The sequence below is a fragment of the Cajanus cajan genome, chromosome 8 (genome assembly GCF_000230855.2).
Source record: "Cajanus cajan strain Asha chromosome 8, NIPB_CcT2T_4, whole genome shotgun sequence".
Classification (NCBI taxonomy): domain Eukaryota; kingdom Viridiplantae; phylum Streptophyta; class Magnoliopsida; order Fabales; family Fabaceae; genus Cajanus; species Cajanus cajan.
Window position 1 is genome coordinate 17,624,389 of NC_138524.1, and position 72,089 is coordinate 17,696,477.

Here is a 72,089-nt window from a genome sequence, read left to right on the forward strand (position 1 = left end):
AATTACTAAAGTTGTTCACTCCTTTTCCTGTTCTTAAATCAAAAATCCTAAATTGAAACCATTTACGCGCTAGTTCGAGTAAAAAGAACCCTTAAACGTTTTTTCACCGTAAACAGTAATATATCTGTTGATGTTTTGTCTAATGTAACATGGTTTCTTGCTTGGCTTTAATGGATGGGAACTTCTGGCCATTTATTTATGGGCTTGGACTGATATTATTGTTTGAACAATTAGTGTTTATCATTGGAAATTTTTTATAAATGCAGATGGTCAAGTCAAGAGGCGGTACATCAAGTGGTTCAAGAGCTCCTCTTCTCAACTGCCACCCTCATCTCCACATGATTCCTCTGAGGAGAGGAACTGGAACAACCACCACCTCAGCCTAGTAACTTCAATCTTCAGCCCTTGCATTTCAGAAATCGCTACAAACAACAACGATTTTTAGATTTGGCAGCATGTCCTTTTCAGCAATGTCATCCCACTTACTCACATATCTAACATCAATGTGCCCCGAGCCAAACTGATTTACTGTATCCTTCAACAACTGGATGTTGACATAGCTACTATCATTTCCAAGGAGATTCATAACATTGTGCAGTCCAAACCATCCAAGAAAGGGATAGCAAGACCTTTGGAATTTCTCGGACTCATCACAGGTCTGTGCAAAGCATTTGAGGTTAACATACCAAAACCACTCAAGTCCATTCGACACATCATTGACAAGGTTTTTGTTATAGCTTATTGCCTCAATCGAATGGGATACCCAGATGTGTATGGGGACCCTTTCAATTAGCAGCCCCAAGATACAGTACCTCCACCTCCACCTAGAAGTCCAGCCCCTCCAACAACTCCATATGATTTTGCTAGCATGTATTCCTTTTGTTAGAAGTTGAGATTTTTCTAGATACTTTAAGAAAATATTAAATATTTATGTATGTTTTATTTCTATCTTAGTTGCTACTGAGGTGGTTAGGTGTAGATAAGTGTTAATCCTTATTTCAAGGGATTTTTTTGTTGCTTGGTCAAATGTTTGGGTAAATAGGAGTGTTTGTCCTTATTTTGTGGAGATTTACTGCAGCGTATGTACTGCATATCAGAAGCCCCCTTGAAATATATTGGTGTAATGTAACTTTACGAAAGTAGAGTGAAAAGAGTAATGAAATGTTGTGACCACTTTTCTTCCTTTCTTTGAAACACCAAAAACAGAAACTTTACTTCTCTGTTCCAGTTTTTTTCTGTTCTAGTTTTTTTAACATGGTATCAAGAGCTCCATTGATCTTTTAGGGTCCGTGAGGGAGAAAGAAAAAAATATGAAAAATAGAGGGCCTGTGAGTGAGAGAAAACCAGCAAGAAAACCTGTATCAGAAAACCCACCAAAACCAGAATGGCTTCCAGTAGCAGCTCTTTACCTCCACCTCCAGTTTTTGCTGGAGAAAATTATGATTTGTGCTGCAAAGATGAGAACTTATCTTAGAGCTCAAAGTTTGTGGGAAGTGGTGGAAAATGGAAGCAATCCAGCTCCTTTACCAGACAACCCAACTATGGCTCAGGTAAGATTTCACAGTGATGAAGTGGCTAAAGAAGGCAGAGCACTTGCCATCATACAAGTGGCTATACATGATGATGTTTTTATCAAGATTTTGAATCTTGATACAGAAAAAGAGGCTTGGGACAAACTCAAGGAGGAGTTCCAAGGCAGTGAAAGAACAAGGAGGATGAAGGTGCTGAATCTGAGAAGAGAATTTGAAGCAATCAAAATGAAGGAGTCTGAAACAGTGAAGGAGTTTTCTAATAGGCTCTCTAAGGTGGTTACACAAATCAAATTGCTAGGTGAAGAACTTAGTGATCAAAGAGTTGTGGAGAAAGTCTTGGTCTATCTTCCTGAGAGGTTTGAATCAAAAATCTCCTCTCTTGAAGAAAACAAGGATTTTTCTCAAATATCACTTGCAGAGCTTGTGAATGCTCTGCAAGCTACTGAACAGAGAAGGTTTTTGAGAATGGAAGAAAATGTTGAAGGTGCTTTTGTAGCTAACACCAAAGGCAAAGATCAAGGCAGCAATAGCTTTGGTAAAAAGCCATTTGGTCCGAAGAAAGGCAAAGGGAAAAAGGAAGAAGACAGAAACAAAGGAGGAGCTTGGAAGGAAAAGTATCCACCTTGCTCTCATTGTAAGAAGAAAAATCATACAGAAAATTTTTGTTGGTTCAGACCTGGAGTCAAATGTAGGGCTTGCAACCAACTTGGCCATGTGGAGAAGGTTTGCAAAAACAAAGCAAAGCTCCAAGGACAGCAAGCTCAAGTTGCTGAGCATCAAGAACAAATTGAGGAGCAGTTATTTGTTGCTTCTTGTTATTCTGCAAGCAATAACAAAGAAGCTTGGCTCATAGACAGTTGATGCACAAATCATATGACTCATGATGCTAGCATTTTCAAGGAACTTGATCAGTCCTACCTCTCCAAAGTCACCATTGGCAATGGAGAATGTGTTGATGTCAAAGGCATAGGAGTTGTTGCTGTTGAAACTCCCTCAGGTACCAAGTATATTTATGATGTTTTGTTTGTACCAGAGATAAATATAAACCTTTTAAGTGTGGGGCAAATGCTTGAAAAGAATTATGCTTTGCATTTTGAAGATATGAAGTGCACAATAATTGATCCTTCTGGATGTGAATTAATGACTATTAGAATGAGAGATAAAAGTTTTCCAATAGAATGGAAACAAACAGCCATGCATGCTTTTCCAAGTGCAGTAGATGATTCTTTCTTATGGCATAAACTTGGACATTTTAGCTACTCTACTTTAAAGCGTATGAGTTCAAATGACTTAGTTAAAAATCTGCCTGCAATCCAAGATAATGCTAATTTGTGTGATGTATGCGAATATGGAAAGCAAAGGAAACTACCATTTCCAAAATAAGCTAGCCGGAGAGCCACTGAAAAATTACAACTTGTACATACTGATGTGTGTGGTCCAATGAGCACAACATCTTTAAATGGCAGCAAGTATTTTCTATTGTTTATAGATGACTTTACAAGAATGAGTTGGGTGTTTTTCTTAAAGAGAAAGTCAGATGTATTTGTCAATTTTCAGAAGTTCAAGTTTATGGTTGAAAATGAGACTGGATTTCAAGTTAAAAGACTAAGATCCGATAATGGAACTGAATACACAACAAGAGAGTTCAAAAAATTCTGTGAACAGGCTGGAATTCAGCATCAATTAACTGTTGCTTACACTCCTCAACAAAATGGAGTGAGTGAAAGGAAGAACAGAACAGTTATGGAAATGGCAAGGTGTTTGCTCTTTGAAAAGGGCCTTCCTAAAACCTTTTGGGCTGAGGCTGTTAATACTTCAGTATACTTACTGAATTTGTTGCCCACAAAAGCATTGAAGGGTAAAACACCATTTGAGGCATGGCATGGAAGAACGCCTTCAGTGGAGCATCTCAAAGTTTTTGGTTGTGTGTGTTATGCTCTTGTTCCTGAAGTGAAAAGAGATAAATTGGATCAGAAATCTGCAGCTGGTGTTTTCTTGGGGTACAGCAGTAACTCTAAAGGTTATAGAATCTATAATCCAACAACTAAGAAGATTCTTGTCAGCAGAAATGTCAAGTTTGATGAGCTATCTAGATGGAATTGGGAGAAATCCAAAGCAGAAGCCTCAAGTAAAAGGCAACTTGAAGTTGACAATCTCCAAGAACAAAATTCATAAAGTGCAGAAGAAAATTTGAATGATGATGCTGATTTTCCAGTTAGAGGCACAAGAGATCTAGCTGAAATTTACGAAAGGTGTAATGTTGCTGCACTGGAACCAAAAGAATATGCTGAAGCTGCTGAACTTGAAGGTTGGAGAGTTGCTATGCAGGAGGAGATGAATATGATCGAGAAAAATAATACCTGGCAGCTTGTGGACATGCCAATTAATCAAAAGGTAATTGGTCTTAAGTGGGTTTATAGAACCAAACTTAATTATGATGGTTCTGTAAACAAACTTAAGGCTAGATTGGTTGTTAAAGGCTATCATCAACAATATGGAGTTGATTTTTTAGATACATTTGCACCTGTGGCAAGACATGATACAATCAGAATGCTAGTGGCATTGGCAGCAAAATTTGGTTGGAAGATCTATCATTTTGATGTGAAGTCAGCCTTTTTAAATGGTTTTCTTGAAGAAGACATCTATGTTGATCAACCTAAAGGTTTTCAAGTTAAGGGAAGAGAAAATAAAGTCTACAAACTCCATAAAGCTCTTTATGGGTTGAAACAGGCACCAAGGGCTTGGTATACTAGAATTGATAATTACCTTTTGCAAAAAGGCTTTGAAAGAAGTGAAAATGAAGCTACTCTGTACGTAAAAAGGTCCAAGAATGAAGTGCAGCTCATTATATCATTATATGTTGATGATATGCTGGTCATAGGGAGTGATTTTGATTCCCTTAGACAATTCAAGCATGATATGGAGAATGAATTTGAAATGTCAGATTTGGGACAAATGAATTATTTTCTTGGAATGGAGATATTCCAATGTGATGCAGGAATCTTCATTTCCCAAAGAAAATATGTCTTGGAGATATTGAAAAAGTTTCATATGGAGAAATGTAAACTAGTGGACACTCCCCTTGTTGTAAATGAGAAGCTATCACTTAATGATGCTAATGCTAAAGTTGATGCTTCTTTATATAGAAGCTTAATTGGAAGTTTGTTGTATCTCTCAGCCACCAGACCTGATATAATGTTTGCTGCTAGTTTGCTGTCCAGGTTTATGCATTCCCCTAGTCGAGCTCATTATGGTGCAGCAAAACGAGTATTGAGGTATTTAAGGGGTACAACTGATTATGGTTTGTGGTTTCTACAAAATGAGAGTGGAGATCTTCAAGGGTATGCTGATAGTGACTGGGCAGGTAATATAGATGATTCCAAGAGCACCTCAGGCTATGTTTTCTCATTCGGGAGTGGTGTCTTCACATGGAATTCAAAGAAACAAGAAGTAGTGGCCCAATCCTCTGCTGAAGCTGAGTATATTTCAGCTGCAGCAGCTGCAAATCATGCTATTTGGCTTAGAAAAATTTTGTATGATGTGAAGCAACATCAAAATGAATCTACTATCATATGGGTCAATAATAAATCAGCCATTGCAATTGCAAAAAATCCTGTCCAGTATGGTAGAACCAAACACATCAAAGTGAAATATCATGCCATCAGAGAAGTAGAGAAATCAAAGGAAGTAAGCTTGAAGCATTGCAACTCTGAGAATCAGATTGCAGACATCATGACCAAAGCTCTCTCTAAGAGCAAGTTTGAAATGCTGAGATCTAAGCTTGGAGTATCCAAGAAAAATTTCAAGGAGGAGTGTTAGAAGTTGAGATTTTTCTAGATACTTTAAGAAAATATTAAATATTTATGTCTGTTTTATTTCTATCTTAGTTGCTACTGAGGTGGTTAGGTGTAGATAAGTGTTAATCCTTATTTCAAGGGATTTTTTTGTTGCTTGGTCAAATGTTTAGGTAAATAGGATTGTTTGTCCTTATTTTGTGGAGATTTACTGCAGCGTATGTACTACATATCAGAAGCCCCATTGAAATATATTGGTGTAATGTAACTTTACGAAAGTAGAGTGAAAAGAGTAATGAAATGTTGTGACCACTTTTCTTCCTTTCTTTGAAACACCAAAAACAGAAACTTTACTTCTCTGTTCCAGTTTTTTCCTGTTCTAGTTTTTCTGTTCTGGTTTTTTTAACACCTTTTTAACAAGCTAATTTCAAAAAATTGAGGAGCAACACCAACTCCAAATGGGCCACCTTCATCATGTTCATCCCTAGGGGACCCCAATCATAGAGGACAACTGGCTCTCAATTCCTAATTCTACTCAATAGGACAGATATTGGTGCCAGTTTGTACTCATGGCCAACCCCTAAAGAATTTGAGTCTTGCTTTTTGTGGCCTGGGGACAGTCCAAACCTCCAAGGGGGAGGAGGAGCAGAGCAGCCTACTATTGACATTGAAGCTGCTAGAGCTGAGGACAATGACAATGAGGATGGAGAGGATGATGATGATTTGAGTGCTGAGGTGGATACAAAGTTGCAAATAGTGGAATTAGAGGAAGAATCTGAAGAGGAATCAGAGGACGAGGAGGATGAAGAAAGCAACCTTAAAGAGTTCTTTTAAATTTTCTGCCAAAATTTAAATTTAGTTTTTTAATTCAGTCTTTTAAGTTAGGTTTGTTGGTTAAGTGTTTTAAGTCTTTTAGTTTATGTTGGTTGTTGGTTTAATTTAGTTTTAATCAAACTTGGATGTGAATTTCTTTTTGTACTGTGACTATCTTGGTTTTACTGGTAGTTGTTGAATGTTTTGGCTGTTGTTAGCAGACTTGTTTTGGGAACAGCAGTGACACTAATGTTGGAAGTTTTATCTTGTTTTGTTTTGGAAGCATAGGTGGAAGCAATGTGTAAATAGAAAATTAGGTAAAATAAGTAACAGAATATTTTTTAGGAAATAGGTGACTTCATTGCAAATTTCTTTTTTGGGAATGATTGAAATTTTTTCTAGATGGAACACATTGTTTTGAATTCAACAAAAGAATTTATCTCAATTAAATTCAGCAGAGAAAGGGAAAGGAAAAGATTTTTGATATTCACTTGTTGGTTGCACTCTATTTAATTGTGCACGATCATTTGAGGAACATTGACAAATCAATAAGTTGGCATGAAGAGTTGGTGATTGGGACAAGTAGCCAAACCAGTGAGATATGAGAGCATATTCAAATTATACACTTTTGAGAGCCATCGTCATGGCATAGTGTTTGCATTGGTTGAGTCTTGTGATTGTTGCTTTTGGGGGAAGAATTTTGGAAAGGATCAAAGCGTTCATTGTGTTTATTGGAAATCTTAAGCTTAGAGCCAAACAACCAACCTGAGAATGCAAAAATCAATTTGAGAACTTGTTTGTGCCTTATTTATATTCAATTCAACCATAATTAAAAATACCCTCGCAAGTATATATTTTTGTAATGTTCTTATATATAAAGAGAGAGAGAGTTTATGTCAATGTAAATAGTAAGTTATAAAAAAAAGGAGAGGGGATTTTCTAAGTCATATTCAAAAAGCAAGTGAGGGTATATGTGGTTCATTCAAGGAAGAAATTGTGTCGTGAGGTATGGTAGTGGAATCAAGAAATCAAGAGAGTGAGAAAGGCAATTGTAAGTCTATTCATTTTCACTTTTTCTCTCTGAATGTTGGTACTTTGTGTTAACTAGAAAAACTATATCTCCTGATGGAAATCTAATCCCCAAGGATCCCTTTGGAAGAGGTAAGACCAAGAAGGGTGAAGGTTGATCCAAGGAGGCTCACACTTGAAAACCATTGGGCCTTTAACTAGGTCCATGGTTAGGAGGCTAGAGGAGGCTTCTAGAGAGGAGGTGCTTCTTAGACCTATGCTCAATATGAGTATTGAGTATGTTTCCTCTTTTTAGTCTCATAGTCTCTATTGTACATACATTGTATAGTTTGATTTCTTTTACCTTGTATATAGTAGATACTTGTATAGGTGTATTTTTGCCTTTGTATTTGAGAGGCACTTTATTTCCTTTTAGTAGCTATTTTATATTGTTTCTAGGGTAGGTTACTTGGATACTTTGACTCCATTTAACCTAACCTAGAAATACACTCTTTTCTTAGTTTTCTAGTAGTACGTAGGATTGGGAGTGGCATTAGCAACCTAGAGAGTGTCACTAGCAAGCTAGAGAGTGCTACTAGCAATTTAGCCAAGAGGTGGTCCTAGGATAAATTTTACATATTGGACTCATTTTACTCCTAATTTTTCATAGATTTGATTTAGCTAGGTTCTATTCACATTGGATGAACCTAACTAAACCAAATTAACATTTTCAAAACCGGTTGGAGTAAATTAAGTCCAAAAAGCCGCCCACCTTAGTTGTGTTCACATTGGGCGGATTGCTTGGCTCTTCTCAAGCTTAGAAGCTTGAAGCACAAGCTTCTCCTTAGCTAGCTTACCAAGCAAGCTAAGTGAGAAGCTTGCTTTCCAAGCCTCTAGACCATGGACGGATTAGCTAGACCTTACCATGGTTCCTAGTGAACCATGGTTAAGGCTAGCTTGCTCTCTAAGCTTCCTACTCCTATATACTTGTATTCCTTTCATTGTAAGACACTTTTGGATGTATTGAGATTTATTTTCTGAAGATTGTTCAGATTTCTCTATTCTAAAAGTCCCTAAACCTCTTTGATATTCATCCAATTCTCTTATCCCTTCACTAGAAGAGTGTGGTGAGAATTGAAGAGACTTATCTCTTCATCAAGGAGTGGCGTCTCTTGGGAGATTTCTCCACCAAACCGTGGTGGTTCTAAGGTCTCCTCCTCCATTGGAGACCTTAGCAAAGCTTAGGAAGAATCAAGGAGCCGAAGATCTAGGGAGGAACTTGAAGAGGATTCACATCAATCCGGATTCTCCTACAAGTTTTCCATCATCTCCTTTGTTAGTCACGCCCAATTACAACCTTAAAAGACCTTGTGATCCTTATTTTCTTCCTAAGAAGTGACAATTGAGAGATGACTTTCAATGCTTATGTTCATAGAAGTGATGTTTGGACAGAAAGAAACACTCGCCTTTTGGAGGAATACCTGTGAGAAAATTTGCAGCCAGTCATTGATCTTGAATTGTTACTCTTGATGGCTTGTCTTTAGACTCTTGTGATTGTGTATGAGTGATGAAGTGGGCACCTCTTGTGATATATGCAAAGTGGTCTAAAGTTGAAAGTGAATTTGGTGATGATTATTCCTTCCTTTTGTTGATAGGAAACATAGTGTATGGAGTTGGTAAGTTATTTTGAATTTAATTTACATTTTGGTGTGTGTTTGTACCTATCATGATCACTATTTAAAACTTTTTTTTAGGGACAAACAAAATGCTAAGTTGGGGGGAATTTGATGAGTGCATGAAATACATGATTTTATCTTATAATTAACGTTATTTGTGAATCAATTATGCATAGTTAATGTGGAATTTTGATAATTTTCAGAATTTAATGAATATTATTCTTAATAGGCACTTTCTTTGTTAATTATATATATATATATATATATATATATATATGTTACTATATTTTCTCCCCTTTTATTGATAATTCAAGAAGGAGCATTAAGATAAGAGAAGTGTTGGGATACAAACAAGTCCTACATCGATAAAATAAAACAAGAAATAACAACTTATATAACATAAACATACTTCAATGATTGAGAGGCCTTTTGGGTGATGTCCAAAAGTAAAACCGTGAGGGCTTAGGCCTAAAGCGGATAATATCTCATCATTGACGTGGAGTATGTTTTTGTAATAACCCTATAAAAATAACCCTCATAAAATATTCCCTCAAACAAATACCATAAAATAACTCTATCAGTGGTATCAGAGCTTGGTTGGATTCGGTGACAACCAATAACCCCATAACTCGTCTATATAAAGACAGATTCCGCTGCATGAAAGGTTAGGTCCCTTGTTTGAAGGGAGGATTGTTGGGATACAAACAAGTCCCACATCGATAAAATAAAACAAGAAATAACACCTTATATAACATAAACATACTTCAATGATTGAGAGGCCTTTTAAGTGATGTCCAAAAGTAAAACCGTGAGGGCTTAGGCCTAAAGCGGACAATATTTCATCATTGTGGAGTATGTTTGTGTAATAACCCTATAAAAATAACCCTCATAAAATATCCCTTTAGAAAAATACCATAAAATAACCCTATCAGTGGTATCAGAGCTTGGTTGGATTCGGTGACAACCAATAACCCCATAAGCCGTCTATATAAAGACAGATTCCGCTGCATGAAAGGTTAGGTCTCTTGTTTGAGGGGAGGATTGTTGGGATACAAACAAGTCCCACATCGATAAAATAAAACAAGAAATAACAACTTATATAACATAAACATACTTCAATGATTGAGAGGCCTTTTTGGTGATGTCCAAAAGTAAAACCGTGAGGGCTTAGGCCTAAAGCGAAAATATCTCATCATTGTGGAGTATGTTTGTGTAATAACCCTATAAAAATAACCCTCATAAAATATCCCTTTAGAAAAATACCATAAAATAACCCTATCAGTGGTATCAGAGCTTGGTTGGATTCGGTGACAACCAATAACCCCATAAGCCGTCTATATAAAGACAGATTCCGCTGCATGAAAGGTTAGGTCTCTTGTTTGAGGGGAGGATTGTTGGGATACAAACAAGTCCCACATCGATAAAATAAAACAAGAAATAACAACTTATATAACATAAACATACTTCAATGATTGAGAGGCCTTTTTGGTGATGTCCAAAAGTAAAACCGTGAGGGCTTAGGCCTAAAGCGAAAATATCTCATCATTGTGGAGTATGTTTGTGTAATAACCCTATAAAAATAACCCTCATAAAATATCCCTTTAGAAAAATACCATAAAATAACCCTATCAGTGGTATCAGAGCTTGGTTGGATTCGGTGACAACCAATAACCCCATAAGCCGTCTATATAAAGACAGATTCCGCTGCATGAAAGGTTAGGTCTCTTGTTTGAGGGGAGGATTGTTGGGATACAAACAAGTCCCACATCGATAAAATAAAACAAGAAATAACAACTTATATAACATAAACATACTTCAATGATTGAGAGGCCTTTTTGGTGATGTCCAAAAGTAAAACCGTGAGGGCTTAGGCCTAAAGCGAAAATATCTCATCATTGTGGAGTATGTTTGTGTAATAACCCTATAAAAATAACCCTCATAAAATATCCCTTTAGAAAAATACCATAAAATAACCCTATCAGTGGTATCAGAGCTTGGTTGGATTCGGTGACAACCAATAACCCCATAAGCCGTCTATATAAAGACAGATTCCGCTGCATGAAAGGTTAGGTCTCTTGTTTGAGGGGAGGATTGTTGGGATACAAACAAGTCCCACATCGATAAAATAAAACAAGAAATAACAACTTATATAACATAAACATACTTCAATGATTGAGAGGCCTTTTTGGTGATGTCCAAAAGTAAAACCGTGAGGGCTTAGGCCTAAAGCGAAAATATCTCATCATTGTGGAGTATGTTTGTGTAATAACCCTATAAAAATAACCCTCATAAAATATCCCCTCAGACAAATACAATAAAATAATCTCATCAAGAAGGTATAATGATAATATCAAATTTTTTCTTTATTTTGCAAGAAAAGAGAAATTTCTAAGTTTCACCGCTAAGCCTTGAGCCACTGTCACAACTGTGAATTTATAAAGCTTCAATAGATTCCTAGACCTAGTGCCATGGCCCCAGACCGGCAATGAAGCAACAGAGGTGCCATAGATTCTTGGCGCCATGGCACCCAACCAACGCTCTAGCTGTGGAAGTCTGGAGTTGATTTGGAAATAGGGTATTTCACCACCACAACAGTGAATCGACACTCAAACTGTGGAGCTTATTACTTCAAGCTGAAGTACTCTCCAGCATTGCAGTTGTGAGCCAACATTGTAGCGGTGGGAGAAAAAAGTTCATATTTTCCCTCTATTTTGAAGGTCATATAAATACCTGTTCAAAATGAGAAAGAAAGAAGAGAGGAACAAAACGAGAAAGGGAGAGAAGAGGGTGTGAAGGAGATTTGAAGAACAAGATTGCTCGGGAACGAGGATCATCACTTCTTATTTTCTTCCTCTAATCTATGGGTTGTATACCTACATTCTCTTTGATTATGCATAGCTAAACTCTCCTAATTGGGATTAAGTTCATTTGTTAATATTGATGTAAACTCTTTTTTGTTTATATATGTGAAGTTTAATTATTTATGGTAGTGTTTGATTCTATACTTAATGCTTCTTTTGTATGATTTTGATTTCAAGTATAGTTGGGAAACATATTTGTAATCTAAACTGAATCTAGGCACTTGATGATTATTTGATGTCTAGGAATAGATTCAAATTCATCAATCCAAAAATCCATGAACTTAATGCAAGAACATTAAATTAATACATTGAGGAATTAGGTGTTGACTAAGGTTCTTAGAGTTTCAAGTTTGAGGAATCAATTTGAATTTGTCGATTGAAATCATGAATGAGTAAATAAGTTCTGATACAATAGAGTAATCTCATGTTGTATAAAATGAATATTAGTCCCAACATCTTTGAAACTTGAATTTCTTCTCAATCTTACTATTCATGTTAATTGTAACTCTTTTTAAGTTTAAAGATTCATGTCTCTTAATCCCAATATCAAGTTTTTTTTTATTACAAGTTGATGATAGCGTGTTCACCTTCTAATTGTCTACAAATCTCTGAAGACGATATTTGATCTATACTACTTTTATTTTAGTACACTTGCTGAAAAAAAAAAGTTAACAAATTTCCCTCAAGTTTTCTTAGAAATTCAAAGGAGAAGTATTATAAGATGTTTGGTGAATTAGGAAGTAAATTCTCTCAATTTTGTGTAGAAAGAACCCATGTTGAGTCTGAAGTAGCTAGAGGAAGAAAAGGAAAATTTAAAAGGCTCAATGCCCCAACGCTCATTTAGTTCTTCAACTATTGAAGGATTGAAGGAAGCACAGAGAGCCAGAGACTTGGCATTGCAGTGCTCATCCTAGCACTCTAGCACTGAAATTTGGTGGGTGAAACAAAATTCCAGAGATCCAACGTTGCAACGGTGATGTTAGAGTTGTGACGTTGAATCTTGATATGCTAGAGGATCTAAGGCTAACCCAGCACCTTAGTGCTCAACCTTGCACCCTAGTAGCAAGAGGTTCCTTCAGTATGAAGAACTCCTTAGTGTTGTAGCGGTGATATAGTGCTACAGCGGTGGAGCTTAAATTTATAACTTTCCCTTATTCCACACAAAACATATAAATAAAGGATTGTGAAGAAAGAGAAGAGATAGTGGAGAATGAAAAGAGAGAGAAAAAGAGAGCATCTAAGGAAGCTTGGGAAATCAAGATCCTTTGGGAACAAGGGTCTTTATCCTAAGCATTCCTTATTTCTTCATCTTGTAATTTCTTATTATATTAGCAAAAGCCCTCATCATGAGTGGCTGATTTCTCTTGGGTTGGGATTAAATGTAATTGCCAAATACTTATGTAATCCTTTGGATCTCATCTATGTAATTCAATTTTTCATATTGTGTTTTGGTTCTACTCTTGATGCTTAAGTCAACTTGATCACTCGTCTTTTGATTTATGGTTGCAAATCTGGTTGGAAAACATTTTCAAAACCTTGTTTGAATCAACTCACCTGGCAACTCCAGGTGCTAGCAATTGATTTGGGGTTGTTAGCTAGTTGCATCTTCATACTTAATGCAATAATTTAACTTTGATAATTAAGGAATCATAGATTAAGGGTTAAATTCTTAGGGAATTAAGTTTGAGGAATCAGCTTGAACAATTATAATAGACGTGGGACTATGATAAACTGGATTCATATGTGAAAATCATTGGAAAGAATAAGCTGTGAGCAAGTGCATTTTAATCCCAATATCCCTCTTGTATTTTGGTTCTGTTAACTTGAATCTAATACATATTTTCTTGAATTAGCTTTGTCATTAATTATCTATTTTAATTACATGATCCTTGAAGTATATTAATATGTATATAGTTATTATTACAAGTTGAACTAGAAAAGAAATTACAAATATCTACAAATCCATGTGGACGCTATCTTTAAATACTTGATGATTCTTGGTCCACTTGCCAAGTGTGAAAATCCTTCACCATCATCCTATGGCTCTCAAAGATGTAGGAAGTTTTGCTTGAGATTGGAACCACAGAAGAGCAAGGTTACCAAATTTTTGAACCATGGTTGATAAGTATCATTCTACTCATGCTTAGGTTCTTTAGCAATGAACCCCGGAATTTTGACTAGTCCACATCCATTGATAGAATGTGATTATTTTGATCTTACTTTTAAAATAATAATAAAAGTTTGAATGTACAAGTATGACGATGGAGTAAAGACTTTGATTTTCAAATTGAGGGTCACATGCTAAAAAATAATGTCACTGAATTCATACAGTCAAACTAGAGAAAAATTTAGATTATCCTGTAGGACCTACTAACATATGTTTTGACCAATCTCACAAGGCATGAAAAAATAGACAATTCAGTAAAGAAAAAAGAGTAAAAATGTTGTCAGCTGTCATGTGGTGATTGGGTGGAAACATTGTTAACTAGGCAAAGACATTTGAATTTATAGCAAAGAAGTCACTTGTGGTTGGTTCTAAATTAACGCGTAGGTAGGTTTGACTAAGTAGGGAAGAGGAACCATTCTGTATTGTGCGCTTATGAATTATGACATGCTTGGCTGAATCTGAATCCATATCAGCAGTGTCCAAATAACCTTCTATTCAATGGATTTTTTTTCTTTCATGATTATTGTTACTTATATGGTTCTTCCCTCTCTCAAATTTTCAGCAGCTATAGACAGTGTGTCACAGACACAGTCTATAAGTGACGGCAAGACCTTAGTGTCCAAAGGTGGAGTGTTTGAGCTTGGTTTCTTCAGCCTAGGTAGCACCACAAAGCGTTACCTAGGAATTTGGTATAAAAATATTCCTATTGACGGAGTTGTTTGGGTGGCAAACCGGGCAAACCCGATCAACGATTCCTCAGGAATCTTGACATTTACCAGCACAGGTAATCTTGAACTCAGACAAAATGATTCTGTTGTTTGGTCAACAACGTACCAAAAACAAGCACAGAATCCAGTGGCACAGATTTTGGACAGTGGAAATCTTGTGATAAGAAATGAGGGAGACACAAACCCAGACATGTACCTGTGGCAAAGCTTTGACTATCCTTCTGATACACTTTTGCCTGGGATGAAGTTGGGATGGGACCTCCGAACCGGATTGGAACGAAAATTAACGTCTTGGACGAGTCCAGATGATCCATCACTAGGAAATTTTTCTTGGGGTTTAATGCTATATAGTTATCCAGAGTTTTATGTGATGAAAGGAACACAAAAGTACTACCGAACCGGACCATGGAATGGACTTCAATTTAGTGGCGTGTCAGATCAAATTCAAAACCAAAATGCCATGTTCGTCTCCAATGATGAGGAGTTGTTCTACTCATATACCCTAATCAACAATTCTGTCACTGTGAAAGTCAAAATAATCAATGCTAGTTTCCAAACCCATGTATGGGAGAAGGAAAAGGAAAAGTGGAGGGTTAACATAATTACCCCGGGTGACTTCTGTGATATGTATGGTCTCTGTGGAGCCAACGCGGTTTGCAGCATCACAGACTCAAGAGTGTGCCAATGTTTAGAAGGATTCAGTCCAAACTCACAACAGGAATGGAACACAAGCAATTGGAGACAAGGATGCATTCAGAATGAACCATTTCACTGCAAAGACAGAGATGTGTTTGTCAAATATGTAGGCATGAAAGTACCAGAAACTACACATACTTGGGTGGATGAGAATATAAATTTAGATGAATGCAGAGCCAGATGCTCCAATAATTGCTCTTGCATGGCTTTTACTAATTCGGACATAAGAGGAGCAGGTAGTGGTTGTGTCCTTTGGTTTGGTGAACTATTTGACGTTAAAGAGTCTCAAACTGGTGGGCAAGATCTGTATATCCGGATGTCTGGCTCGGAATTTGGTAAAGACTTCATTACTAATCTTTCTCCTTAGTACTACAATATATCTTCTTATTTTGGAGAAGTTCAAGATCATTGTTTAAATCTGAGGATTTAATTTTATGTTATTGTTTGTTTTTTTAATCAAATCAATCTTCAAGAGCAAGATGGGCACAACAAAAGCGTTACCATAATAATTGCTACCACAATTGCTGCAACTGGTGCCATAATTTTGTTTTGCATATTTGTCATCTGCAGAGTCCGAAGGAACAATGCAGGTAAATTTTAGCTAGCCGATATTTTTGTCACTAAAATCGTGGCAACTCTTTCCTATATATATAGCTTTTTAAATTGCAAATTGGAAATGCTTCAGGAAGCATTTGTAGTGTAGACATAGCTTATCAGAGAATTTGATCCAGGGTGGCTTTTTAGCATGGCAATGAAGCTCGTGGGTTTAATGATCGGAGTTTCAACTTGCTAGTGATTAAAGAAATTGACTTCACACAACATATTTTATGTCTACTTCTCTAATTGAATGTGACATATAGATGTATTTAAATCAGTTCCAATCCATTTTGTATGTTTCATAATATTATTGAATCATTTGAATGCTTCAATCCTTCCTTTCGTTGTCCAGAGTCCAAGGTAAAAGATAACATCGAAAGCCAGCTAGGAGATCTGGATCTGCCATTGTTTGATCTACTAACAATCACTACTGCCACTAACAATTTCTCCTTGAATAATAAGATTGGACAAGGTGGTTTCGGAGAAGTATACAAGGTAACTAAATATTTGTGAATTTAACAGAAAACAGAACAACTAGAGGCTAGAGATGAACTATTGTTATACTAAACATTAAATGAAATGAATGCAATTATGCAGGGAAAATTAGCAGATGGACGAGATATTGCTGTCAAGAGACTTTCAAGAGGTTCTGGACAAGGAATAACTGAGTTTATAACAGAAGTAAAACTGATAGCAAAGCTTCAACACCGAAATCTTGTAAAGCTCCTCGGCTGTTGCTTTCAAGGAGACGAAAAATTACTAATATACGAATTCATGGTTAACGGCAGCCTAGACTCCATCATTTTTGGTATGTAATATGAAGAATATGCATTTAATTAATCTTGAATATCTAATATTGAATTACGTATTTGCTTTTCATGGAAACAGATCAAGTAAAAGGTAAATTTTTAGATTGGCCCCAACGCTTTCACATAATATTTGGAATCGCTAGAGGGCTTGTGTATCTTCATCAAGATTCCCGATTAAGGATTATTCATAGAGATTTAAAAGCAAGTAACGTTTTACTCGATGAAAAATTAAATCCAAAAATATCAGATTTTGGAATGGCTAGAACTTTTGGAGGAGAACAAACTGAAGGAAACACAAATAGAATTGTTGGGACTTAGTAAGTTTCTGTCTAACTATATTTCAACACATTTATTTATTTATTTGTTTATTTTTCTTGATATTTTTGTTGTATTTATTTCTTGTAGTGGATACATGGCCCCTGAGTATGCTGTTGATGGACTATTTTCCATCAAATCAGACGTTTTTAGCTTTGGCATTTTATTGTTGGAGATTATATGTGGGAACAAAAATAGAGCTCTTTGTCATGGAAACGAAACTCTAAACCTTGTTGGTTATGTAAGAACTCAGATAACTTATATATCAATGCCCAAGTTTAAACATGAATAATTTACTTTTCTACTTCCTTTATGTTACAGGCATGGACACTTTGGAAAGAGCAAAATGCTTTACAGTTGATTGACTCAAGCATAAAGGACTCATGTGTCATCCAAGAAGTGCGTCGGTGCATCCATGTTAGTCTCTTGTGCGTGCAACAATACCCAGAGGATAGGCCAACCATGACCTCAGTAATTCAAATGTTAGGGAGTGAGATGGAAATGGTTGAGCCAAAAGAGCCTGGTTTCTTTCCAAAGAGGATCTCAGATGAAGAAAATTCAAGCTCAAATCCAAATCAAATGACTTCAAATGATAAATTAACCATTACCTCATTAGATGGTCGATGAAAATTATCGAGTCAAAGCTGAAGATACTGCAATGATGCACAATTTGCATTGCAAGTACATTCACTACCAAAGGATTTTTGTTCCATAAACTCTTTGTTCTGATGCATTTGCATAGTTGCGTATAAAAAAACTAATCACAAAGGTTTTAGAAGTGATTTTTTTTTTCTCTTGGGTCAAAGGTCGATTATGGCTTTTTTTTTTCTGCTTATCTTTTATTCTCTTTGTTATTTTAAATACTATTTTACTGATTTGCTGTGAAGCCTAAATACTTCTTACGACATGGGTATCATACAACATAGATATAAGGATATAACAATTTTTTGAAATTTAGGATACAATCCTTCTAGATACGTTACTAAAGATTTATAGAAAAAATTATATAAATGTAGAATATTGACAAAGAAAGAGATATAATCATTTCTCATTAATTCATAACTATGATGATCATAATTACAAAAAAATATTTGTGATCATATATAACAAAATATGGAATACAGTTTCTGTTATCATAAGCAATTTTACTAAACTAAATATATATAAAAAAAAATAAAAAAAATCATCTTCGGTAGAACTTAACATGTATGGGTACTATAAATAGCTTAGGATTTAAAAGATTCATTACTAAAAATTATTGTCTGACGATAATTGTACCACTCTCCTCTTCCCCCTTACCATCATTAAGAAAGAAAAACATAGCTTATAAGTCTAGTTTATCAAGAGACAAAAATGGCAATTCAAAAAGTTCAATGGAATTACCAAAATTGGAAACAACAAATTGTCTTTCTTGTTGGGTAACTAAAGCAAAGACCTTGTTAATTGAAGCAGAAGAATTTGAGTTTTAACAGTGTTGAAATAATCATTCAAACCTTTTAAGAAGCATATGACATACTCATTGTCTTTATATTATTTGATGCATTTAGAAAGATTACAAGGACAAGGGTTGTGGCATGAACAAGAAGTGGTAGGCCTTAAAGTTTTTAATACTTTCTGGAGAGACTTCAAATCAGTAAAGAATATTGATCCATTGCGATCTCCATTCTTGGTATATAGCAATAGAATGTAATTCTCGCAAAATGTCAGATGCAAAAGTCTATCATTGTCTTGAAGATCTCGTGCATTATCAATGAAAATGGTAATTTGTGCAAACTGTGGAGTCAAGCTTCATTCGGTTGATCCATGAGATAACAATGTTGTTGCAGTGTTGCTATGAGTCATGAAACCACATAGTGATGGAGTCTGCTGGGAGGGTGAAGCCTCTACTACAACATGTATCAATTTTGTCCCCGGAAAAAACATTAAAACGTGTGATTATATCTTTATATATAACCATGCAAATACATCAGAACAACTATTTCGAAACCAAAATCCTTTGATAGGGAATGTACTTGTAATGCAAATTATGCGCCAGTGAAATAAGTTCAGCTGACTCAAATTTTCAGCGGCCATTTAAGGAGGTAATGGTTAATTCATTATTTGAAGTCATTTTGTTTAAATTTGAGCTTAAATTTCCTTCATCTGAAATTCTCCTTGGAAAGAAACCAGGCTCTTTTGGCTCAACCAGTTGTGTCTCACTCCCTAACATTTGAATTACAGAAGTCATGGTTGGCCTATCCTCTGGATATTGTTGCACACACAAGAGACTAACATGGATGCATCGCATGACTTCTGGCCTGACACATGAATCCTTTATGCTTGAGTCAATCAACTGCAAAGCATTTTGCTCTTTCCAAATTGTCCATGCCTGAAGAAGAAAAAGAAAAGCTAATTATTTATGTTAAACTTGGGCATGGATAAATAATAAGTTCTTTTAGTGCTTACATAACTAACAAGGTTAGATTTCTGATTTCCATGACAAAGAGCTCTGTTTTTGTTTCCATATATTATCTCCAATATTAAAATACCAAAGCTAAAAACATCAGATTTGATTGAAAATAGGCCATCAACAGCATACTCTGGAGCCATGTATCCACTACAAAAATAATCAGAGAAAATATTCACATGACACAAAAATAAATAGATAAATTAATATGTCACAGTATATCTATAAGGTGTTTAACTCTTACTGAGTTCCAGCTATCCTATTTGTGTTTCCTTCAGTTTGGTCTCCTCCAAAAGCTCTAGCCAATCCAAAATCTGATATTTTTGGATTTAACTTTTCATCGAGTAATACGTTACTTGCTTTTAGATCTCTATGAATAATCCTTAAACAGGAATCTTGATGAAGATACAAGAGTCCCCTTGCAATTCCAAGTATTATGTTGAACCGTTGGGGCCAATCTAGAAATTTACCTTTTATTTTATCTGCATTTTTGCAAGGGCAAAAATGATAATCAATATAAGATATTCAAATATTGTTATGCGCCTAAAGCAAATAGGGTAATCAATATAAAATATTCAAGATTGTTAAGTGCCTAAATATGACTGATGTAAAAGAAAAATCACAAGTGGTGCACCTAATGTAAGCATTCTCATGTTACATACCGAAAATGGCATAGTCTAGGCTGCCATTAACCATGTATTCATATACTAATATTTTTTCTTGTCCTCGGATGCAACAGCCAAGAAGCTTTACAAGATTACGGTGTTGAAGCTTTGCAATTAATTTCACTTCTGTTATAAACTCGGTTGTTCCTTGTCCTGAATTGCTTGAAAGTCTCTTCACAGCAATTTCTTGCCCATCCACCAATTTTCCCTGCATATTTTTGCATTCATTTGAATAGAATCAATAGATACTTTCTATAACAATAATTTATCTCTAGACTAAGTTGCTCTTTCTGTTAAGTAGTTAAATATTGAATTACCTTATATACAGATCCAAAACCACCTTGTCCAATCTTATTATTCGACGAGAAATTGTCAGTGGCAGTTGTGATTGTTAGCAGATCAAACAACGGCAAATCCATATCTTGTAGCTGTTTTTCGATGTCATCTATCGTTTTTAACTTTTCTGGACAGTAGAAGAAAGGAATAAAGCATTCAACGATAATATTACGAAACATTAGATCAGAACCGGTTTAAATAAATACATCAATATGTCACATACAATTAGAGAAGTAGACAGAAAATATAGTTTGAACTCATTTTCTTTAATCACTAGCAAGTTGAAACTCCAATCATCAAACCCATGAGATTCATTTCATTGTTTAAAAACCAACTGGCCTCAAATTCCCTATGCCACGATTTTAGTGAAAAAAATATGGTCTAATAATTTACCTGCTGTGTTCCTTCTGACTCTGCATACGACAAAAATGCAAAACAAAAGTATCCCACTAATTGCAGCAACTGTGGTAGCAATTATTATCATCTTGCGGCGACCTTGAGATAGAAGATCTTCACCGTTGATTTTGATCAAACAAAAAAAAATGAAGCTATATCATCAGATTTAAAGAATGACCTTGCAACTAGCATTTTCCAGAATGATAGGAATGATGGAAGCAATGAGAAAGATGAATAATGAAGACGACTAATGTAATCGACACTCTTTCTAGTAATCTTCATTATTAACTAGAGTTCATTGAAAATCATCAATTTTAATCTTTCATACCAAAGCCTATGAATACTTATTCATCTGTGTTGAAAACAGAAAATGATACTGAGGTGTATGATTAAGCACAAATATAACATCCTCAAAATATATAATGTCACACATGTAAAAGAGGCAAAAACTGAACTGATATATTTAAGTTATGAACTTAGATTTGCATACTTCAAAAGTGTTACTGCAAGTGCTTAAATACTAAATTTCACTAACTTTTTGGTTGATAAAGTTAAAAAAGCAGATTATGACTAAGCTACCAAACAAACATCAGATACAATTTGTTTTTTTTTTTACAAAAACAACCTTTAACCAAACTTATAAAAAGAAGATAGAAAACTGAAAGGACTCTTAAATAGTTAATTATGACAGTGGAAAAACTTCAATTGCCAACAATAAGCTTCCTGGACCAACTGAAGAATTTTCTGGGTGCAATAGTCACTCCTTCTAAATCATGATAGACACACTAAATGCTACACAAAAAACTAGCAAAATTTATGATTTCTAATAAATTTTGATCAATAACAAAGAGAATATTAGAAAGAAAGTATTCGCTGATGACATCACTCTAGGGAAGAATTTACCTAACTCCGATTCAGGCAAGTGGATATACAGATCTTGGCCACCAGTTTGAAACAATTTGATGTCAATTAGGTCGCCAAACCAAATGACACAACCACTTGTGTCTGAATAAGCAAAGGCCGAGCATGAGCAAATACTGAAGCACTTAACTCTGCATTGCTCCATACCAATATTCTCATCAAGCCAAGAATATGTAGTATCTGGTACTTTCACGCCAACATATTTGATAAAGCCAGATGTTGAAGTGTTTTTTTCGCAGCTTAATGGAACATTGCGGATGCATCCTTGGCTCCAATTCTTTGCATTCCATTCTTGTGGTGACTTTGGACTGAATCCTCGTAGACATTTGCATGCTGGTGACTCTTCAGCCATGCAAATACCGTTGGCACCACAGAGACCATATTTATCACACTCATCACTCGGGGTAGATTCATGGACTGACACAGTGACAGTGTCGGTAGCTACTGATGACATTTTGAGAGAGGGAAGAAGCATGTAAGTAACCATAATCATGAAAGAAAAAATTTCCATTGAATAGTAGGTTATTTGGACACTGATGTTATGGTTTCTGATTCAGCTCAGCATATCATACTTCATTGATTCATCAGAGAATAATTCAGTATGGTTCCTACTTCCTCATTCCTACTTAGTCAAACGTACCTGCGCGTTAATTTAGAACCAACCACAAATGACTTCTTTGGTATAATAAATTTATCTTTGCCTAGTTTGCAATGTTCCAACCAATCACCACATGACAGGTGACAACATTTTTACTCGAATTGGCTATTTTTGTATGTCTCTTGAGATTGGTTGGAATCATATATCAGTAGGTCCTACAGGATAATTTAAATTTTTTTCTCTTGTTTGACTAAATGAATTCAAAGACATTATTTTTTTGAGTATATAGAAAGTCAAAGTCTTTACTCTCCATCGTCAAACTTGGACATCCAAACTTTTTATATTAATTTTAATTGAATATAAGTTTAGTTTATATAAAATCACCGTGTTTTGATTTTAGTGTTTAGAATTTCTTTTTATTCTTTTAAAATTTGTAAACATTATTTGTGGTCCACCTAAATTTTAGTTTTGGTCTCTATAAAATATTTTTTTATTTTCATTTTTTAAAAGCTTAAATTCATTGGATTTGATTATCATTTTAAAGTAAATAAAAAAAATATCTATTTTAAGAATTTATAAAAAAAAAATTCTGAAGTTTACCACGTTAACATGATATTATTGACGGTTGAGATATCATCTAAAATGGTCACTTAACTTTATAATAAACACATGTTTAGTTAAAAAAAATGCTCAAATAATAGTAAGAATAAAAAACATAATTTCAAATATTAAAAAGAAGAAAAACAGAAGAAAAAAAATTATGGAGACCAAAATCAAAACCTTCTCCTTTTAAATGGATTAAAAGCACTCGCTTTAGACCTCAAAAAGAAAAAATTCATTTATAGGCTTTCTAAAAATATTTATTATTAATATTTATAAAAATAAAAAATAAAAAAAATATTATATTATTAACTATTTTTGAATAATTTTTCTAGAAAAATAATCTCATTTTATCATAATTTTCTCTCTCCTCATAAATATTAATTATATTTTAAATAAATAATAATTATGTAACCAATTCTTTCTCTAATTAATAGTGATTTCATTGATTTATTCCATCTCATCAGCTATTTCTCCTACTATTACAAATATTCCTAATCTATTCTCTCTAACTCTTTGACTCTTTGTATTTCACTCTCTAATTAAACTTTATTAATTTAAAAAAAGGCTCCATCTAAAATATTTACTTTAGGGTTAGAAAAGTGTTGGGATATCTTGAGTCCAGGATATATATCCTAGACAGAGTTATGTTACAGTCTTCGAAATGATTGTCCGAATTTTTGTTCAAAACTTTAAAATATTAATATTTTTTAATAAATTTATTATAAAATAATTATTTAATTTTATATTTTATAATTTAAATTATTATTTTAATGATTCTGAATGAATTGGGCACAGGCATTGGGAGTTTGAATATTTTCCATCCTAGACATGATTGCTCCTCATCCCACTTGGTCAAACGTACATCCACGTTTAGCCCCCCGCATGATGTTCTTTCGAAAAATGATAACATTATTAAATGGTAAGGGTAGACCACCTCACTTAGAACATGTCAAATAATATTTCTTATTAATAAGTAAACATGTTTATTAACAATTTTTTCGTTGAAGTATGATAATATAATATAAAAAATTATTTTAAAATAAGTAACGATTCTTAAATAAGTAACACAAATCATTCTCATAAGATAAAAAAAATAATTATGCATCACCAACCTTCATGACTTATGAATTAAAAATTAGTTACCCGCTTCCTTATATATGTCATCATATGATTATATACTTTCTTTATTTATAATATTTAATATTTTTATATACATTAAATTAATCGTATAATTTTATTATTAAATTTTTATATGCTAAAATATTATTTATTATGTTTAATTAAATTAATATTTAATTATAATTAGTATATTTTATTTTTTAATTGTCAAAAAATAAAATCTAAATAAAAAATTATAAGACTATAGATTGCTTATAAGAAATAAAATTTGTAAAAATATAATATAAATTGCTTAAAAATTATGTGATATGATAAATTTTATTTAAAATAAAATAACAACTTTAAAAAATTACTTAAAAAATGGCCTTTGAAGATGTTTCTACGTTTAAAGAAACTTCGAAATAATGTTTTAAATATCGGATGGGTAGTGGAGTTAGTGGATCCCTTAAACGGTATGAACTTATTATAATATATATATACATATATATATATATATATATATATATATATATATATATATATATATATATATATATATATTATGTTTGTCAACAAAATACACATAATTTACTATTGTTGGTCTTTTTGCTGTACTAAACTACTAGGTTGTGGGTGCGATCCCTGTTAACAGCAACGGAACCCTATCAAAGGTGCAGAATATATGTATATTTTAATAATAGGTTTAAATAAATATTAAATAATAATTATTAAATACATTATATTATTTATTTAACTTATAAATATCATTCTTTTAAATTTTAAAATTTTCAATAATATAAAATATATATTACTTTTTAATATAATCATATATTATCAAAGAACGATTTGGGATCTCTCAAGAACATAAATTTTAATGTTAACAAACTTAAACGTTTTTATTAAAAAAAATGATTTCCAAATCATATAGAAAGGTGAACTTAGAAAGACAATTGCATACAATGTCATGTAATCTTTCAAACAAACTATTTCATCTGTTTAAGATGAATGCATTAAATATATCACTTATGATGTTTGATAAATCTTTTAGGATGAATATGTCATTAAATCATAAAAGATTAATATCTAACACAAGTAATTTTTGATTTGAGAAAGAGGAATCAAAAATAACTTTATCTAAACCTGAGGCTATTTTCTACAACATCTATGATAAAAATAATCATCACACCAGCAAGCACACTTTTATAAAGAAGTAGAAAAGAATGTCTAAGGTCAAAGGTACTAACAAAAAAGGACCAAAAAAGATTTGAATACCAAAATTTTAAATCAGAGATGTAGGTAAGATTGATAAGGACTCTATATATACCTATTGTTGAAAATGTACTTTAATTATATTAAAGGACTAAAATATAATTTGTTTTGCATAAGTCAATTTTTGTCGGCAAATATATGGTAACTTTCTAATTTATCAAGTTTATTGAGTCATAAGTAGTATAGATCAAATATCATCTCCAGAGATTTGTAGATAATTAAAATGTGAATAAGCTATCATCAACTAGTATAAAGAACTTGATACAAGGATTAAGTGTCATGATTCCTTAAACTTAAAAAGAGTTACAATTTGCATAAGCAGTAGAACTGAGAAGAAATTTATATTTCAAAGATGTTGGGATTAATATTCATTCAATAAAACTTTATGTTACTCTTTCTTATAATAATTTATTCACTCATTCATGGTTTCAATCCATAGATATTCATTCAAATTGATTCCTCAAACTTGAAACTCTAAGAACCTTAAATCAACATTTGATTCCTCAATGTATTAATTTAATGTTCTTGTACTAAATTTATAGCTGTGTTGATTGATGAATTTGAAGTTATTCCTAGACATCAAATAATCATCAAGAGCTTAGATTCGGTTCAAATCACAAATTTGATTTCCAACTATATTTGAAATCAAAATCATACAAAAGAAACATTAAGCATAGAATTAAGCACCACCATGAATAATTGAACATATTCACATATATAAACTTTTGAAAGAGTTTACATTAAGATTGACAAATGAACTCAATCTCAATTGAGAGTTTAGCTATGTATAGTCAAAGAAAATGCAAATATACAATCCATAGATTAGAAGAAGAGAAAAAGAATTGATGATCCTCATTCCCAAGCAATCTTGTTCTTCAAATCTCCTTCATGTTTCTCTCTTTTTCTCATTTTTTCATTCTTTGTTCTCTCCTTCTATTGTTCTCAAAAGGTATTTATATGATCTTCAAAACAGAGAAAAAATCTGAACACTCCCACCACTACGACAGTGGCTCATAGCTACAGTGTTGAAGAGTACTTTAGATTGGAGTAAGCTCCACAACTTGAGTGCTTTCACCACTTCAACTCTAGACTTCCACAACACGAGCACTGGTTGGGCACCATAGAACCAAGAATTTGTTGAATCTTTGTTACTTCACCACTGTAGGCTGGTTTGGAGCTCTGGCGCCAATAATCTGTTTAAGCTTCATAAATTCATTGTTGTGATGGTTGCTCAAGGCTTAAGCAGTGAAACTTAGAAATTCCTCTTTTCCTGCAAAATAGAGAGAAAAATTGATATTATCATTCTACCTTCTCTTATCTTAATATTCATTCTTAATTTATCAATAAATTAATGGGGGCAAAATAATATATATATATATATATATATATATATATATAATTAACAAAGAAATTGTCTATTAAGGATAAAATTTATTAAATTATGGCATTTATCAATATACTATATCTTTTGAAAAAACTTCATGTATAGTTAGGCAAAATGATAAGTTATTGTACTCTTTATTGCCTACAATAATCTCTATGAGATTAATCTAGATGATCTAGGCAAACAAAATGTAACATGATTAATTTCCAGAGAAGATGAAAGATGGATTTGGCATAAAAAGCTTAAGAACATAAATGTGAAACATATTTCAATATTTAAGAAAGGGTTTAGTAAGAGGTTTTTGTATATCTGTCATCAGAAGTAATCATGGAACTATGTATGAAAACTCAAATTTTAAAATGTTTTGCAAAAAGAATGGTATCTTCTGTAACTTTTCTTCACCAAGAACACCTAAAAAAAATGGGACAACTGAAAGGAAGAACCAAACTTAACAAGAAATGACTAGAAGTCTTCTTTGCAAAATTTCTTTGTCAAAACACTTTTTGACAAAAGCTGTGAACTCAATGTTTTACATCCAAAACAAAATATTGATAAGATCATTGCTAAATAAGATTTCTTATGAAATGTGGAGAGGGAGAAGATCCACCATATCATTTTTTTTCATCCTTTTAAATGTAAGTGTTATATGCTTAACATTAAACATCAAATTGGAAAGTTTAACTTCAAAGTGGATAAAAATATTTTCTTAGATATTTTGATACATTAAAGGCATACATAGTCTTTAACTCTAGAACCTCTATGGTTGAAGAGTCAATCCATGTAAAATTCAACGAGGCTTTACCGATTGATAGGAAACTATCAAATCTAGAAGAGAAATTTGTCTATTTGCATATTGAACCAGAAAAGACTACTAAGACAAATGCAAAAAAAAAAATGCTCAATTTGAATAAATAAATTTTATTTAAATATGTTCCGGTCACGGGATGCGCTAGGGTTTTTCCTAGATCAAGCCGCAAAGCCAGAGCATTCGAAAAGTGTAATCTGCCCGCTCATCTCTAGGGTTTTGGGTTTTATGGTACGTCGTTCATGGGCTACTTGGGCCCCGAGGATCAAGGGATTTCCTTAACCGTTAATATTTGGAGAATATCTTGTCATTAAAGATGGGATTTTATCCCTGATATCGGAACAGTATCTATGTGGGAGAGTTAGATCGGATTTTGGCCGAGTTACTCCTGCAGAGCAGACAGGTCGGATTCTAACCGAGTGCACCCATGTAGATGGGTTGGATCGTATTCTGACCGGGACGGTACACTTGCCTTCCAGCCTTGAGCCTATAAGGCGAAAAGGCTTGTAGCTTGGTAACCTAGTCAGGTATTAGCCGAGCAGAAGGTCAAGTCAGATTTTTACCTAAACGGTACACTGGTCAGATTTTTACCTAGACGGTACACTTGCCTTCCAGCCCTGAGTCTATAAGGCGAGAGGGCTTCTGGCTTGGCTCTTACGAACCATATCAGAAATAAGTAGAGTCAAAGTGGATTCCGGCCGAGTTGAGAACAAGTCGCCCAAAATCCGATCTAACTCTCCCGACTAATAACACCAAAAATTTTAACCAAGTTTGGAGCACTTTTTGAAAACATTTAGTCGTCCAAGTACCAAATACGAAACCTTCTAGTCGTTCGAATACCGATTAGGTAACACCAAAGATTTATTTATCTAACAAGAATATGAAAATATCTAGTCGTCCAAATACCGACTAGTAGCGTCAAAAATTTAATTAAATATAAAGTGCATATGAAAATATATAGTCGTCCAAATACCGACTAAAGAAGGAAAAGTTTTCCAAGTGAAACTTAATTTGAAGAAAACCACTCGGCCAAATACCGATTCAAAAGAAAGGAAAATTTTTCCAAGTTAAAATTAATTTGAGGAGAACCACTCGGCCAATTACCGATTAAAGAAGGGACCTCAAAGTCGGCCAAAAACCGGTTTACATAGCGAACAAGGGAAATTTCCCAATGATGAATTTCCTGTCGATATTTCAAGAATTAGCTTCTTTTTCATTGCTCATATGTCTTGTTGCATTAACTACTTTCCTGTACTTCCCATTTGATCATGCGAATGTGGCAATGCACTTAATCGTCCCAATACCGACTAGTAATGCCAAAAATTTACTTAAATTTAAAGCACAGGTGAAAATCACTAGTCGTCCAAATACCGACCATATCTAGTCGTTCAAATACCGACTAGTGACTCCAAAAATTTACTTAAATTTAAAACACAGGTGAAAATCACTAGTCGTCCAAATACCGACCATATCTAGTCATTCAAATACCGACTAGTGACTCCAAAAATTTACTTAAATTTAAAACACAGGTGAAAATCACTAGTCGTCCAAATACCGACCATATCTAGTCGTTCAAATACCGACTAGTGACTCCAAAAATTTACTTAAATTTAAAACAGGTGAAAATCACTAGTCGTCCAAATACCGACCATATCTAGTCGTCCAAATACCGACCATATCTAGTCGTTCAAATACCAACTAGTGACTCCAAATTTTTCACCAAGTTTTACAACAGTTGAAAAATAACTAATCGCCCGAATACCGACCATATCTAGTCGTTAAAATACCGACTGGTAACATCAGAAACTGAACTAAGTAAGGAACTTGTGGTACCTCTGAAGTAGGAAAGATATGAGAATCATCTTGTGAGAATCACTCTGAATGTATTGATTGAACTACCAGTTCCGATATACCACCCTAATCATGTGAGGGGGCCAAGATTGATGTTTAGCTTGATCTTGTGGAAACTGAAGCGAATTGCGAGTCTCCGCCTGTGGATTGAGATGATTTGCAATCGGTGGTCGATCAGTATTTTCAAATTAGGAGTACTTCTAAAGCAGTTCGTGTTATAGAAACTTTGAGCCGTAGTCGTGGTAATTTGAACCTACAATTAAGCCCTGATTCGTTGTTGTCACTGATTCATTTGAACTACCCGTTCTGGGTTATTTATACTCGCCAAGTCGGAATCTAACCGATCAAGGTCGAGTTTTTTCACAAAACGAGTTATTTATACTCGCCCAGCCGGACTGTTGCCGACAATCACGAGTACTGGCCAAGTCGGAATCTAACCGATCAAGGTCGAGTTTTTTCACAAAACGAGTTATTTATACTCGCCCAACCGGACTGTTGCCGACAATCACGAGTACTCGCCAAGTCGGAATCTAACCGATCAAGGTCGAGTTTTTTCACAAAACGAGTTATTTATACTCGCCCAGCCGGACTGTTGCCGACAATCACGAGTACTCGCCACGTCGGAATCTAACCGATCAAGGTCGAGTTTTTTCACAAAACGAGTTATTTATACTCGCCCAGCCGGACTGTTGCCGACAATCACGAGTACTCGCCAAGTCGGAATCTAACCGATCAAGGTCGAGTTTTTTCACAAAACGAGTTATTTATACTCGCCCAGCCGGACTGTTGCCGACAATCACGAGTACTCGCCAAGTCAGAATCTAACCGATCAAGGTCGAGTTTTTTCACAAAACGAGTTATTTATACTCGCCCAGCCGGACTGTTGCCGACAATAACGAGTACTCGCCAAGTCGGAATCTAACCGATCAAGGTCGAGTTTTTTCACAAAACGAGTTATTTATACTCGCCCAGCCGGACTGTTGCCGACAATCACGAGTTCTTCGAGTTATTTATACTCGCCCAGCCGGACTTTTGCCGACAATCACGAGTTTGCCTACAAGTCAGAATCAATTTGAAAATAATTTGAAAATAATGATTTTTATTATTTGATGTTACCTCGTTAAAAAACCTTTGTAGCATAAAACCCTCGCAGCAGACTCCCATGCTTCCTCCACGAATTAACATCTGGGCACGAAAGTCCATTAGATGTTGACTAGGATCCTGTTTCCCGTCAAACGGTTCCAACTGCTGATACGAAGCTGTTCTTTGACAAACCGGACCTTAGATTGACGATCCGAACGGTCAGAATGAAGAACCTCACTTTCCGAACCTATAGTCCAAAAATCAGCCCGATCCAACGGTGAACGACTTCACACCGATTAAAACACAGTACCAGTCCTGTTTTGCGCTAGAACACTTTCACCTACTGATACGAAGTTTTTTTCTCCCAAACCAGGCCTCCGGTTAATAATCCGAACGGTAAGAATGAAGAACCACACTTCTGGAACCTACAGTCCAAAAATCAGCGCGATCCAACGGTGAACGACTTCACACCGATTAAAACACAGTACCAGTCCTGTTTTGCGCTAGAACACTTTCACCTACCGATACGAAGCTGTTTTCTCCCAAACCAGGCCTCCGGTTAATAATCCGAACGGTTAGAATGAAGAACCACACTTCTGGAACCTACAGTCAAAAAATCAGCGCGATCCAACGGTGAACGACTTCACACCGATTAAAACACAGTACCCACTCTGTTTTTGTGCGGGAAACTTCCTCTCCTTCTCTCTCTCAGGGTCGCTCTCCTCTCTCAAGCCATTGATCAACGCCATCATCTCCTCCATGGTAGGGTGTTGTGGGTCGTGGTTGGATGTGCCGCCTCTCGCCATAGTAGAGTGTAGGTTTTTTCCTGTGACTTGGGGCGTAGGAAGAGTTTTACCGTAGCCCCACGGTGGGCGCCAAAATGTTCCGGTCACGGGATGCGCTAGGGTTTTTCCTAGATCAAGCCGCAAAGCCAGAGCATTCGAAAAGTGTAATCTGCCCTCTCATCTCTAGGGTTTTGGGTTTTATGGTACGTCGTTCATGGGCTACTTGGGCCCCGAGGATCAAGGGATTTCCTTAACCGTTAATATTTGGAGAATATCTTGTCATTAAAGATGGGATTTTATCCCTGATATCGGAACAGTATCTATGTGGGAGAGTTAGATCGGATTTTGGCCGAGTTACTCCTGCAGAGCAGACAGGTCGGATTCTAACCGAGTGCACCCATGTAGATGGGTTGGATCGTATTCTGACCGGGACGGTACACTTGCCTTCCAGCCTTGAGCCTATAAGGCGAAAAGGCTTGTAGCTTGGTAACCTAGTCAAGTATTAGCCGAGCAGAAGGTCAAGTCAGATTTTTACCTAAACGGTACACTGGTCGAATTTTTACCTAGACGGTACAAAATATAAATAGATATTTTTAAACATATAAATATATTTTAGATTTATGATAAATATGTTATGTTGTTACTTAATATTATTTTAGATAGGGATAATATTTGTTAAATATTAAAATTTGTTTTATAAATAAATATAATAAATAAGAATTGAATTAGAGAAGAAGCTAAAAGAATTTCTAAAATCTCTTTTGTGCAAGATAACGATTTGTGTTTAATATATATTAATATTCTCGCTTGTGCAATTCACAAATTAAATATTTATTATATGTAATTAAAATTTATAATAAATTGTATATACAAATAAATATTATCTTTTAATATATAAAGCATATTTAAAATTGACTAAACACCCAATTTGGTCCCTGAAATATGGTAAAGGTGGTCAATAGGTCCTTGAAAGATTTTATGTGACATCTGATCCCTATATTTTAACTTCGATATGCAATTTACTCCTTCCTTTGTACTTAGTTACTAACTTGTTAGTCTCATAACCAGTCAATAGTTAATTTTCACGTTGACACATTTATTCTCTCTCCTAATTGGTCATTCTTTCTCCTAATCACCTAATATAAACCATATTGCAAACTTTTCGTACTTTTCAATCAACAATAGACACTTTGTTATGTTTAAATGTTCTAGCCATGGGTGCTCTGGTTAAAATACCAGATTTTGGTACTTCTCCACTTCTATTAAAAGAGTTTTGTGATTCATTAAATATAGTAAAAATACTCATATATTCGATTGAAGCATCATTACTTGAGATCTTTTAAAATAAACACTTATTTTGATAAACTTCAAATTCAATAATTTAGGATTTACAATTCTAAACGCGTAGCCATAACAAATGGGGAAATTAAGAATAATTGAGACAAAAAATTCAACAATAGGAAACCTTACGGAACACAACAACCTTCCATTTCAATCAGAGCACACATGACCAAAATATTTAAACATGACAAAGTGTTCCTTATTGATTAGAAAGTAACAAAATCTTACATTATGATTCATATTAGGTGATTAAGAGAGAGAACAATTAACCGAGAGAGGGAATAGGTGTCAATTTGACACTTAACTATTGACTATTCAAAAAAAATTACAAAGTTAGTAATTAAGTATAACAAAAGGACTAAATGTACATGATGGAGTTAAAGTTTTGGGATTCAAATATCACAAAAAATATTTCAAGGGCCTATCTACTACTTCTTCTATCCTTCAAGGACTAAATCGGATGTTTACTCATTTAAAATTAGTATAAATAGATATTTTTAAACATATAAATTATATTTTAGATTTTGATAAGTAATTTATATTATAACACAATATTATATTTATTTATTGATAATTTATTTTTAAAAATTAAAATTTAATTTATAAATAATTATGATAAATAAAAATTGAATTAGATAAGAAATTAAAAAATTCCTAAAAGATCTCTTGTGATAGAAAAGTCCTTAAACATGCTTTCGTACAAGATAGAATTTTGTGTGTAAGATAGAGTTTTGTATTTAATATACAGGGGTTTATATGTGTATTATTTATTATAAATTTAAAATATAATTTTATATATTTAAATACTTATTTATTATAAATTTGAATTATAATATAATTAATATGTTTAAAAGTATTTTCTTATTGCAAATTTTATAATGATAAACATGTCTCAATTGCACTCCACAAAATACTAATCAAATAAATATTTGACCCGTCACCATATAATGCTAGTAATATATAATACAAGTCACTGCATGATCAATTCGTGTCAATAAAAAAATCAACAAACACGATCCCACACAATCAGCATTTTTAGTCTTTTCCTCTGTTACTTTACCCAATTTTCTTCTCTTTGATTCAACTTTTCTACAATACAGGTTAGTAGGATTGACCATTCATGCTGATTGCCTTGTGTTTTGAACTTTTCATAGAATGAGCAACCAGGTGTGTTTCTCAGTCTCTTCTCATCCTGTACTATAAGAATTGTGACATTTTCTGCACCAGCACCAGCCAGATCAGCATAGAAATATGCATGAAACAAAATATGTGGCGTTTGATGGAAATTCTTTCTCTCATGGTTATGGTTGCGTGTGTAATTGTTCCTTCTCTTAGATTTTCCATAGCAGCTGATTTCATTCGTGTGTCCCAATCCATCAGTGATGGAAAGACCTTAGTGTCCCAAGGTGGAAAATTTGAACTTGGTTTCTTCAGCCCAGGTAAGTCCAACACACGTTACCTGGGTATTTGGTTTAAAAATATTCCAATTCAAACCGTTGTTTGGGTTGCAAACAGAGAAAAACCCATCAATGGTTCTTCAGGCATGTTAACTTTAAACACTGCAGGCCACCTTGTGCTTAGCCAGAACGAAACTGTTGTTTGGAACACAACATCCTTAAAACAAGCACAGAATCCGGTGGCAGAGATTTTGGACAGTGGAAATCTTGTGGTTAGAAATGAGGGAGAAGAAAATTCAGAAGACTATTTGTGGCAAAGCTTTGACTATCCATCAGATACATTATTGCAAGGGATGAAGTTAGGTTGGAACCTCAAACTTGGTCTAGAATGGAGATTAACATCGTGGAAGAGTCTAGATGATCCATCCCCAGGAGACTTATCATGGGGTATGGAACTTAATGATTATCCTGAGTTTTATATGACGAAGGGTACAAAGAAAATATTCAGACTTGGACCTTGGAATGGCCAAACTTATAGTGGACTAACATATGATGAACCCAACCCCATCTTTGGATTTACGTATGTAAGCAACAAGGATGAGATTTTCTACACATATAACCTTTTGAATAACTCTTCAATCTCCAGAATTGTTTTAAACCAAACCACTAATAAGTATTATATCTATGTATGGGGGGAAGGAGAACAAAATTGGAAGATATATAATTCCCTCCCAGCAGACACTTGTGACACTTATGGCCTTTGTGGAGCCTATGCAAACTGCATAATTACACAACTACAGGTGTGCCAATGTTTACAAGGGTTCAGTCCAAAGTCACCACAAGCATGGAACTCATCGGATTGGAGTCAAGGATGTGTTCGCAATACACCATTAAGCTGCAAAGACGCAAAAAATGATGGATTTGTCAAATTTGTAGCCCTAAAAGTTCCAGAAACCACACATACTTGGTTGGATGGTAGTGTTGGTTTAGAGGAATGCAGAGTCAAGTGCTTGAATAATTGTTCTTGTATGGCTTATGCTAATTCAGATGTAAAAGAAGGTAGTGGCTGTGTGGTGTGGTTTGGTGATCTGATTGACGTCAAACAGTATCAATCTGGTGGGCAAGATCTATATATCCGGATGCCTGCTTCAGAGTTAGGTAAGGACTGTGAACTTTGCTTGATAATCATTGTTCTTCAGGTTAAAGGTTGAATTGTATTATTGAAAATTCAAGATTTCTATAACTTTTATCCTTTATTTTTTATCAAAGAATCCAAGAGCAAAAAGCAAATCGGAATTATAGTTGGTACCACCATTGCTGCAGTTTGTGGAATCCTTTTACTGTGTACTTGCTTGATTTATAGAATCCGGAGGAACAATTCTGGTAAATAACATATTACTGTTACTGCAAATTTTTATTTACATAACTTTTTAATTACAAATACTGCAAATTGGAGATTGCCATGGTTTTATCATCATGTAACAATGAAGTGCACCTCAAGTAGCATTTTAACATGCCATATGTTCTTGCTTGATATTGAATTAAATAAAATCAAATCCATTACTGAATATATTCCTCCATTTTGTAGAGCATTTATTGATAGAAGATAACAATGAAAGACCCGAAAATGATCTGGATATCCCGTTGTTTGATCTTCCAACAATTGCTACTGCCACTAATCACTTCTCCATAAAAAATAAGATTGGAGAAGGTGGTTTCGGACCAGTATACAGGGTAATCATTCTTTAGTATTACTACCACAAAAAAACTAAAGAAGTATGAATATTAAAACTCATGAGTGTGAGTATGCAGGGATTATTAGTGAATGGGCAAGAAATTGCTGTAAAGACTCTATCAATTAGCTCAAGACAAGGATTGACAGAGTTCCTAAATGAAGTGAAATTAATTGTAAAACTTCAGCATCGAAATCTTGTAAAACTTCTTGGTTGTTGCATTCAAGGACAAGAGAAAATGCTAATTTATGAGTACATGAAGAATGGCAGCCTCGACTCTTTCATATTTGGTAAGGAGAATCAAGCTTAGATTTGGCTGCACTAGTTTTTAATGATGACTTGCTAAAGTTGAATATTCAACATTGAGTATCATAACATATTTGCTTTGAATAAACTAGATGACACCAAAGGTAAGTTGCTAAGTTGGCCACAACGCTTCCACATAATTTGTGGAATTGCTAGGGGAATCACATATCTTCACCAAGACTCTCGATTAAGGATTATCCATAGAGATCTCAAAACAAGTAATGTTTTACTTGATGAAAATTTGAATCCAAAAATATCAGATTTTGGAATGGCTAAAATATTTGGAGGAGACGAGACTCAAGGAAATACAAATAGAATAGTCGGAACATAGTAAGTTTATAACACAACATCATAATATTATCATGTAACATATATGTAAACGATTGTTACTTTAATGGCTTTTTTTCTTGTAGCGGATATATGGCACCAGAATATGCTGTTGACGGATTGTTTTCAGTGAAATCTGATGTATTTAGTTTTGGCATTTTATTGCTGGAGGTTATATGTGGCAGTAGAAATAGAGCGTATTATCATACAGAAGGCACTCTTAATCTAGTTGGTCAGGTAAGAACTTCAATTAATTGCCAATTTATCATGTCAAATTGAAAAATTGCAAATAATTATTTTCTTTATGATTCAGGCATGGAAAATGTGGAAAGAGAACAGAGCTATAGAGTTGATTGACCAAAACATAGGGGACTCGTACATTGTATCAGAAGTACTGCGTTGCATTCATGTTAGTCTGTTATGCGTGCAACAACACCCAGATGATAGGCCTACCATGCACTCTGTGATTCTCATGTTGGGGAGTGAGATGGAATTGGTTGAGCCTAAAGAACCTGGTTTCATTTCAAAAAATATTTCAACTGAAGAAGATTTACAAACAAATCAAAAAGATAAGAGTTCAACCAATGAAATGACCATTTCCTTAATAAATCCACGATAAAAATCGTGTAATAAAACATTGGGTAATGATATTTGAATACCAAACCATTTCAAACAATTCATTTAAATTCACATTTCTTTTTATTTATCTTTTCTATTACATCATGTACCAATTAATCTATCACTTTTTTCTTTAATATTTTTTTCTTCTCTTTCTAGGTGTAGTTTAGCATTTTAGGTGTCCATTTTTTCCCCTAAAACATTGTATTATGTCTTATCTGGCATGCTGTTATTCCCATCTTGGAAGAGGAGCTTGGTTGCATAGTTGTACAAAGAACTTCTCTTATTTCAAAATATATTTGCTATATAGTTTTATAATGTATTGCTATATGTTACTTTAATGCGTCGTAGGTTCATAATCTCCATACGGTAGTACACACTGTGGTATGGCAGTCACCTCCATATACGTTAGGGTATTAAAGGAAACAAAGAAGAACTAAATAGAATACTTGATTTTATTCTGATATGTTAGGATATTTCTAAAAAATAGAATAACTAAATAAAGAAAAATTTTATCCTATCAGTCAACGTGAATTATTTTCCTAAAAATTACATAGAAAATCTCTTCTTCTGCACTTTGGTAACATTTTCCAAAAGTCATGTATAGTCCTTTTATTGAATTTGGAATTGCAATCTCCAAGCCTTTGTCTCGAATATTCAAATATGGCATTTGGAAGTGCTTTGGTCAAAATGTTACACTTTGATTATCTACTTTGCTGTACAAAGGTTTACTTCTCCTTCCCTTTGAACCTCTCTTGGGAGAAAAACTTTATCTTGAAATGCTTTGTTTTGCAAAGAAACACCAAATCATTGAAAATGAGATTGTAGCTCGACTGTCCACAAAAGTCTGAGTGTTCTCTTCTTGTTCCATATGAAAATCTTTCATTATTTTCACTGTAGCAACAACAACTACTACATATTGCTTGTGCAGTTGATTGGGCTAATACCTTTTTACTTTTTAGAACACCAAGAAAAAACTCACCAAAATTAAACAATAACCAAAGGTGTTTCTCATGTCATCAACACAACTTGTCCAATCACTACTTGAGTATGGTGAAGCTTAAAATTAGGAGAATATGAGTGCATTACACCATAACTAAAATTCTTTTAATATATCTAATTAAGATTGTCAATCTCGAGAGTTTACGTAATCTCGTGGAGGTTTCATTAATCCATATCATAAACTCGTAAGAGTTTACTTAATATAAAAAATATGTTAAAAAATACATAGTAATAACATAATAATTATCATTCAACTTCATATTAAAGCAATATAAGACTAAAAAGAACCTTTTTCTTGGTGGCTGATGCGGCTCACGAAAGAGCACGAATGCAACTCAGACAAAACGTCCACACGAAGAACAATGAGTGTGACTGCTAGCGCGATGGCAAGCGACTATGAGTGAGACTATGGAGGAGAAGCGGCATGACTCAACGCGGATTGGAATGATGCGCAGAGGAGGTGCGACGCGACATAGATCGAAATGATGCACGGAGGAGCAGTGGCACGACATGGATCGGAGCGATGTACGAAGAAGCAGTGGTGCGACATGGAGGAGCAATGACGTGAAGGAGAAAGACATGCAAAGGAGAAGCTGACAACACACAAAGGAAAGAAGAAAAGAATGAATGACAAAGGTTTCTATCCTTAATGAAACGCGTGTTTTAGGGTTTCGGGATTTGGTAAACTTGTAGATCTCATGGTAAACTCGGGATTTCATGCAAGTTTAACCGAGTTTACCTTTGAGTTGTCACATTTTGCTTAAGTAAACTCGTAATCTTGGACAATATTACGAGTTGTAACTCGAGATTGACAACCATGTATCTAATAACTCTTTTGGTAGCTTAAAAATGTACTTCACTAGCACAATGCATATATCTTGAAACGAGGCTATTGTAAACAAAATGTTAGGTTTGGTTGTAGTAAGATACATTAAGCAAACAATCATGTTTCTATAATGCTTTTCATCAACTTCATCATCCTTGTTAAACTTCTCCTCCTAATTCATTGGAGATGTAGTGCTTTTGTAGTTTTCCATATGAAAATTTTTAGTATTTCCATTGCATACTTCTTTTAGCATATAGAGATTCTGTCATGACCTTTGTTTCACCTCCATTCCCAATAAAAAAACTCATTAAGCCAAGGTCTGTCATTTCAAATAGTTTGAGCATTTTAATTTTAAACACCTTTATGAGTTTCTCATTACTTCTTATCACTAGTAAATCATCAACATAGAAAACAATAATGATTAAATTTGAATTTAACAACTTCACATATAATACAACTTCACTTGGACTTTTGAAAAATCCAAGATCTTGAAGGTGATCATTTTTTCCTGTTGTACTATCCCCTAAGAGCTTCTTTAAGACCATATAAGGCCCTTTTCAACTTGTAAAGTTTTTCCTCCGGTCCTTTGATTTACAACCCCTTAGGCTATTTTACATGAATCTCCTCCTCTAAATGGAATGTCATCTATACCATCATCAAAGAACATCTGACAACTGCTTCCTTATTAGTTCCTCCCAATTCCATTATAGATCTTCCATGAATTTGAAACCTTTACCCGCAATAATTGTTCCATTTTGTGGTTGTAAAATTTTGTAAGTTTTGGAAGTGTTGTTGTATACAACGAAAACTCCTAGTTTTTCCTTTTTGACAAGTTTGTCTCTCTTAACCATTAAAAATGATACTCTTTGAGGTTTTTCAACATCTCTGTGAACCAGCTGCAACTTTTGAGTTGCTCTTTAATCTATTTCAAGAAATGCTTCCTAACTAGCTTACCACATTAGTATGTCATGCAATCAGCAAACTTATGTCTTCAAGCATCGAGACACCTTTTACCAAGGCATGTTTTTGCATGTGTAAAAGTTCAACAAGGTTGACATGTCAATCTTTTGTGCCATAGTTCAACATTGGTGGTTGTGCTTGAAAAAACTATTTGGTCATCCTCCACCATATTTAAAGCATAGCTTTTAGCTCTCATTTTCACATTGAACATGTCTATGCCTTTTGCATCTTTGAAAAACACCAATTGTCTTCAAATAAGACTTTGAAACCTTTCTCTACAAGATGTGCAACACTAAGAAAATTTTGGTCAATGTCAAATACATATAAGACATCAAAGATACATTTCAAACCTACCAAGATTTTCCATAGCACAGTTCTTTTTTCTTTGACTAAAAACAAATCATAATTTCAAATTTTTACTTTGGAAATGATGGTTTTGTCAAACTCTATTAAGAACCTTTGGTCATTGGTTGTATGGTTTATGCAATCGCTAACTTTAAGCCACGAATCACTAAAGTTGTTGCTTGTAGCAAAGCATGTTGCAACAAAGAATTACTCATCTTCTAGTTCCTCTATAATCACCTATGCCTTCTCTGGTTTAGACTTATAGATTTTCTCTACATGTCCCATATCACAACATTTTCTACACTTAACATCTAGCCTTCACCAACATCTTTTTTGAGGATGGTTTGTCTTTGCAATGCATACAAGGAGGAAAAGTCTCAACTTGTTGGTTGTTGGAGAATTTGGCTTTTTGTTCTCTCATTTGTTATTTTCTTACCTTTGAAACATCTTGAATTTTGTGCTTTTATATGAAAATGACCTTGTAATGTCTCCTCTTGTCTCATCACTCTTCTTTATTCTTGTGCATGTAAATCATTTATGAATTCTCCCAAGGTGATGGTTGACAAATCTTTTGACTCAACTAGTGCTAATATCTTTGACTCATGATTTTTGGGAACAATAACTAGAATTTTTTGTATTATTCTCTCATCAAGAAAGTCGTTACCAAGAAGCCACACTTTATTTGCTTTGCTTAACAACCTATTAGCATAACCTTTTATCATTTTTATATTTATGCTCTACATTCCAAATTTTTGGAACAAGTTAAGAAATTGCATTCCTTCTTTTATTTGATAGCCTTGATATTCTAATTTGAGAACATCCCAAATAACTAGTTCAAAAATAGCCTATGATGTTAGGTTACTAAATTGATTGTAAATACGATGAACATCTATTAAATCGATTACCAATCGATTACATGGTAATCGATTTAGTATATACATACCAAATAAGTTAAAAGCTGAATTATTTTGGTATGTTGCACCTTTTTAATCGGTTATAATATAATCAATTTAGTATTGCACATACAAAATCAGTTAAGTGTTTAACCTATTGTGTATATACTATACCAAATCAATTATGTTATAATTGATTATAGGTTTTCTTATATGCATAAAAGAAAGGTCACTTCTCTCCTCGTGCATTCATTCTTTTCTCTCATGAGCCATTTTTCCTATAGTGATTTTGTTGTCCAAGCTCCCACGTCCTTTGGTGAGCCTTTGTCATGGCATTTCCATATATGACAAGCCTCTGGCATCACATTTTTGTCACCAGTGAAGGAGTTTCGTCCCTTTCCACCCAACGTTCGTTCTTCTTTGCACTCGTGTCTTAGGTTCACATGTTATTCGTTTTGTTCTCCGTTGTTAATTATTCTTGCTCATATTTTGTCTATTGGTGGTTTTGCTTGATTTTCATTTTTGGGGGTTTTCTTATGGGGGAATGGTTGTTTTGTTGGGTTATACATATGAGGTGTTTCGTTAAATATCTTAAAGCAATTTCTGTCTTTTTTAAAGTGTTTTGCTATTTAACTATCTTGCATTCAAATAAAATGGGACAAGTATCTTCATGAGTTCCCTTCTTTATTAAAACATTTCATACAAGAAATCATCAAACACCTTCATATGCCATGGTTGAAAGGCTATTTCCATAGACAAGTTTTCATCATTGCCATCATCTCATAGGAATTATAGTAGATTGTGTTGTCATCTTCTTTGGACTTGGCTTTGAGTTTGTTGAGTTGCTCATGTGTGAGTTTGAAGATAATGATTGATGCATTATCCAAACTTGGTATGGTTGGTTGTGGAGTCTTCATGGCTAGTGAGTACTTCTATTCAATATGATTAATAACAAGAGGTGGATCATAAGCACAAATTATTGTTAATTAGAGAAAGGAATGTTGGAATGGACACGTCCAAGCCACAAGCCATATCAAACCATGTATTAATAAAATGAAGACATGAGGATCCATTTGTTATGTGATGTTGCATAGAAACAAGACTCCTCCATAAAACTATTGCATTCGACATGTTATTTACTGTTGTTTTGCCCTGTTTTATGGGCAATTTCTTTGGCAAGCTTCATTTTTTGGTTATGTGTGTAGCAAATAAGTGAGAAGATGCAAAATAGAAAACTGGTGCAATAGAAGCCAAAAAAGGATAAAGATGGAGTTGAAGCGCTATGCATGACCCATTCTTACTCAAAACATGATTATGCGAAAATGAAGCACGTTCACGCTCTAAAGATGCACACCCATATGCATAGTTAAGATTCTTGATATGCATGACCATGCCTCACTTTAAGCACACCCTAGTTGTGAAATATGTATGTCCATATTGTAGGTGCACGACCGTTCTTACTAATATGCATGTCTATGCTTATTGATATGCACCATCATGCTTATGTGTCGCCTTAATTTTTACCTATAAATAAGGATGTTCATAATACATTTTGTTCAACCTTTTTTTAGTTTTAGTTTGAATATTTTATTTTCATTGTTTTTAGTTTCTTATTGGAGTTCTATAAAAGGCTAAAAGGTACCTTAGAGAAGGATTATCACCCTTTATGGTTAATTTCTTTTCTTATGTCTTTGATTTTAGTAATATGTTAATGTTTTCACTTGCCATCTCTAACTAAATTCTTTATTTTAGAGTTGTGATGCAATTGTTTCCGAAGAACCCCTAATTATGAAATGAATGAATTCCTTTTATAGTTGCTAGATTGTTTTAGTATTGTCTTGGTTGATTGATAGTGCATAGCCAAATTATGTTAATTAATAAACCCTTAAATAATCAAATATGGGGAACGTGCATGATCAAACTAGTTTTCCAAGCTTCTAATTAGATTAATTATTTAATAAACTTCTTTTTTTATATGTCTGGCACTATGAAAAACATCATATGACCAATTTAGGATTTTTACAAAGTAAGGACTACTATTTTACATGAACAAAATTTATTAACATTTTGAAAAGTAAAATTAGTAACAAGGATTAGAATTCATATGATTTACATTAGGGGTGATTGGGATCAATGAAATTGAAATCCAAGGGCTTTTAGTCTCGAATCTTAATCAATATATTTTTATGCTTTAATTTCTAAATTGCAAATTTATGTCATGATCTCCCAATCAATTTTCGTTCCTTCAAACTATTAAAAATCATTATTAAGTTGGTAATTTTTTGGACCTAGTCGTTTGGATTCAATATTTCAAATTTGTCTATTGTTACTATCACGATAATGTAAAATTCTCTTTAAGTGTGTTTTATATGCAATACTCCACATATAAAATTGGTTATTAAACAACCAATTTTGTATGTGGTTTTCAAAATTGGTTGAAAACCAATTTTAAAAGCCCACTATAACATCAATAGGAACAAAATCAATTGCACAACTAATTTTAGATACCTAAATACAACCAATTTTTTTGAGCTTTTTCTCACTAGCAAATGTGCTTTAAAGATTCCAGGTTCATAATTCTTGTAAAATATTATTTTTTACATACTAGAAAAAAGACAAATTTTAGCTTTAGCTCTTTTTGTGATTCTTTATTGAATTCATTATAGGATTATCAGGTAACTCAAAAACTTCTTAGTCCACTTCTATCTTCCAAAGATCGATAGTTTCAAGATGACTAGTATTCCTTGTAGCTCATAACTCAAACTTCTCACCATAAAAATTTGTGTTGGACCCGTTTGGTAGGACATATTTCACTCTATTATGGTTTTTCATATCTCTTGAATCGGCATCTCGCCAATCAATCTCAAGCATATTTTCTTGTATTTGGTGGTTAAAAAGCCCTTGGTCCTAAGGAGCAGGCCAACTAACTTTATCTTATCTCTAATTTTGCAAATAAAATATATTAAAAATTACTAATAAGGACCTAATTCTATTTACATCATATCAATACCCTCCCCTTAAAAAAAATCCTTGTCCTCAAGGATTCAACTCAGGATATTTCTGCTTTAGGTCATAATAATACTACCATGTGGCATCCTCCAGCACTCAGTTCTTCTATTTCACTAATACTTTAGTCATAGCACACCCTTGCCTTTTGATAGTTATGCGATACAGAATGTCTTCAGGTTCACGTGTCAATGGGATTGTTTTTGGTTCCACTGGTAGATCTGTTGAAGTTGGTGCATCCCCCACACACTTTTTCAGTTGTGAAACATGGAAGACATTGTGTACCTTAGCAAAAGCTAGAAGTTCTATCTTATAAGCGACCTCTCCAATCTTGTCAATTATTTTGTAGGGACTAAAGTATTTCGAAGTTACTTTTGCATTGCTTTTGGTTACCACTAACACTTGTTTATAAGGATGAAGCTTAACAAATACCATATCACCAATTCGAAGTTGTCTATCTATTATGTGCCTGTTTTCCACTTGCTAAATTATATCTTGTGCTCTTCGTAAATGAAACTTAAGCACCCTTAGCATCTTCTCTCTCTTAGTCAAACTTCTATCGATCACAACATTTTTGGATTCACTCGATAGATATCGAAGGAATGCTGGTGGTGGTTGCCCAAAGACCACCTCATAAGGTGTTGGCTTTATGGAGGAATGATATGTGGTGTTATATCACCATTTAGCTAATGGAAGCCAATGAAACCATTGTGTTGGTGTGTCTAAACGCATACATCTTAAATACGTCTCCACACATCGATTAACTACCTCACTCTACCCATCTGTTTATGGATGGTATGCTGAAGACAAACGTGTTTCCACCCCTTGCAACTACATGAATTCTTTCCAAAATTTAATGATGAAGATGGGATCTCTATCATTAGTAATTGTTTCAGGGAACCCATAGAGTTTAAATATATTATCTAAGAAAGCCTGTGCCACATCACATGCCTAGTAAGGATGGGATAATTCAATGAAATAGGCAACCTTAATCTGTTGGCAACTACAAAAATGACTTGCTTCCCCACAAAACTAAGTAGTCCTTCTATGAAGTCCATATTGATATGTTGCCATATGTGATTAGGGATAGGTAATGGTTGAAGGAGACCCGGAGAGATTGTAGTCTCATATTTGCACCTCTGGCAAGTTGCACATTTTCTAATGTTTCTGTGATATCTCTAGTTAGTCATTTCTAGTAAATGACTGACTTAACTTTCTGAATTGTGGCATTTCTATCGGAGTGGCCTACTATGGAAGAAGAGTGCAACCAATTAAATATTTGAGTTCGAAGGTCACCATCATTGCCTACCACCAATCTACCTTTCCTTCGTAATTCTTCATTCTGCTAGGTGTAGTGTTTGTGAGAATCAGGGTTGAATTCCATGTCATTGATGATTTTTTGTAGTGATGGGTCTGTTCTCCATGAAGCCTGAATTTTGTCAAGAAGGTCGATACTCATAGTATGGATATTGACTTAACAACATGTAGGATCTTCCTTCCTGGATAAGGCATCTATTGTTATATTTTCCTTACCCTCTTTATATTCGATGGTGAAGTCAAATTCCATCAGTTTGATCAGCCACTTTTGTTGGAATGATGTTGTTAATCTCTGATCTAGTATGTATTTTAAGATCCAGTGGTCAGTTTTAATGATAAATCGCCTGTTCAGCAAGTAGTGTCTCCACTTTTGGACAACAATAAAGACCACTGCCAGTAATTCTTTCTCATATGTAGATAATGCATGTTGTTGTGAACTAAGGGCCCTGTTGATAAATGCATTGGGGTGGTGCTCCTGCATTAAGACTGCTCCTATTCCATACCCACAAGCATCCACTTCCAAGACAAATTGCATGTTGAAATCAGGTAATGCTAGTACAAGAGCCTGGATTAACAAGGATTTTAATTTTTGAAATGCTTGCTTGGCTTCCACTATCCAAGTGAAGTTGTCTTTTTTTAACAATTTAGTGAGTGGTTTTGCAATGCCACCTTAACCTCTTACAAGTCTTCTATAGTAGCCTCCAAGACTAAGGAACCCTCAAAGTTGTTTAAGAGCTATTGGAAGTGGACAGTTTTTAACAGCCTCTATTTGTGAAGGATCAGTTGACACGCCCTCTACACTGATGAAATGACCTAAGTACTCTACCTTGGTGACAACAAGGTAACACTTTCTCTTCCATGCAAATAAGTCATTTGGTCTCATAGTCTAGAGTACCAGTTGTAAGTGTTGCACATGATCTTCAATGCTCTTGTTGTATATCAATATATCATCAAAGAAAACTAGGAGAAAATGTCTCAAGTACTCCTAAAAGATTGCATTCATAAGGCCTTGAAAGGTTGCCATAGCATTGGTTATGCCGACTGGCATCACCAAATACTCATAGTGCCGCCATGAGTTTTAAATGCAGTCTTGTGGACGTCCATAGGGTGCATTCTGACCTGGTTGTAACCTGATCGTAGGTCTATTTTTTAGTAGATGATGGATCCATGCAATTCATCCAAGAGGTCTTCCATAAGGGGAATTGGGAATTTATCATTAACAGTAGCTTTATTGAGTTCCCTATAGTCCCCATAGAGTCTCCAACTGCCATCTTTTTTCCCTACCAGGACTACAAGACTAGCATAAGGGTTGTTGCTAGCCTGAATGATGCATGTATTCAATTATTCCTTGACCATCTTGTCTATGACATCCTTCTACTATTTCGCATACCTGTAAGGTCTCTTTTTCACAAGGTTGGCCTTGAATGAGAGAAATTTTATGACCATGGTCTGGTCTGACAGGTGGAAATTGCATTGGTTCTTGGAAAAAAATTTCAAATTCCCCTAGGATGTGTTGTATCTCTAGTGTAGGAGCAGGTAGTTGGTCATGTATTGTTAGAGTGTTTAACAAAGCACCTTCTTGGTTGCATAATTGTATCATTGAAATATGTACTCCTTCATTAATAACTCTTCCTAACTATTTTCTTCTCATAATCTTCATTCCTTATAGTTGAGCACTCCTTAAAACATGATTTATGTGCCCTGTGCATAAAACTACATACTTAATTTATCAAAGTTCCATGTAATGTCACCCAAGGTTATAAGTCATTCAATTCCCAAGACTAAATCACAACATCTCAACGATAATAACATCATGTCTGATGTAAACATATTGTTTGTTGTATTGCTCATTTAAAATCTTTGATCACTGCTTCTATATTTAACATGCTCCCATCTGTTACCGTAACATGCATGGGTTCCAAATTATCTATCTGATAGCGTAGCTTCTTGGAAATGTGGACATCCAAGAAGTTATGTGTACTGCAAATGTCTATAAGAATATGCAAGGGTTTCTTGTTGTAGTAACTAGTAATTCGCATAGTTTTGAAGTTGGAGATGTCTGTCAAGGCATGTACTAAAATTTGTGGTCCACCAACGTCAACTTAATCTGAATCAGGAAGTTCTTCCTTGAATGGTGGTTCATCTGATGCTTCTTCCACTTCAATAACATGTAATTGTAGCTTCTTGTGTGTAAGGCTATGAGCCTGTGAGTATGGTTCATCATAGAAGTAACATAGTCCTTTTTGATCTCCTATCAGCCATGTAGGCTAGAGTCAAATTTCTGTAAGGCTTTGCTCTATTCGAGGTAAATTTTGGCTCATTATTCTTGACTTGGTCTATTGGTGTGGGCAACAATGGTTTTGAGTTCACAACGTTCTTGTTGCTTCTTGAATTTAAAGAAAAGGGTTTTGAGGCAATCACCACTAATCCTTAGGGTTGAGAGGCCTCATACATCTTTGCCAATGAGAATGCTCTCCAAACACTATCAGGCCTAAACATGCGTACCATCATTTGCATTTTGTGTTTGAGTCCTCCTAAAAAGAAACTTAATTAGTCGATATTCCTCTATTACTAATATGGAAATTATTGCATTGAAGGCCTTATGATATTCACCAATCCCTTTTTCTTGTCTTAACTTCATAAGTTTCGCCATAGGATCATCATAGACATCTCCAAATCAATCTTGCAACATCTTTGTATATTCTTCCCATGACGGTTGTTGATTTGCCAAATTCTTGGAAATTGTCATGTGCCATTGTAAGGCTTTGCCTTCAAGGTGAACAATTGCTAATCGGACCTTTACATCCTTAGGTGTGGCATCAATTAAGAAGTAATTTTCTCATTGGTACATCCATTGATCGATGTTTTCGCCATTGAACCTCAGAAAATCGATTCTTGCAAGTTGTGTCCCACAAGAATATTGATTTGAGCCTTTGGTACCATTGGAATTTTTGCTAACGGAAGGTGAATGACTTCCTGAATCAAATCGAGTCTTGAATAGGTCTTCCATCTTCTACCATAATGCTTCAGATAAGGAATCTTGAATCGTGCCTGCGAGTTGCATTATCTGTTTATCAATATGTTCAAATAGCTTGGTCTCCAATCATTCTTCCATGCCTGCCATGTTGTGTTGGCTACGAGCTACGACCATGAATCGTCCAGACTTATACCACTAAGAATAGAACTCGGAATTCAATAATTCGAAGGACTATTAGAAAATAAAGACTCTACGTGAAGAAAAGAATCCAAATTTTTGTATTATTGAAGAAGGGAAGATGAGAATACAAATTTGAGAATCAATATATCCCTTACGGGCGGGATTAAATTGCATTATATAGTAACTGGTTATAACTAATCCTCTAAACTAACTTTATCTTATCTCTAATTTTGTAGATAAAATAAGGACCTGATTCTATTTACATCGATCATATTAAAGTGACTACCTACCAACATATGGGATTGACTTCCTTCAACTAGAACCCTAAACCTAAAAAAATGTGATCGAAGAACCTGATCTAAATTTGATCGTGAAGGATACACAAGTTCACCAACTTCAACGTAAAGTAGACTGAGGTCAACAATAAATTATTTTTTACTGATTTTGAACTGGAGAATATAAAGTGTTGGTCAACAATGGACACTTCCGCTAGAACAACCTAAATAAAATCAAAGTAGAGTTTACATTAAAGACAATACACTTAACACTTGAATCATTAATCAAGGATTGTCACGTGACATAACTCGTGAGACAAACTTTCTCACCTAAAATGCTAAAGAGGAGCCATATCACTCTAATTCTTATGTACACCTAAGCCATATACTTATTTAACCATCGGGATTCGGGATGCTTGTAGGTGCAACAACTAGAGCTTGATATCACCACTGAACCGAAATTTTTGAAAACCTAATCTTTCACACGACTTCACAACACAAAAACACACTAAAAATAGTATATATTTGGGCATTCAAATGTACGCATAGGACTTATAATGATTATAGAACTTTAATTTATTTGTTTAGAATTAACTCAAATTATCAAAATAATTTGAGACCATGACGACTGCAAAGTTGGAATTATAGCAGCAGCCCTTATCTATTTCGATATAAAATCATAAGTAAGGTGCCGGTCAATAATACGAGTCTTTGACTTGTTAATCAATCCTGTACTAGCTAGTCATTGAAATATAAATAAATTCAAATGCTATATATATTGTTACATCCTTTTCTTCTCTTCTTGCAAACTTGAATAAATATAAATAAATAAATAAATTCTGTGACACACGTATGCTGGAACGACTATTTTGTATGATTGCCTAAGCATGCAACGAATATAATGTCTCAAGATCTAGAAACCGTTGAAAACAATTGAATAAACCAAACAAGGACAACTCTTGTTTACAAAACATGAACATGGATCTACCTTCTCTCCCTATGACATTAAGCATAGAAATTTAAAATATTGCTAGTTTTGTATTCTTTCTCCATGGAATTTTAGTCGTGAATATAACAGTTTGGGCATTAAGCATGCTAGATATTGACCAGCACAATTTATATGATGTATTTTGAAGAGATTATATTTCCTAACATTAGAACAACTGAGGTCATGATGGTATAGACCTATCCTCCAGGTATTGTTGAACCAATAAAACACTAAACATGGAGTCCCCAGGAAGATTGAAGCCTTTACTACATGTTACACGTATCTTTTATGAACATCTTATTGTAGGGCAAGATGTCATTAACATATTAATATCAGATTTTTGACCTAGGAAAATAATAATATCACTTTTAAAACATTTGTGATTAAAATTTTATACATAACTACTTATAAATACATCAGAAAAACCACTGAACCGGTTTTGAAATAAAAATCCTTTGATCTTAAATATATACATACTTGCAATACATATTCTGTGTCGTGTAATATATATGTTAAGCTAACTAAATAATTTTCATCGGCCATTTAATGAGGTAATGGTTAACTCATCATTTGAAGACATTTGGTCTGAGCTTAAATTTCCTTCATGAATCCTCCTTGGAAAGAAACCTGCAGGCTCTTTTGGCTCAACCAATTCCATTTCACTCCCTAACATTTGAATAACCGAGGTCATGGTTGGCCTGTCGTTCGGACATTGTTGCACACACAAGAGACTAACATGAATGCATCGCAGTACTTCTGATATAACACATGTGTCCTTTATGCTATAGTCAATCAACTGCAAAGCATTTTGCTCTTTCCAAAGTGTCCATGCCTGAAAATAAAACAAGAAAAAAAAAGTTAAATACTTATGTTTAAACTTTGGAATAAATAGAGAATACTTTATTTGAGTTCTTACATAACCAACAAGGTTAAGATTCCGGTTGCCATGAAAAAGAGCTCTATTTTTGTTCCCACATATTATCTCTATCATTAAAATACCGAAGCTAAAAACATCTGATTTAATTGAAAATAATCCATCAACAGCATATTCTGGAGCCATGTATCCGCTACAAAAGAAATTAATTAGAGCAACAATTCACATGACACAAATAAATAAACAAAAAGTTGTGTAATATAATAAGACAGACACTCACTATGTTCCAACTACTTTATGTGTGTTTCCTTCAATTTGGTCTCCTCCAACAGCTCTAGCAATCCCAAAATCTGATATTTTAGGATTTAATTTCTCATCAAGTAAAACATTACTTGCTTTAAGATCTCTATGAATAATTCTTAATCGTGAATCTTCGTGTAGATACAAAAGTCCCCTAGCAATTCCAGATATTATGTGCAAGCGACTTTGCCAATCCATCAATTTACCTTTCATTTGATCTGTTATTTTTCAAAGCAAATATGTTATTCAAGATTAATAATCCGATAATTAAGACTGAAGTCCAAGAACACAAGTGCACCTAATGTAATCATTCTTCATATAACATACCAAAAATGAAGGAATCCAGGCTACCATTAACCATGTATTCATATATTAGTAATTTTTCTTCTCCTTTAACACAACATCCAAGAAGCTTTACAAGATTTCGGTGTTGAAGCTTCGCAATCAGTTTTACTTCTGTTATAAACTCAGTTATTCCCTGTTCTGAACTGCTTGATAGTCTCTTCACCGCAATTTCTCGCCCATCCTCTAATTTTCCCTGCATAATTTCATTCTTTTGAGAAGATGCATGCCATAAATAATTCATCTCTGGACTGTCCTTTATGTTAGGTGCATAAATATTGAATTACCTTATATACAGATCCAAAACCACCTTCTCCAATCTTATTATTCAATGAGAAACCGTTAGTGGCTGTGGTGATTGTCAGCAGATCAAACAATGGCAGATCCATATCTTCTAGTTGACATTCGATGTTCACTTTTTCCTTTGACTTTTCTGGACAAAGGAAGAAAAAAAAAATTCAAGAATGTTATGAAATACGAGGAGAGGGTTAAATATGTCAATATGCACCACTTGGTTGGGGGAAGGAAACAGCAAATATATTGTGTGATATTTCTTTAATCTGTAGCAAGTTAAAACTCCGAAGCATTAAACCCATATCATATTCATGGCCGTGTTAAAAAGCCAACTATAATATATGGTGAATAATTTACCAGCAATTTTCCTTCGGACTCTGTAAATGACAATAATGCAAAATAACAGTATCGCACCAGTTCCAACAATCGTGGTAGCAAGTATTATCGTCAAACTTTTGTTGCGCCCCTGTTGCCCTTCACAGTTGATTTTGATCAAACAAACAAACGAACACGAAATTAAATCCTCAGTTTTAAAGAATAATATTGAATTTTCCAAAACAATAAGAATGATTAAAGTATCATGGAGAAAGATTAATAATATTCTATACCTAACTCCGAAGCAAGTACCCGGATATATAGATCTTGCCCACCAGTTGGAAGAAATCTGATATCAAATAGTTGGCCAAACCAAATGACACAACCACTACCTTCTCCACTTATGTTCGAATTAGTATAAGCCATGCAAGAGCAATTTTTCAAGCATTTGTCTCTGCATGAATCTAAATCAATATTCTCATCCACCCAAGTATTTGTAGTATCTGGTACTTTCATGCCTTCATATTTGATAAACTCATCAGTGTTACTATCCTTGCAGCTTACTGGACGTATAAGAACACATCCTTGGGCCCAGTCCATTGAGTTCCATTTTTCAGGAGACTTAGGGTTGAACCCTTGCAAACATTCACACATGGGTGAAGCAGAAGTGTTGCAATATGCATTCGCTCCACAAACCCCATAGTGGTCACACTCATCATCTGGTGGCAAAGCTGAATATAACTTCCATGATACATCAACATCTGACCATACGTAATGATCACGTTTTAGTGTAGTTTGGTTAAGAACTAGTCTTGCAATCAAACCTGACTGCTGAAGGTTCCATTTGTAATAAACCTCTTCGTTGTTGGAGACAAACTCGTAAAGGTAAATGGGATTTGGTTTCATTTCTGGCACCCCACTGAAACGCACACCATTCCATGGTCCAAGTCTGTGATACTTTTTGGTTCCATTCATCATATAGATCTCAGGATAAGGGTGAAGAGCCATACCCCAAGACAAGTATGCTGGTGTTGGATCATTGCTACTCTTCGATGCTATAAGGCGACGGTTGAGATTTCTTTTGAGGTCCCATCCAACCTTCATTCCTGGCAACATTGTATCAGATGGGTAATCAAAGCTTTGCCAAAGATATTCCTCTTCATTAGGTTTTGTTGCATTCTCATCATCTCTTATCACAAGATTTCCAGAATCCAAGAGTTCAGCCACTGGATACTGTGCTGCTTTTGGAGAATTTGTGGACCAAACAACCGTGTTGTTGTGGGTTAGGATCAAGTTGCCAGAACTGTTTAGTTTCAAGATGGCTGAGGAATCATTGATTGGGTTGCCAACGTTTGCAACCCAAACAACTTTTTGTTCAAGTGTTTTATTCTTGTACCGAATACCGAGGTAGATTTTTTTGGGATTTCCTAGATTGAAGAAACCAAGCTCAAAGGTTCCACGTGGGGAAGAAACTATGGTGTTTCCGTAAGTAAGGGAATTTGTCTGTGAAATATTGGATGATGTGTCCGCTGCTATGAAAACTATGAGAGAAGGGAGAAACAGTATATAAACTATGATAGTCATAGGAGAAAGAATAAAATTCATTGAGTAATAACTAAGCTTGATAGTTAGGGTTTAAAGCTGCTAATTACGCTGAAGGCTAAGGAAGAAAACTGTAACCGCTGTATATATAGAGAAAGAAACTGGTGCAAAGACAACAAAATCTATATGTTCTACATCAGAAGAAGTTGTCGCCTAGCTAGATTTTCCAATATTGACGTGAGTTATTATTATTTTTTTGTTTGTTCCAAATTGGACTAACGTACGGTTTTTTGTATATATTTTTTGTTTTTTAATTCTGTCATGCTGGTTGGTCAAAGAGAGACGGACGCTATCTGTTACATTCATTTAATTCACTTATGTTAGAGATATTGGGTTTTTCTCAGTCAAATAATCCTTTTTCATTTAATTCAGATTCAAATTGTATTTACGTAAGTGCATGTTTACTCATTCTGGGGATGGGTCGAGACGGTGGGGATGCTGAGTTGAGTAGGGAGTGTAACATTTTGGGATCGTGTACATGTGTAACCAATAATATGCTTCTTTCACAAAGTATATTACGGCTAATTAATAATGAACAAGAAGATGTATATTATGTTATTTATGTAAAAGGCTTATAGGTATTTTTTATACCTCATCAATATATAACATTTTTTTTCTGTTAAAAAAAATGTTTACTCATTCATTCGTAAAGGTAGAAGAAAAAATAATTTTAAAGTAAGTGTTGTTTGGATTTATCTTTTAATGTACTACTTTTTTATTTATATTTTTAATAATATATTTTCAACTATTTTTATTATTACGAGTGTATATTAATCTTTAATTGTACTTTGAGAAATTATATCAATCATATTTATTGAAAAATAAAATATTTTTATTATATAACATTCCCCTCCCAAAAAACAAAAGAAGAAACATTAGCAATAATTAAGATATATTTTGTAAATTAAAATTATTATAATTTTTTTTACCTATTTTCTCAATGTTATGTGTACAAAAACTTATGATCATATATACTTGTTCTTACCAAAGATTAAATGATAAGATATCATAACTTTTTTTCTTGATCTTCCCTTTAACTCACTTTTTTTCTTTGATTTGTCAAATAATAATCTTTGAAAGATATTTATCATCTACCAAAAATTACTCTGATAATCAAGTTAGTCTTTTTCTTTGATTAATCTCTCATTAAAAGTAAAAGACATATACCTTCCTAATGACCATTTCTTTTATATAATTGATAATAATTGTTCTTTTTTAGTTTTATCATGTTAAGCCAAGGTATTCCAAGAATACTCAGCCAAATCAAACTATAATAAAACTTCGTCAAATAAAATTTGGCTTTTCATTCTAGTTTATTAATTTGAGTTTCAATTATATTTTAGGTTATCCAAGTTTTTAATCGTACATAAGTTCTTTTAGTCTTAAGCTTGAGACTAACATAAATATAATTAAAAGAATATAATGAAAATAATACTTAAAATGTTTTAAATTTGCTTTAATTATTTATAAAAGGGCTATCATTTCATCAACTTCTCTTAAATAATACATCACATGTGGCTTTAGACATACTCTTAATAAATGTGTAGATGTATCTTTTTACCCTTAACATTTCAATACCCAAGGAGTACTTTTTCATTGAGAGAATGACTCTTAATAAATGTATATATAAACTTTTCTCTTTTTACTGTTGTTAATTTTATTCTGCTATTATTTCTAAACATCTTTCATTTAGTCTCCATCTTCATTTTGTAAGAGCTTTTAAAGTTTCCTTGAAATTTTGCATCTTACCTTTCTATTCTATTCTCTCTTTGATAGCTATGAGTTCTAATCCTGAATATCATGAGTCATCTGACTATAATAGATCAAACTCATAACTTCTACTATCTCATGAGGTTTTTAATATAGGCGATGAAGATACATATCTTCCTTTTCTAGAACGGTTACTAAAAAACCATCTTCTCCTTCTATGAATTCTTTCAAACAACTAATTGATTTTAAAGAACTTGAAGTTTTTAAATCTTTATTTCATCTATTATTCCTCTATCTAATATTCATGCTATATTTCACCTCTTCCATCTACAACATATGTTGCTCATGTTATTCCACATCTAGAGGTCCCTTATAATGTTACTTCTTTTGTTTGTAGTTTTCTCATCTCTTCCTCAACTAAGCAAAGTAATAAAAGTCTCTACCTCCAAAAAAAATATCAAGGAAAAGAAAAAGGTAAAACTTGATTAACCCATTACAGTAGAAAATGCCTCTTTAGAAAGTTTAAGTTGGGCGAAAGAAGAAGTCACTAGTGAAAAATTAGTATATTACGTCATCTCTTTAATGTTAGACAAACTAAAATCTAACGTAAAAAAGACGATGTAACATTTTTGTAATTTTAGTAAACTTTTTTATGTCGGACCATACCAAATCTAACGTAAAAAAAAGACGTGAAAGCGAATAAGAGAGTGGGAGGCACACTCGCACGCATTCACTCACTCGGATCTCATCATCATTTTTCTAGATTCTTCTCTGTAAATCCTCTCCCTCTCCTTTTTTGCTGAATCATTTTTTTTGTCTTCTGTAGAGTAGGGTGAACTCTTCGTTACTCATTTGCACACTGTTGCAGCTCATCAAGTATGAATCAAGGTTTCGCTAACACCTTTTTGCTTCGCATTGCTATTGTGGCTATCTGTTCTATTCGACTTTTTGGTTGTTCTATTTGTTCGTTGTTGGCCTTTTCTTCTGGGTTGTTCTATCAAGCAGAACGGCCTGTTCTCCAAGCAGAACGACTCATTCTCCAAGCAGAACGGCCCGTTCTCAATGTAGAACGGCCCGTTTTCCATGCAGAACGACTTGTTCTGCTTGCACTCGTTATGTTTTTTTTTACTATTTTTTTACGTCAGACCTTGGTAATTTTTTACGTAAATTTACGTCGGTTTTCAAAATCGATGTAAATTTACGTCTCCCGCATTAACATCAGACTTTTTTCTGACGTAAAAAACTTAAAATAACTAACGTAAACTGCTTTTATACTAGTGAGTAAAAAAGTACATTGTTATAATGATGAATCATCAATTCAATCTCTTCAACAATCTGTGTCATTATATTCTCTCCCCCAAAAGAATCTTCTTATTGCTGAACCTTGTTTGCCTTATGAACTCATTTTCCATTTTGTACCTAATGAATTTTCAACATTCATTTTTATGTACCGAGCTTTATGTGATGATCTTCATGTTTCTTTCCCTCTATTTAAACTTGAATGTGACCTTCTAAAAACCTTCAGCTTAACACCTTCACAACTTCTTCCAAATAGTTAGACCTTTAGAAAAGCTTTTCAACTCATTTTAACTTTTTTTTTTATTTCTTTGATAATGTCTAAAGGGTGTTTACCTGTTAAAAACACTTTGACGATCAAGTTAGTCTTTTTCTTAGATTAATCTCTCATTAAAAATAAAAGATAATTACCTCTTTGCTAATTACCATTTTTTAATATAACTAATAATAATTGTTCTTTTTGAGTTTTATCATGTTAAGTCAAAGTATTTTAAGAATACTCGGTTGAATCGAACTATGATAAAACTCGGTCAAATAAAACTCGACTTTCATACTTGTTTTTGCGAGTTTCATTTATATTTTAGGTTATCCAAGTTATTATAATTATCAATACTTATCTAACCGTACAATACTTATTGTGAAAAATGTGTACGTATTTATCACTTTATGTCGTATTAAATTTTATGTGTAAACAACTTTTAGGAGCATACTTTTTGTGAAAAATCTGTATGTATTTATCTCTTTATGATGTTGAAGTTGTTAGGGTATTTGTTTAACTAACTAGTCGTTATGATATTTGAATATCAAGGTTGAAGCCAATGATTGTAGTTAGTTTTGTGGCATTGGAATTGCACTATCAAACACATATCTTATTAATTAATTTGATACCTTCAAGTAAAGATGACAATTATACCGATACTTGGTTATTTGCAAAAACATATCTATATTGAGTAGGATAACTCTTGGAGGAAATTTAGTAGTTCATTCACAAAATTTAATAAAAGAAAATATTACATGTAATATAGAAATTATTTGTGGATTAAAAAGCAAAAATCACACCTTAAAACCTCACGGACTTTTTATGCATATACACAAAAATTCAAACATTTGAGCAAGGTAGTATAGTTAGAGACATTCTTATTTTTTGTTGGAGGTGGCTATCCACCCTCAAACCATCCTTTGCCTATTCTTTCTCTCAATGGAGTAGCAATCCTGGGCCATGTATTTGTTTCAACGGGTGTGGATAGGGTAGCAGGTTCTGATTATGAGGAGATAGAAATGTACTAAGTATTTCTCTATAATCCTGGAAAACTCTATACTTTGTTTATGGGTTCAGGTACCCCTTGTACCTGTTATATATTAATTTTGCTGTTACAAAAAAAAAAACAAAAATTCAAACATTAAAATAAAAGAAATAACATAAGGAACAAGAATCCTGTGACCCAAAATAAAAGATCGAACCATAATCAAGACAACATCTAGATATCTATCATTAACCAATATATATATATATATATATATATATATATATATATATATATATATATATATATATATATATATATATATATATATATATATATATATAAACCACAAGACAATAACATTAAGACATACAATGAATCTCTCTCTTTCTATCTAATTAGTACCAATGTATTATAATTTATTTCAAATTTTAGAGAGTATAAACCAATGATTTTAAAATCAAATCAATTATTGAACTAGTTAAAATACTTATTCAAAATTTAATAGTTTAAGTGTAGTTGAACTGTGATTGAATTAAAGATAATAACATATTAATAGTTAATAAAAAAAATATTACAAATATATATAATAGCATAAGTTTATAATTCTAAAAACTAAAATAAAAACATAAATTTATGAATTTTAAAGTATATGCAAGATTTCAAATCAAATCGAATAATAATTAAGTCTAAGTTTTAATAATACACACATCCATATATTTATTAAGAATAATATATATGTTTATATTTAGAATAAAAAATAACAAATTAAATACTTTATGTTGATTTTATTAATTTTTTAATTAAAATGATGTTGTATTAAAAAAATTGTTGACCCGCTATACATGAACAAGGTTTTTACCAATTCATGACTGCTTTTTACTGGTTTTATATTTTGACCGATTTTTCAATTCTTTGACCAGTTTTTATTAGGACAATTTTGTAATTTACTTGATAATGAGAGTGACTGAATGACAGGGTAGGAAAAAGTTTTTAAATTGAAAAGGATAAAAGTTAATTTCAATTAGATTAATGAGGATAAAAAGAAAAAAAAAATAAAAGTTTATAATTTATAAACTATAATTAATTTATAAAAACAATTTATAAACATCTAAAATAGATTATAAACCAAACAAGTTTATTTTGGTCAAATTAATTTATAAACTGATCAAAATAATTAATAATTTTTTTAAATATATTTTGTTAAATATACTCTTTATTTTATTTTATTTATTTTTGATGTGCTACGGTAAAATTGTAGAGATTAATAACTTTAGTTACTAAATAAATAAATAAAAAGGTCACACTTAATTCTATAAAATGTCATTTATTGTTCTATATATATATATATATATATATATATATATATATATATATATATATATATATATATATTATAGTACTAAAACAAATACTACCTTTGCTAAATTTTTTTCATCGATATAAAAAATTACAATAACGGTAATGAAAATTAAACTTAAATTTTTATGCTTCTACTCCAACTACTAGAATGATGCTAGAGGTTTATTTTTTCTTTTATTGGAAACAAAGTAGTGCATTTCTTATTATAATTAATTATAAACAACATAGACTCATTTTAATATATGTTAATTACTAAATTTTCTTATATACCTTTTTATTGCAAATTAAAGCCTATTAACGAGACAGTCACATATTCAATCATTTCCGTTCTAGGTAAATGCATTTATTTGCCTTATGAATAATATAAGCTACACTTTTTTTAACGAAATATAAGTTACACATATTGATATAATATAAGTTACACCTATTGATGTAAACAATATCCCTTAAATTATGAGTATATCATTAAATATAATTTCCGCTAACTTAATAATTTTGAAATAAAATTTAAATAATGTAATTATTAATTAAAATTAAATTACTTAATTATTTTTATTAGCTTTAATAAATATAATTATTACTTGTTTCCTATAAAAAGAAACGGAGATAATATTATAAAAAGAAAACAAATTACAATAATTATTACTTTTGGCGAGAGGCAAAAGTCATCCATAATTATAACCTAAAGTATTAAAATGGAGTTTACACAATTTTTTTTAATGAAAGGGAGGGTATTTTCATTAAGGAGTGCAATACTTGTGGAATTGAATTTTTCCTCTTGATAAAACACACATAATTAAAATTTATATTGAAGATCGTTATAAGTCATTGATGCGTAACTTCTGATTAGAAAAAAAAAAAAAGAATACATAAGGAATTCTACCATATGTTCGTTCTGTCAGATGAAGTAAGATTATAGCAATTTCTTTGTTTGCGTAAAAGATCATTATTCAAGATGTAACCGCAGAGGTGGGAGTACTATATTGAAGCAGCCATGCGACAGAAATTATATATAAAAGATCATTCCAAGTCCTTGACAAGTTATTCAATCTTATTCCTAGCTAATTATAAAAAGATAAATAAATTCAAACGCCATATTGGTTCTTGACTTCAATGATTGCCTAAGCATGAAGTCAAGAACTAAAGTTGAAACAAATTTTGTTACCACATATGTCTGCTGGAACGACTATTTCCCATGATTGCCTAAGCATGCAGCAGACTTAAAATGACTCCTGATCTCATGGTTTTAATTTGCCCATTAGCTCCATTTCTCACAATGTTAAGGATCCAGACGAATTCCTAACTTTGAGCTGCAATTTAAAACCATGCTCACGATAAAACAATGAATTAAACAAAACATGGACCACTCTTGTGTAACGAAAAAGTTGAAATTCTATAAATCAACTGAATTCAGATTTGACATGTTTCGATAATTTGCTCCGTAATATCCTTTTTCATTTATCAAATTGAATGGGAACTTTTCCGGAATGAAGATAACACATTTATCTAAATTTTAGAGTTGGCCTCATTCAAAAATAATTTCTCAAATGTTCCCAGTAATTTTCTCTCTGAGGTAAATTTCTAGCAGTTCTAAAATCGTAGTTCAAAAAGACCTATTTATTAAAAATAGCAAATGATGTTTGAAAATTTTGTATGGTACATCCCCGTAAATCTCTTTTTCTCTATGTTAAAGACATATTTTTAATTTTTCAAATAGGTTTTGTTGACAAAGGTGCAGAATTTAGAAAAAAGTACACATTGCAATGCCAAGTTGCCAAAAACAAAGTAGACCCTTTGCTCATCCTTGATGACCCTGAAAACGGCTTCATATCACAAAGTGTAAAACATGAAATTTGTTTCATTTGATGTCCTCTTTCATTTAAAATAGATTGTAGAACAGTCTAATGGTTAATTAATCTTGATATGTTACTCAATATGTTGAGGTTGTCTAATGGAGACTGGCATTCCAGCACTATTAGTTGTTCTATTTTGTACAAGTTTGTCCTTATCCCAAAAGTCAAAACGAAATTTTTGAAAGATCTCGTTCACTTCTAGAACATTTCCAACTAGTCAAAATAAAAGAAGATTGCTTGCTTGGCAATAAGATGATAACAAAACTTCAAACAACATAAAAACATGCATGGCACAAAGAAGTTCAATGGAGGCAATACAAGAGACTTTCCAAGGTCGAATCCTTCAAGAGCAATCAAGATTTTGATTCCACAAGAAAGAACCCCTTTACCTATACTTTGAAGTCCAACCACAGAGAAAAGAGGGGGCTTTAATTGGGAGGATGAGTGATAGAGTGGTGAGGTGAACCAAGTTGCATGCAACCTAGCTTCCTCCTCCAAGACTCACGACTAGCGACTGCAAGGGTGGAGGAAAGTTTGTCCCAAAACTCCACTAAGTCTCGTGTGGCATTTATTAAATATACAAAACCATTACCATTAAAGTATTTCCAAGTGATAAGTTGTGTGATCAAGAGAGTTGGTTGTGAGTTTTAGGATAATGTTAGGTGGGTAGGTAGTTATTTATGAAAATGAGAGAAAGTTATTTATAAATTTCTCTCAATTCTCATGGCTTTTTGGTCTTTGGGAAGGTTGATTTTGATCAGAAAAAAGTGGTGATTTTGGGTTCACCAAGGGACATGCAAACCCATTTAGCAGGTGCTCAGGTGGTTGTTTAGATTTTAACGGGCAGTTTAGGAGTTAACTAATTTATGGACTATACTCACTACTAATTCATCGTAGTCATTTGTGTATCGTCTCATACTATTATAAATTAAAACTCAATAAACACATTTAATCAATAAAAAAACACCACTTTTAAATAAGTTAATTTTATTTCACTTAAATTCCTTCCTTCTAATACACTTTTAATTAAGAGCTATATAATTTAATTATTCAAAATAATTGTTATAAGAATTAAAAACTAAAACTACTTATTTTTATTTTAATAAAATATCATACGAAAATTAGTTTGGTTTGATCTTTGATTCAAGATAATATAACGAACATGAGGGAATACATAATTACAAACATGCATATTATTTTCTTAATTATAAAAATGAATCAGATACTAATATTAAATAGTTGAGTGACTAACTATTAACAATTTCATAAATATTATCAAATAATGATTATAAATTACTAACTATATTTAATTGTTTAGATTGCCTATTTGTTTATGATGTTTAGTTGATCAATTGTTTTCATTTGCTTTGTTGTAAATGTTGCTTAGTCATTTACGTTACTCAAAAGTTTAGTTGATATAAAGTTCTTCAATTGGTACTGTTGTTTTTAGTTGTTAAGTTGATTTTCAAGCGTATAGTTATTATATGTTGATGATTTTATTACTTTTAAGCATGTTATGTTGTTTTTAGTTGTTGTTATATGCTTTTAAATTGTGAAGTTAAGCTATTGTTTAAGTTGTATAGGTTGCTTGAAGTTGTTTACTTTTTCATTTGATGATATAATATTTTTTTTCACAAATATACCCTTATTTTTCCATGTTGTTAGGTTGCTATAACTTGACTTCTTATGGGAGTAAGATAGAATTAGGTTAGAAGGCATGCTTTGTTCATTATAATATTGGAGATGACTTTTATATTTTGATGAGTTGTTCTGATACAACATGTTTATACAACACTTGACCAATGCTAGGACTTTATGTTTTCATTACTTCTATACTAAATGTATATTTGTGTATAGTGTTTTGTTATAATTAACCTTATAAGGGAATTTATGTTTTCAATTTAAAATTTATAGAGAGTGTATATATATTTGTATATATGCACAATGTTTTGTTGTAACCTCACAAGAGATTTATGTTTTCAAGTTAATATTTATAGGGAGAGATTTATGTTTTCTACACCTTATACATGTATTTGTTACATGGATGTCTAGGTACGAATATTGCACGATAACCTTAGGTTAGATCTTTATATTTTTCCCTGCATAGTATTTGTATTGTACTAAATATAGTGATTTGTGAGGTCGGTACAAATTCATTCCATTTATAGCTAGTTCAAAACTAATGTTTCCTCCTCATCATCAAAATCGAGAAACATGAAATCAAATTTTTTTCATTGCAAACAATCTATCGATGTCTAAATTGTTAATCATATTTGCATGCTATCTTAAGAGCTTTGTGACATTTTCATCTACAATGCACTTAAATCTTGGAACTATTACGTAGTATCATAAAACCTTCACTGGAAGACCCTTAATGCTCACATCTTAAACATCACAACCCTTTCTTATGTAACGTGACAATAAAATGAAACGATAATAAAATATGTTAATTGATATTTCAAATAAAATGTTTTACCTACGAAATTTATCTATGGGTGAAGTTATCTACGGAAATTTTCGTAGATAAGTTATCTACGAAAATTTCCGTAGATAACTTATCTAATAACAATTTTAAAAATATTTATTTTAAAATATTATAATGAATTAACTAAATTTTAAAATATATTTTAATCAAAAATATATTTTTTGGTCGATACGGTGACTAAAAGTATTATAATAAATAATTAAATTTTAAAAAAATTAAATCTTATAATAATTATTTTTTTAATGATGCTAAATTAAATATTTTAATTATTTTACAATAAATTAAAATGAAACGATAATAAAAAATGTTAATTGATATTTCAAATAAAATGTTTTACCTACGAAATTTATCTATGGGTGTAGTTATCTACGGAAATTTTCGTAGATAAATTATCTACGGAAAAATCCGTAGATAAGTTATCTACGGAAATTTTCGTAGATAAGTTATCTACGGAAATTTCCGTAGATAACTAAATATTATCTACGGAAATAATTCCGTATGTAATATTCCGTAGATAACTAAAAATTATCTACGGAAAAATTTCCGTAGATAATATTCCGTAGATAACTAAACATTATCTACGGAAAAAATTCCGTAGATAATATTCCGTAGATAATAATCATTTTTCTTGTAGTGTTTGACCCTGATGCATTATTTCCAACTTATCCTGATACAACATGCAATATGATTGAGGTATGCATGTATGAGACACAATACAATTTTTGCCTTATAGTTAGGATTCGACAATGTGTTACCAATTGAAAGAATTTCTTTCAAAACTATAACAATTTTGTGAAACTTTTATCACCACCCATTCCTTGCCTTTAATTAAGATAGAACAATATCATTACTTCTAAAAATCTTTTGAATTGAATTAGTGCAGTTTGGATACAAGGGTTTCTTTAAATCACTGTATAAGGTTTCATACAGATGTGCTCGCTTGAATGATTCTTATACTACACCATGAATCATGTTCTCAAGTCTATCATCATATTTAAATCAATCTCTTGTGTATAGGTTCTGGTTTGAGTTTCAAGCAACGTACTTGGAATGTCAAGCTATTCACCATGCCATATCTAACTTGTATAATCATTGAGAAACCTGTCTTAAAAAAGATGCAACGTTATATCTTCAATTATTAGCTGCCTTGCATTCAAACATTTAACAGCAAAAATATCTTTCATTTATATAAACAACATTTTGCAATACAATTTCAATAAACGATTCCACTCCATTATACCCTTGACTTATGCATGCAACATTTATCTAACTTTGATCCATAACTTTCATTCTCAATAATAATAAAAAAATGAAGCGTCCATGTCAATCTCAAATTTTTTTATATATGGAGTGGTCCCTCCATTCAAGAGGATATTTTTTTACTTGGTTAATACATACAAATACAGTCTCTTTTCTTAATTTCTTATTAAATTTTAACAACATTTTGTGTTGATATCTAAGTACATGAAATGAAAGTGCCGACGTTAAAATCCACTACAATCAAATATGCAACGAGAGTACAACACAAAATGCAATAAATTAAAATTATATAAAATTTAAAAAGGAGCTTAGCTTGTACATATCAATCAAGTATAAAAAAAATTATTCATTTCAAACTGTCTAACCAAATAATTGAAGATTTAATACAAATGATTAAATTTCAAATGAAAAACTAAAATTTACTCAATGTGTGCATAACTTTAATATAAAACACATTAAAAAACATACGGCAATGCATCAAATCACATAAGAAAAACATACCAATTTAAAGCACGTATATAACTTTAATATAAAACACATTAAAAAATATACAGCAATGCATCAAATCACATAAAAAATAAAAAATAAAAACATAGCAATTTAAAGCACGTATATAAGGTACCTAATCATACAAAAATTGTAAATCTTAACAACTTTGAAGCTGAACATATATATACACTAGAGCGAAAATAACCTATGACATTAAGTTATTAAATTGGTCATACTGTACAAATTTAATAGATGATGTAGTGACCTTTTTGAAATGTTGACAACATTTTAAAATAGGTTATGATTTAATCGATATACGTGTTTGTACTACTTCGACCCTAGCAACACCAAATCAAGGAAGCTTCCAACCAACATAAACTACTTCAACCCTTAAAGCACCAAATCGGTGATGCCCTTGTCACCAGTTTGGAAACCTCCCTTTGGTAGGCCGATTGTTGCGGCTATAACGATGTGGGGGAAATTTTAAACGTGTGGTTCAGCGGTAGGGGTTGATCCACGCTTAAACAAGGTCAAGGGTTCGAATCCTGTCTTGTGTATGTAACCGCATTAAATCTTGGGACCAGCTATCTAACTCTTTGAGGTGCCTCCAACGTAGAGAGGAGATTAGTCACCACTATCAGTGGTGGATACTCCAGGGACGAACCAAAAAAAAAAAAAATAACGATGGGGAAAAGATGGTGTAATGACTTATGGGTTTTGGTTATGTTTTTTTTTTTTTTTTTTTTTTCTAGCAAAGTTTGGGTGGATGGTGGGAGATGGCATAATTGGTTTTGATTTTTTAATTTGGGAGATGGCATGGCTATGACAATCCTTTATCTAATTATGTTTTACATTTAATTTGATTCTTTATCTTTTAAAAAATTTAATTTTATCTGTTTATAAAATGATTCAAAATAATATTTTTGTTACATCCATAGTGTTCAACATTAAAAAATTTGAGTTGATTATTAATTATACATGTTGACATACTTTTTAATACCACAAATGACAAATGTTATTTTATTAAAAACACGAAGAACTAAATATAACCTATTTAAAATATAAAGGACTAAGTTAAACCTATTAAAAACATAAATGATAAAAATATAATTATATTTATTATCACACACTTGTAACATGGTATGACTGATAAAAAAAATCATAAAGTAGTAAGATTATAATTGAAACAACTTAAAATAATAAAATATAATATATCCCAGCACAATCAATTAATTTTGTACAAATTTTGAATAATTATGAGTAAAAAAATAAGTGTGTTTCTCATAATAACATAATGAAGTTAAATTTTTACATGACAAAATCACATAACAAATATGATGTAACATTTGTTAAAGTTGTTGTAAAAAAATAGCTTCCTCAAATCGGACCATAAAAAAAATTGCACATTGTGACATAATTAAAAGTTTTCCAAAGAAATATTGGACAAAGGATTTAAATTTTAATAACCGATTAAAATTAGTACACAAAAAATCATATTAGATATGTTTTATTATCTTGTTGGTTTGACTTTCCTCCTCAATCGAGTATACCTTTTTTTAGCAGTCAAATTAATTATATTATCTTAGTTACAAGGGTACCTTAAATCTATTTACAATGTCAAGAAAATGTGAAAATGAAGTACATGACAAATTACTGTATTAAAACATAATTGTAGTGAAGAAAATACCCACATAACATCTCTGTGCAACTCATAATCTGAATTGGTCAATCCAACCAACACCGTGGACTCGCCTTGATCTTGGCAGACTACAATGACTTAGGCTACCAGCACTCATCCACCACATTGAACCCTTCCCCACTCTCATACCCATCGAAATCAACATCACAACCCAATCCTACCCACCACATAATAGTGTGATGGTGAAACACCAATCACAAATGTGACAGTTACAAACACCAAGCAGCAAGCACTCAGCAAGCCTAACTCGCACCCCTGCCCTCATACTCAACACAAAGACACTTCCCTAGCCCACACCCCACGATGCACAAATCCCTTTTTACCATTTATGTACCTTGAGATTGCAAGCCCCTGTCAGTACTCGAAAAAACAAATACACGGACCAAGGCTGCAACACCACTGGAAGAAAGTGAAGTCAAATGATTTTTTGAGAGTCTACATCCACCTCCAACTGTACATCAAAATATCCTTCCACTATATCATCATGATTGAAAGTCCCTCCTTGAAATATGTATTTGTTTCTATGCCTCCACAAGGTCTAAGTTGTGGCCATCCACAATATGTGCCAATTTTCCAGCTCATCTTGTGAGTGTAACAGTCTAGGTAGAAAACTTAAATGTTGAATAACCTGCATAGGAAGTGATGAAGGACATTTAATCCAAGAGAGGCACTGCTTCCAAACTTTGTCACTAAGAGGGCATGCGCAAAAAATGTGAGACACCGTTTCCGCATCAGACTTGCAAAATGAGCCTAGAATTTGTTGAGGCTCAAGTATGATGTTTCTTCTAACTAGATTGTCAATAGTTGGGATGCGAGAATTAACCAATCTCCACACGAAATAATGAACCTTCAGTACACTTGGTGTAGGCCGGTTGAGTTTGAGTTGATGCAATTGATTTTGTTAGGTTGAATCCAATCATTTATGTTTTAAATAAGTTTCATTTGGTGATCAGGTTTTAAAAAGGTTCAACTTGATATTTTTTCATATGGGAATGTATGCCAATGTGGTGATCAAATTTAATTCGTTTTTAAAGTTGACCATTATAAATGTAATGGAAAAAACCATTTTCAATTTCTTTATATACATAAATGACTATATTGAATCTGATTGTTATAGTGATTATACATTATATGCACATATGTTGTGAGAACAATTTATTTAGTGGAAACATGTGTTAGATTCCCACTATTTATAAAAACTTGTCAAATTAATCATAATATCTATACTCGAATGAGATACGTCTCTAATCTAATAAGTGGAAAGATATTCACAGGAAAAAAAAATGGACTATATTGAATTTTTTTAAAAGATAAAAAATCAAATTAAATTTAAAAAATAAAATAAATACTTAAAAGTATAATTATTTACCCTAACTTATAGGGTTGAACACAAAAATTGTACAAACAAAAGGAGAATGGAGAAAAACTAGGATGATATATTTTCATTTATATTTATTGCAGTAATAATTACATCAAAGTTGCATAAACAAACTATGAAAGCCCATTTTTTGTCAAAACAGGTATTAATCATGTCTAATCAACAAAAGTAAGCATTCTTTAGACTACACTAACTATTTCTAAACAAATAACTAATTTTACAAGTATACGAAAAAATTACAGAGGCACAATATTTGAATATGATTGCCGGAAAATCTCAGATAATTCTGACAAAAATTTAATATCACTTTCCAAAACCTACAACTTCACAAATGACAAATACATCCCTTTCAAAAACCTGTGATTAAATTTTTATATGTAACTACACAAATACATCAGAAAAACTAAAATTGTGTGTCAATGCAATATGATAGGCTGAGTGAATAATTTCAGCGGCCTTTCAATGAGGTAATGGTTAATTCATCATTTGAAGTCACTTGGTTCTGATCTGAGCTTAAATTTCCTTCATCCACAATCCTCCTTGGAAAGAAACCAGGCTCTTTTGGTTCAACCAATTCCATCTCACTCCCTAACATTTGAATTACTGAGGTCATGGTTGGCCTATCGTTCGGACATTGTTGCACACACAAGAGACTAACATGAATGCATCGCAATACTTCTGATATAATGCATGAGTCCTTTATGCTAGAGTCAAGCAACTGCAAAGCCTTTTGCTCTTTCCAAAGTGCCCATGCCTGAAACATAATACGAGAAAGAAAAAAAAAGTTAACTACTTATATTTAAACTTTGCAATAAATAGAGAATACATTAATTATTTGATTGCTTACATATCCGACAAGGTTAAGAGTCTGATTTCCATGAAAAAGAGCTCTATTTTTGTTCCCACATATTATTTCTATCATTAAAATGCCAAAACTGAAGATGTCCGATTTGATTGAAAATAATCCATCCACAGCATACTCAGGGGCCATGTATCCACTGTAAGAAATAATTAGAACAATAAAACCATGACATAAAAAATTAAAGTGATACAGTATAATATTAAGACAAATACTTACTAAGTTCCAACTACTCTATTTGTATTTCCTTCAATTTGATCTCCTCCAAAAGCTCTAGCAATTCCAAAATCTGATATTTTGGGATTTAACTTTTCATCAAGTAAAACGTTACTTGCTTTAAGATCTCTATGAATAATCCTTAATCGCGAATCTTCGTGAAGGTAAAGAAGTCCCCTAGCAATTCCAAATATTATATGGAACCGTCGTTGCCAATCCATTAATTTACCTTTTGATTGATCTGTTTTATTGCAAACCGAATATTTTGTTCAATACTATATGTGATATTCAAGATTGATAAGCCGATAAATAAGATTGAAGTAAAAAATCACAAGTGCAGCTAATATAATCATTCTTCATGTTACATACCAAAAATGAAGGAATCTAGGCTGCCGTTAACCATGTATTCATATATCAGTAATTTTTCTTCTCCTTGAAAGCAACAACCTAAAAGCTTTACAAGATTTCGATGTTGAAGCTTTGCAATCAGTTTTACTTCTGTTATAAATTCATCTATACCTTGATCAGAACTACTTGAAAGTCTCTTGACAGCAATTTCTTGCCCATTGTCTAATTTTCCCTGCATAATTGCCCTCTTTTGAGAAGATGCTTGCTATGAAAATAATTCATTTGTTGTTCTTTATATGTTAGGTGCATAAATATTTAATTACCTTATATACCCATCCAAAACCACCTTGTCCAATCTTATTCTCCAATGAGAAATCATTAGTGGCAGTGGTGATCGTTAGAAGATCAAACAATGGCAGATCCATATCTTCTAGTTGTCTTTCGATGTTCACTTTTGTGTTTGACTTTTCTGGACAACGGAACAATGGAAAATAAATTAAAGAATATCATGAAAAATGAGAAGTTAAAGGTAAATATGCAACATTAATTGCTAATATAAACAGAAAATATAGTGTGATCATCATTGAAGAACATTGTTTGTTCATTTAGAGCAAACTATCAATTTGATCATTGAAGTATCACCCTTTCTAAAAAGTCCTTAAAATAATGAAATTATTTAAGATCATCAATTTAGTCTCTAACACTGATATATATATTTTACAAATATTGAGAGACTAATTCAAAAGATTTAAAGGGAGCTGCTATGTTACCTGTGAAAATTGAAGGGATTTAGTACATTAAATTATGTGAACAAATAAATTTTAAAAAATAAATTCAAAATAACAAATTTTAAATTAAAAATTTGTATAAGATGAATCAATCAAAAAGACTAATTCAAAAAAAAAATAATCAAAAGGTCAATTTTCATAACAAATTTTGTCTATATGTGACAAAATTAAAAAATTTAAAACAAAAAATTATAATAATATTATAAAAATATTAAAATAAAAAAACAAATAATACAACTAAAAAACTAATTTATACTATAAATTCAAAAAAATTATCACCAAAGAAAAACTAAAACATATTAACAAAATATTAATATTAAACTTTTTAATTATAATAGATGCTACATTAAGATATAAATTTAAAAATATAAAAATAATATAAAGATATAGAAAATTTTATACAAATAAATTATTAAAAGTATTAAATTAAAATAAAAATAAAACAAGTAATTACAATAAAAAAATAAAAATAAAATGACTGTTCCCATACCCCATAATAGTGAGTACCGTAGAATTATATAGGATAATTTTTAATACATAGACACTATTGATACAGTTTTATTTAAGAACTAGTTAGAAGAAAAAAAATACTACGAAATAAATCGATAGTTTAGTCTTTTATATGTAACAAAGTTGAAACTGCAATCATTAAACGCATATAAAATTCTCGGCGATGTTGAAATGTCACCTGGCCTCAAATTATTTATCAGGTCTCTTTTGATATAATTTAAAAATACTTATATATTCTTATTTAAAAAATAATTTAATTTATGTATAAATTAATTTTAGTTTATGGCACGATTTTTTTTAATAATATTTATCTATGTATTTATTTATCTCACAATATATATATATATATATATTTATTTATTTATTTATTTAAAACAACTATCATGTTTCTAAATACAATTTTATTTTTGGTAAAGACAAGAAAGATTACAAAAATAGTCGCAACAAGGATTGAACCTAATTTTCATGTTTCTAATTATCCTAATCTTCCCCACCTAATCACTGTAGTAATCCTAGTAGTCGTTTCTAGATACAATAATAATATATGGGTGAATAACTTACCAGCAATCTTCCTTCGGACTCCGAGTATGACAATAATGCAAAATAAAAGTATCGTAACAGTCGCAACAACCGTGGTAGCAATTATTATAGTCGACCGTTTGCTGTGACCCTGTCGCTCTTCACGGTTGATTTTGATCAAACAAACAAACAAGAACATGAAATTAAATTTTCAGATCTAAAGAATGATTATGCGTTTTCCAAAATAATAAGATCATCAGAATAAAGAAAGTAATACGAAGAAAGATTAATATATATTTTTTACCTAACTCCGAAGCAGGTATCCGGATATATAGATCTTGCCCACCAGTTTGAAGCACTTTGATGTCAAATAGTTGGCCAAACCAAAGGACACAACCACTTCCTTTTCCACTTATGTTCGAATTAGTATAAGCCATGCAAGAGCAATTTTTCAAGCATTTGTCTCTGCATGCATCTAAGTCAATATTCTCATCCACCCAAGTATATGTAGTATCTGGTACTTTCATGTCTATGTGTTTGATAAACTCATCCGTGTTACTACCATTGCAGCTTAGTGGATGTTTAAGGACACATCCTTGGGACCAGTCCATTGAGTTCC

General features: G+C 32.8%; 6 protein-coding genes and 1 pseudogene across 8 annotated transcripts in view; 3 read left to right on the plus strand and 4 right to left on the minus strand.

The window, feature by feature from the left end:
- The first annotated feature begins 520 nt into the window (after positions 1-520).
- On the plus strand, positions 521-17,790 carry LOC109816815 (G-type lectin S-receptor-like serine/threonine-protein kinase At4g27290). Of its 3 annotated transcripts, none has more exons than XM_083062045.1 (8): positions 521-656; positions 14,414-15,610; positions 15,749-15,865; positions 16,225-16,367; positions 16,470-16,680; positions 16,761-16,998; positions 17,087-17,237; positions 17,318-17,790. In XM_083062045.1, exons 2-8 carry the CDS (start codon positions 14,770-14,772, stop codon positions 17,621-17,623), a joined length of 2,007 nt encoding a protein of 668 aa, XP_082918171.1. In that variant the 5' UTR covers positions 521-656; positions 14,414-14,769; the 3' UTR covers positions 17,624-17,790. The 3 variants fall into 3 exon arrangements, with proteins under 3 accessions (XP_082918171.1, XP_020237534.3, XP_082918170.1); XM_020381945.3 differs by lacking the exon at positions 521-656 and adding an exon at positions 8,684-8,823; XM_083062044.1 differs by lacking the exons at positions 521-656; positions 15,749-15,865 and adding an exon at positions 8,684-8,823.
- On the plus strand, positions 1,311-2,393 carry LOC145950281 (uncharacterized). The gene has a single exon (XM_083061362.1). It carries the CDS (start codon positions 1,311-1,313, stop codon positions 2,391-2,393), a length of 1,083 nt encoding a protein of 360 aa, XP_082917488.1.
- Positions 17,791-18,455: 665 nt separating the features above from the next.
- Positions 18,456-22,395, minus strand: LOC109816818 (G-type lectin S-receptor-like serine/threonine-protein kinase SD1-1). The gene is made up of 7 exons (XM_020381948.3): positions 21,743-22,395; positions 20,837-20,953; positions 20,425-20,570; positions 20,105-20,315; positions 19,687-19,924; positions 19,442-19,592; positions 18,456-19,364 (listed from the first exon to the last, which is right to left on the minus strand). Exons 1-7 carry the CDS (start codon positions 22,269-22,271, stop codon positions 19,059-19,061), a joined length of 1,698 nt encoding a protein of 565 aa, XP_020237537.1. The 5' UTR covers positions 22,272-22,395; the 3' UTR covers positions 18,456-19,058.
- Positions 22,396-33,567: 11,172 nt separating this feature from the next.
- On the plus strand, positions 33,568-37,276 carry LOC109816816 (G-type lectin S-receptor-like serine/threonine-protein kinase At4g27290). The gene is made up of 7 exons (XM_020381946.3): positions 33,568-35,132; positions 35,244-35,357; positions 35,563-35,708; positions 35,787-35,997; positions 36,106-36,343; positions 36,427-36,577; positions 36,654-37,276. Exons 1-7 carry the CDS (start codon positions 33,833-33,835, stop codon positions 36,957-36,959), a joined length of 2,466 nt encoding a protein of 821 aa, XP_020237535.2. The 5' UTR covers positions 33,568-33,832; the 3' UTR covers positions 36,960-37,276.
- Positions 37,277-49,224: 11,948 nt separating this feature from the next.
- LOC109816821 (G-type lectin S-receptor-like serine/threonine-protein kinase SD1-1) lies at positions 49,225-51,487 on the minus strand. The gene is made up of 4 exons (XM_020381952.3): positions 51,229-51,487; positions 50,882-51,119; positions 50,644-50,794; positions 49,225-50,559 (listed from the first exon to the last, which is right to left on the minus strand). Exons 1-4 carry the CDS (start codon positions 51,485-51,487, stop codon positions 50,260-50,262), a joined length of 948 nt encoding a protein of 315 aa, XP_020237541.2. The 3' UTR covers positions 49,225-50,259.
- Positions 51,488-52,109: 622 nt separating this feature from the next.
- LOC145950650 (S-locus-specific glycoprotein S6 pseudogene) lies at positions 52,110-54,202 on the minus strand (annotated as a pseudogene).
- Positions 54,203-68,134: 13,932 nt separating this feature from the next.
- LOC109816822 (G-type lectin S-receptor-like serine/threonine-protein kinase At4g27290) overlaps positions 68,135-72,089 on the minus strand; it is a 5,044-nt gene continuing 1,089 nt past the window's right edge. The window contains exons 1-7 of the mRNA XM_083061363.1: positions 71,775-72,089; positions 71,454-71,653; positions 69,977-70,159; positions 69,675-69,885; positions 69,309-69,546; positions 69,078-69,228; positions 68,135-68,984 (exon numbers count right to left, since the gene is read on the minus strand). The exon at positions 71,775-72,089 is cut by the window's right edge and continues 1,089 nt beyond it. Of these exons, the coding sequence (XP_082917489.1) occupies positions 68,679-68,984; positions 69,078-69,228; positions 69,309-69,546; positions 69,675-69,885; positions 69,977-70,159; positions 71,454-71,653; positions 71,775-72,089 (1,604 nt within the window). The 3' untranslated portion in view covers positions 68,135-68,678. The remainder of the gene's footprint in view (positions 68,985-69,077; positions 69,229-69,308; positions 69,547-69,674; positions 69,886-69,976; positions 70,160-71,453; positions 71,654-71,774) is intronic.

What these genes read in the sequence shown, in the direction of transcription:
- LOC145950281 (XM_083061362.1), top strand. Translation starts at nt 1,311, where the DNA reads ATGAAAAATAGAGGGCCTGTGAGTGAGAGAAAACCAGCAAGAAAACCT.
- LOC109816815 (XM_020381945.3), top strand. Translation starts at nt 8,715, where the DNA reads ATGAAGTGGGCACCTCTTGTGATATATGCAAAGTGGTCTAAAGTTGAA. An exon ending in GATGTCTGGCTCGGAATTTG is followed by an intron (nt 15,611 to 15,748) that starts GTAAAGACTTCA and finishes TCAATCTTCAAG; the next exon opens with AGCAAGATGGGCACAACAAA. An exon ending in CTCTAAACCTTGTTGGTTAT is followed by an intron (nt 17,238 to 17,317) that starts GTAAGAACTCAG and finishes TTTATGTTACAG; the next exon opens with GCATGGACACTTTGGAAAGA.
- LOC109816818 (XM_020381948.3), bottom strand. Translation starts at nt 22,271, where the DNA reads ATGGAAATTTTTTCTTTCATGATTATGGTTACTTACATGCTTCTTCCC. An exon ending in CCTAGACTATGCCATTTTCG is followed by an intron (nt 19,925 to 20,104) that starts GTATGTAACATG and finishes GCAAAAATGCAG; the next exon opens with ATAAAATAAAAGGTAAATTT. An exon ending in AATCTAACCTTGTTAGTTAT is followed by an intron (nt 19,365 to 19,441) that starts GTAAGCACTAAA and finishes TTTCTTCTTCAG; the next exon opens with GCATGGACAATTTGGAAAGA.
- LOC109816816 (XM_020381946.3), top strand. Translation starts at nt 33,833, where the DNA reads ATGAAACAAAATATGTGGCGTTTGATGGAAATTCTTTCTCTCATGGTT. An exon ending in GATGCCTGCTTCAGAGTTAG is followed by an intron (nt 35,133 to 35,243) that starts GTAAGGACTGTG and finishes TTTTTATCAAAG; the next exon opens with AATCCAAGAGCAAAAAGCAA. An exon ending in CTCTTAATCTAGTTGGTCAG is followed by an intron (nt 36,578 to 36,653) that starts GTAAGAACTTCA and finishes TTTATGATTCAG; the next exon opens with GCATGGAAAATGTGGAAAGA.
- LOC109816821 (XM_020381952.3), bottom strand. Translation starts at nt 51,487, where the DNA reads ATGAATTATTTATGGCATGCATCTTCTCAAAAGAATGAAATTATGCAG. An exon ending in CCTGGATTCCTTCATTTTTG is followed by an intron (nt 51,120 to 51,228) that starts GTATGTTATATG and finishes GAAAAATAACAG; the next exon opens with ATCAAATGAAAGGTAAATTG. An exon ending in CATAAAGTAGTTGGAACATA is followed by an intron (nt 50,795 to 50,881) that starts GTGAGTGTCTGT and finishes TTTCTTTTGTAG; the next exon opens with CGGATACATGGCTCCAGAAT.